The following is a 69,377-nucleotide window of genomic DNA, read 5'->3' on the forward strand; positions in this document are numbered from 1 at the left end:
AGCACCTCCTTCGTCTCTCCACGGTGAACCCACCCACCACGCTATGCCACCCGGCCAGGTCCTGCAGCACCGCCTCCGTGGCTAGGACTTCCTCACCAGCCTGGGGCCGTGGGGTGGTCATTTCCCCCTTACCTGACTTATCTCAGGATTCACACACACACACTTGACTTTCGGAAACTTCTTTTAAATTAATGTCACTGACACTAAAAGGGAAGCTTTGTGGAGTGTGATTGTGGTTACCTGTTAATACTTAGCAACAATTATGAGCCCTGATATGAGCCAACTTCTTCCGTCTTATCCCCTTTGAGGACGCTCTGTCATCGCCCCCATTTTACAAACGAGGAAACTGAGGCTCGGAGGCCTGGAGCAATGTGTTCCACGACAGACGGCAGGGAGCCGGGGTAGGAATTCCACAAGGGAATTCCCTCCGTGGAAGGGAACGTGGCTGGCACCTCCCTGCCTTCCACCCTCAGAGCTAATGTGAAAAAGAAGATGGTGTTATGGAAAAGGCAACAGGCTGGAGATTCCCAGGATTCCCAGGCTAGGGCGCCGGTCTCACCGTGCGCGCAGGTGGGGCGCGTGCCAGAACAGGGCCTGGGGGTCAGGCCGAGGCCGGCGGGCACCTTCACCACGGCCGCCCGTGGCGTCCCCCCAGCCCCTCTGCCGCGGGCCCCACGTGGCCCCGACCCTGCGGCGGCATTTCGGAAGGGCGGAGCTGAAAAACGGTCGCTTGGCTCCACTCGGCCCCACAGCGCCCAGGAGCGAATCCCGAGTCCGCTCGGAACCGACTCGCCGCGTGGCCTGGGGCGGTGTCGCCACCGCGCGTTCTCGGCTTCCCGGCTGCGGCAGCGATGCCGGTCCTTGGAGCTGGAGCGAGGAGTCCGGGAAGCGGCAGCGCTCCGGAGAGAGACGCCCTGGTCCCCCACCGCGCGTTCCCGCCTCTGTGCCCTCGGGGCGGGGGTGGGGGGCCGGTCGCAGCTGCCATTGGCCGTGGGGGGTGAGGCGGGCCCCGCGCAGGAAACCCCGCCCCTCCCTCGGCGGAGGGGGCGGCCCCAGCGGATGAATGAAGCGGCGCGTGGCTGCCCGGGAGGCCAGAGCGTGGAGCGCAGCGCTGCGCGGCGGCCGGGCCCTCGAGACGGGGACGGTGAGTGCGCGGGGAGCGGGGAGCGGGGAGCGGGGAGCTGGCGCGGGTGCACAGGGCCCGACCTGCTGGCGTAGGAGCGCGGCAGGTGCCGCCATCGTGTGCGGGGCTGGAGCGCCGGGGGGATGCGCGCGGGGGCGGGAGGCCTGGGCACCGGCCGAGCGCCCCGAGCCTCTCGGCGGGGGAGGGCAGGACCGAGCGGAATCGGAGGCCAAATTCGCCGCTTCCCGCCGCCGGCTGCGCAGGTAGGAGCTCCCGAGTCGCCCGCAGGAGGACAGAGGTGAAGGGGCCCCCCGCTGCAGCGGGTGCCGAGGGGAAGCGGGTGAGTAGGGGCCGCGGCCTTGGCAGGGACTGTCGGAGTGGCCGGGGCAGGTGACCTGGGCAGGTGGCCCGGAGCGCGCGCAGGCGCAGGCCCCACAGATCCAGCTGGGGACGAACGCGCCTCCGCGGAGCTCCAGAGTTGCGGAGTCACCCACCTGCGGCGGCCGCTGCTGCCGAGTCAAGGAGGAAACCTTCGTGCACGGAAGTTTCTCGGGGGCGGCCGGGCTTTGTTCGCGCCAGAGGCGCTCGAGACACCACCGGGAGGGGAGCGCGGGCGGAGCGCACAGGGCTGGTTTCCAGCAGCGGCGGCGCCCCTTTCCCTGCCCCACCACGCGACGTCCTGGCCGTGGCTTGGGGGGACTCGGGCACCCTCCAGGTGCAGGCAGAGGGTCGGGTGCCCTCGCGTTGCTGATGGGCGCCCCTGACCAGGGAGGATGGAAAGGAAGGAGCAGGCAGGCTTAGCTGCCCTAGACCGGCCCTAGACCGGCCCTAGACCGGGAACCTGGAAGCAGATCTGACTTCCACTTCCAAGGGAGAAACCGCCTCCCGCATTGGCGCCCCGAGGGGAGAGAGAAGCCCAGCTAGGTTTCCGCGTGGTCCGCGTAGTTGGTGAACCCTCAGGCTGGGGGATGCCCCGCTTGGCGTGCAAGGCCCTCTTTGGAGCTGCCGTGGGACCTGGCTATGCGTCCTGTTTCTGTCTGGAGGCGGCTGGAACGCGGTAGTTTTCCACATCGATGCAACCAGCTTGTCAGCTGCTGCTTCTCAGCTGTGGTTTTTGGAACTTGGGTTACCTCCATCTAATCAGAAACTGGCTCTGCGGAGCCCGGTGTCAGCGACGTTTTCATTCCCAGCAGCGCGGAGCAAATGGATCTCAGAGGACAGCTCCTTGGTTTTAGCCGGCTCCGCTTGTGAATCTGGTGATAATGACAAGGACAGTGACAGCAGGGGCTAGGTGTTGAGTGCTGGAATGTGCCGGGCATGGTACCCCTGCTTTGAGCGTCGTCTCATTCAGTCCCTAGCAACCCCACGAGGTGGCCATTATCACTCTCACTTTATAGATGAGTAAACTGAGGCACCAAGAGGTTAAGTGATTGACTCCAGGCCACACAGCTCGTAAGTGCTGAAGAGGTCTGACTCCAGGTTTGTCTGATCCAGGCTTGGGCTCCTGTTTTAGGACTCTGTTCTTAAAGAGGCAAAAGGTGACTACGGGGTCAGGCCGGAGACCCAAAGCAGCATCCCAAGAGGTGGGCCTGCGGTTACTGGGCCAGAGTGTCTGTTCTGGGTTGTCAGTGATCGCAGGACACCAGTAGGATGTCGCTCGGGCAGAGACCACACAGCCCGACTTTCCTCTGTGCTGCTGGAGGGAGCGAGGGCAGAGGCCGGCCACTTGGTGAGACCTGGACGCTGACCACAGCCAGGCTGCCCTGACCGCCCTCGGCAGGCTGTGTCCTGCCTTCCTGCTGGGCAAGGTCAGCAGGTGGTGCCTGGAAAATTCTTCATGAGGGAGCTTCCCTCCCGAGTGGCCGTGACCTAATCTGTAGCTCACTGGGTGTGGCCCCTAAAGCAGGTGCTGGGCAAGTCCCTACCATGGTGGAGAGCTGGCTGGGCACGTGGCAGGCAGAGCAGGCTGGGCCAGGTGAAGGGTGGCCGGGTGGATGGATGTGCTCTCCTTGCTAGACTAAGCCCAGAGAGGCTGGCTCTCCTCGGGGCTCTGAAGGGCCCCTTGGCTTGACCAAGCCCCATTGCAGTTTTGGTTCCAGATCAGTCTGACTTCCAAATGGCAAAGTTTTTCTCAGCCCATTGTATAATGAAAAGTTAACTCATCGAGCTTAATATTGTGCCTACAAGGTCTTTGATCTGGATGTCTCCATGAGTGTTAATCTATTTCTGGGGCGGGTACTGCTGAGCCAATATACATTCCTGGCTTCCTGGACTCGTCCACTGGAATGTGTTGGGTCCTGGTGCTCTCCCCAGTGGTTGGTTGTAGGTGGTCAGAGATGAGCCACAGAAAAGCCAACGTGCAGCCTGGTGCTGGGGGCAGGAGGGAGCAGGGCCCTTGGAGCGCCGGGAGAGAGCCACGCCAGGCCAGCCCTCCTGCTTCCTCAAGCGGGCTGTGGACAGAGGCCACAAAACGCTCCCTCACAAGCCACGTGACTGCCTCATTCGCAAGTGGCAAGGTGCACCCTGTTGGCTTTTGGACAAGGACATGGGACAGTCCTCAGACCTTGCCATTGCCTTCGTTCTGGGACACGGACCACTGTCTGGCCCCCCAGCGAGCTTGCTGAGTGTCAGCTGACTTCAGGCAGGATCTGGGTCTTGCCCACTTGTTGGAATGGGCACGTGGGGATTGCACCCCTTGAACAGGGAGGGAGGTGCCAGCAACTCACATGCTAGGTTAACAGGTTCTGGGTGACTCGGAGCCTTGGCCCTGCCAGGGGTGTGGGAAGGAAACTGGTCCTGCTGCTGGGACAACAGACTCTGGGCGTGTCCTCCTGTGGGTCTCTGCAGAGGAAGCAGACTGGGGCTACAAAGAACAATCTGGTCCTGGGGACCCTGCTTCCTTCTCTGGCCTCTGCCGGCCCTTCGGGCTACGGTGAGGGTGAGGGTGCGGGTGCGGGTGAGGGCGCACCCGCACCCTCACCCTCACCCGCACCCTCACCCTCACCCTCAGTCCTCAGACACTGGGGTCTCCGGCTGTCTCTGACCCTTCAGTTCTTTTCGGTAGCCTCCTTCCCACCAGCATCACACAGAATTAGACCCTGGGACATTTCTGGCGGAAGGTGACTGCTTTTTCAAACCACCTGCCTTCTGCAGAAGCCGCTCCCCATGTAGCCCAAGCATAGGGTGAGACTTGGCACCACTGGCTGGGGTCGCTTATGGGTGCCAGAGAGCCCAGATTCCTCTCCCTCCCGCGCACAGCCAGGCCCTTCCTGCCCATGGACCTTGCCTTTTCTTGGTGGTTTTTCTAATCTGGCAAGCCTTGGGGGGCACCTGACGCATCGCCCCTCTGGCCCAAGCCGCAGGGAGAGCTTGGGATGCTTTGGGTGGTGTGTGTCGTTCAGTCTGCCCCAGGCTTACTTGGAGCCCTTGCATTTGCCGCTGGGCTCTGCCCTTCGGGAGATGCTGTGGACCTGACATTTGGACCCATGGGCCTAGGAGGCCACCTGGAAGGAGAGTGGCCCAGCTGTGCCAGGCAGTTTCCTCGTCTGGACAGAACCTGCCCCCCGCAGCCTCTCAAGCCCCCCGAGGGCCCTTCTGGGTCTTGTCTCTCCCACACGTTGGGGGTCACGTTTGAGCTCCTTTGCTGGTGGGCCCTCTGAGCTGCCCGCTCTTCCCTCCCACCACCCGCCCTGCCTCCTGTGGTGTACAGGGCTCTCCTGGAGGAGGGAGGTCATAGGCATCCCCCGCCTCCTCACCTTCACCCTCAGGAGTCCCAGAGCCCTGGCTGCTCTGCACAGCAGGCTGGGAAGCAGGCCCTGTGTGCCCAAGGACTAGCCTGAGAACTGGGGAGGTCCTTTCCCCTTCCCCAGAGGACAAGGAGAGCTGTGAACACCACGGGTCTGTAAAGGCCCCCCCTCCGCCACATGCAGGAAAACATGAGTTGTGGCATCACTTACGCCTTCACTCACCAGTAGCTGAGGCACGGCAGGGGTCCTGAGCATGGGCAGGGCAAGCCACTTCCACCCCAGCCATGAAAGGAGGCTGAGGAGGCCGGGGCAGCCGTGGGGACCGGCGGCAGGCAGGGCCTGCAGGGCTCCGGGGCTGGACAGGGTGGATTTCCATTCTGAGTCTGTTTCCCGTGAACTCCAGTGCTGACTGGGCCCACTTTGAATAGGATGCTCAGTGGCTCATTCTCATTCTCATGATGTCTCTGTTATGGGGGGAAACTGAGGCAGAGAGAGGCCCGTGACCTGCATGGCTTGGAGCCAGCCTCTCTCTTCTCAAACATGCCCTTGAATGGCAGGAGAGTTTTCAGTTCCGTGGATGGGATGATGAGTCGGAAGGAAGAGTAAACCTGCACACACCCGCGGCTTCACCTGTCCTCCCCACGTTCCCAGCTTCAGTGGGTGGAGACTGGGTGCAAGCAGGGACGTCCAGGTTGAGGGACAGGTCCTTCTGGGCTAGCCCTGCTGCCGCACCCCGGCTCCCTCTTGCTCAGACAATCCTTCATTGTCGGCCCTGTGCAAAGCAATGGCTTCCTGCCTGCTCGCCTGTGTGAGGTCACCAGGTATGCAAATTGGGGTGTACCAGGCACAGCTGAGGCCCCCATATGCTGCTCCCAGAGTCTGTGCCTCAAACTAAAGAAGTGAAAGCTCCTTTCATTCATTCACCCAGCTTGAGGAAGAGACCCCAGGGTGAATTTGGAGATAGAGGAGAGAGTCCCAGGTGTCTTGGGGGGCTGGTGTGGCCGGGGAGGCAGCCGAGGATGGTGTGGGGAGCAGGCAGGTGCTCAGGGCGGGGCTGGGTGCAGGGCAGGCATGTGGCTGTGGCTGGCAGCCTCAGAGTCGTCAGGTGCCAGGAGGAGGGACTCGGCTTTGCCAGGCAGTGCCTGGGCTGGAATCTGAAGAGAAAGGAGAACTGAGACCCTATGGTCCTGCCTGGCCTCCAAATTCTGAGTGGGGCCTGGAAGCCGGGACTGGGGCATCCCCTAATGTGAAGGGGTGCTACCCACCCAGCCCAGCTCCAGGCCTCCCTGGGGACATTTGCTGGGCCACAGTAGGTCAGGCAGGCCAGGCCCAGGGGCTGGCAAGCTTAAGATAGGTCTCTCAGAGATCCTGCGTCCTTTCCACGCATTGTGCTGAGAGCGCTTTGCAGGGAGCCAGACTGGGAAGTAAGTGCATGGGGCCTAGGGAAGTAGGTAGGCTTCTAGAAGTGGCACAGGCCGGGCTGTGTCAGCTGCCCACACACGGGGATACAGGCTAGCACCCCAGTTCCCACAGGCCGGGCAGTGTCAGCCACCCGCACGTGGCCACTGGCTCCTCCCAGGCCACTGTCCTGGCTTGAGAGGAGGGGGAGAAAGAGGTCAGCTGGATTCGCCTCTAAAAGACCCTAGCAGAGGAGTCAGGGCCTCCTATCCCGGAGATGCAGCTGACTGACCAGGCCAGCATGAGGAAATCGGAAGAGACCTCTGGCCCCCATGCCCTCCTCCTAAAATAGCGGGCACTGACCTATACACAGGTGCACACGCGTGCGTACACCCTCCCTAGGCCTGCCCTCAGCCGGAGACTCCAGGGACACATTATCCCCCGGCTGATCGCCTTGGCCTAATTCATGCCCTGGCTGCCACGGCCTCCGGCGGCAACTTCTCCCCTTCCTCCCCTGCGGGGTTGTTGTGGGTTAGAGCAGGGACAGGGCCCGAGGGGGCTAAGCTCCCAGGGAAAGGGCAGCTGGCTCTCTCCATGCACAGGAGGGGCGGGGTGGTTTGTGTTTCTCTCGGGCTGAGAGCCACCTAAGGCTCTGCTCAGCTTTTTCTGGCCTCAGCTGTTCTCCCACAGACAGAGGCATCAGAGCAGCAGGGAAAGGATGGGCCAAGAGGTAAGTGGGTGCCCTGGGGCGGGGCAGCCACAGGGGGCCTGAAGTGGCTCACAGGCGGGGCTCCGGGCCTGGGCACATGGGCAAGCTCTGCTTCCAGGGGCTCCTTCCCACCTGCCGGCTGCATGGGAGCCGTGTGGCCGGAGCCCCAGGGGAGACCTTGTCCCTCATTCTGGAGCAGCCGTCGGGAGTACAAGGCCATGGAGAGGGCCCTACTCCATGGAGGTGATGGACCCTCCTCCCGTGATGGGGCGGATTTCAGTGACTGTGTGTGCACAGGAGAGCTCAGCTGGTTCAGGCCTCCAGAAGGTTCCCGGGCGGCGATGGTGGTGGTGTGCTGTCAGAGCCTCCTCCCGAAGCCTGGCTCCCAGGGCCTCGGATGATGACTGGAATTGACTCCAGGCTCTGTGCCTCTTGTCCCCACTGGCTCTCTGCAGCCCAGGTGGTTCTGATTCGCAGCCATGGGCAGCTTTTGCACCCAGCTCTCGAGTGACAGCCCCTGGGCTCCTCATGGGTGCGACGGTGTCCTGGGAGTCCCTGAAGCCCAGGTTTCCCACATAGCAGGCGTTAGGAAGTGGGTACCAAAGCATGGAAGGACTGGCTTGTATTAGTCTGAGTTATCCAGAGAAACACAACCAATAGGATAGGTGGAAAGAGATTTATCCTGAAGACCTGGCTCAAGCACTTATGGAAGGGGCAAGTCCCGAGACCTGTCGTTGGCAAGCTGGAGGCCCAGGAGAGCTGATGGTTTCGGTCCAGTCTGAGTCTGAAGGCCCAAGAACCGGAGAAATGCTGCTACAGGTTCCAGCCTGAGGGCTGAAGACCCAAGAAGAGCTGGCATTTCAGTCCAAGCCCAAAGGCAGGAAAAGACCAAAGTCCCAGCTGCAGCAGTCACAGGAGGAGGCCCTCTCACTCAGCCTTTGGCTCTATGTAGGCCCCCAACTGATTGGACGAGGCCCACCACCCTGGGGAGGGCCACCCCTTCACATGCTAATCTCACCGGGAAACACCCACAGCACACCCAGAACGATGCCTGGCCAAATGTCTAGGCACCCAGGGCCCACTCAAGTTGACACACGAAATTCGCTATCACAGTGCTCTTGGCCCTGACCCTGAGACCATGGCACATAGCGTCAGAGGCTGTAGAGTGGCCCTGCAAAGGCCAGGAAGCAGATGCCCTGGTGTTACATGCAGTCAGGGTGTTCAGATGAGGATGACAGTGGACTGGACCCGGGATGCTGACAGGAGCCAGGGCGGCCTCGGGGCTGGCCACTGGCCTGTCCTTCCCACGGGGTGCAGTCTCCTCCACCCCATGGCTGTCCCATCCCTGCCCCAGGTCTCCCACCCCCTCCTCTGCCACGTGGCTGCCACTACCCGGCCTTCCACAACTGCCTGTCAGCATCACCCCACCTGCAGACTCCTCATCTGCAGCACCGGGGTTCAACTGCATCTGACCTCATCAGCGGGTGCAGTCTTATCTGCGTATAAACCAGCCTGCCCCATGCAGCCAGCCTGGGATGAGAGGACGGTCATGGGGTCCCCGTGGCCCTTGGAGGGAGGCCTTTGGAAGAGGCAGGTCCTTTGAATTTGGTCTGGAGTCAAGGCTGCCTGCAGCTCCCTCCCCAGCTCCGTAGTGGGGGCTGTATCCATGCATCAGAAGAAGCCACTGCCTTTTCCCGGGTAAGCTGAGGGTGTGGCTCTGGGATGAGGATGAGGCTCCATCCCTCACTGTTGCAGGCACCAGCTTGGGAAGCTGACGCACCTTTTTGTCAAAACCAATTCCAAGTGGAAAGAAACTATAGGCATGTGTGCAGGTGTACACACACCTACACAGACGTGCACACACAGGGTGCCAGAAAGAAGAATCAAAAGGACAGGCCTCCCTTCTTCCCCAAGCCCAGCTGCAATGTCCTGTTCCCCTCGGTGGGGCCAGTCCAGGGGCCAGGCAGCCTCTACGTGGGGCTGCCATGAGGCCCTTCCAGCCCCTGAAACTCCCTTGCCCCACCCCACACCAGCTTACCCATAATGGGCCTGAGACCAAAAAACCAAAGGTGTGGGCTGCTGAGCTACCTGCCTTAACGCGGACCAGACGTCGTTACTCCAGTCTCCATTAGCACTGAACACAGAGGTGACGTTCACCTTCTCACTGAGCCATGAGTGCATCTGCCTTGGCCATCTCAGAAGCTAGCAGATCCCAGAAGGAAAGCCACATGTGAGTGGCATGGGTGGTCCTCATGGGCCCCAGCAGCATTTGTCACTGATGGAACTGATGACTGAGACCAGCATGGGGGCGCCGGCTGCCTCCACCAAGCATGCATCTGGCTGTCCACATCGCTGGACTCGGCTGCTGCGGCTAAGATGCTTTCATGTCCCACGTTGGGCTGGTTTTCGTGGCAAACGTTAGCCCTGATGTGTAAGTCCTGCACTGCATGTTCAGCAAGGACTCCCTCAGGTCTGGGCCAAGCATTGACATACATGCTGGGCACCCACTTCTCCAGACAGAGTTCTCATCCCTCTGGCTCACCAGCTCAGAATGGCATGCTCAGTAAATGCCAGTGCTTAGGACGTATCCATGTGAGGTCTTGGTACAATCCTGGAAACTTCCTTTGGAAAATGCATGAATGTGGGACCGTCCTCATCGCCCTCAGAGTCCAGAGTGTTGCCTGCCCAGCGTCACTCAACAACCCATCTGTCCCCTGGTGATGGCAGGAGCCAGGCCAGATGCCCCATCATAGCCAGCTTTTATATTTGCTCCTGTTGTCCTTTAGCCCCTGAGTCATGGAAGGCCCACCCTCCCCTTTCCAATCTAGACACCGCTGTTTAATGGGGAAACGGCCTCCCAGAGAAGATTTTCAGCTTCAGAAGAGAACCCAGAGCTGAAACTCTTGGGCATGATGAAGATGGAATGGGTACTGTCACACGCATGCCGCTTGTGTGAGGGCAGGTACAGATTCAGATAAGGGGAGGCTGGCCCGAAGCCAGGTCGCTGCTGGATCTCAGAAAGACGTCAGAACCAGGCCCCAACGGAAGCCCCTGGAGGTGCACAGCTGGTGAGCTGAGTGGTGCCACGTAATTCTCATCGTCTGCGGCCGTCTGATGGGCATCTGTCAGAAGCCACACGGCTAATATTTAAAATAGGATTTTAAATTTGCTGATTTAAATGTGCCTAATAGGTAACTTTCGGCTGAGCTTTACATGTTTATGTCAGAGCTTTTCATTCAGGTAAAACAGCCTTCAGCTTGGAGCTGTTTGGACACCTACAACTACCTGTTCTTTCTCAGTTGTGGCTTTCATTTTCAAGAAGGAAGTCCTTGTGTTTCTATGTGGCCATCGCTGGTCACGAAACTTAGCAATCTGGCTTCCTCTCAAAGCTGTGCAGACGGGATCCTCCCCCTTCCCCCTTACCTGCTTTGGCCCCAGCGTCTGGTCCTGAGGCCAGGACTGAACAAATTGCCTGTACGAGGCAAGCCCAGTGCCTGGGCGTTGAGTGGGTGTTTCATGGCAGCCAGCGTCTTGGTTCGCAATGGTTTACGTGGGCTTGCCCACCACAGAGCATCCCAGGGACCCCATCAGATCCTTTGCAGAAGTGCTGCTGAATCCGACCCGCTCCCCCTGTCCCCGCCTCCCCCACCCTGCCCCGGCCCCGCTCCCGCTCGGCCCCTGTCCCGGTGCCAGTATGTGCAGCTAGGCGGAACCTCTGAGCACTCTCCTGCCTGCGTCAGGCTGTTCCTTGGCCCTGTTGAGGCTCCTTCCCTTAATGTTCTGGCCCAGCCCGGAAATGAGGTCAAGTTTCTGCTATTTGTGTGTGTGCATGTGCACGTGTTTGCGTGTGTGTGGACCTTGACCTCCAGGCAGACCTCAGGGTACTTCTTGGCTCTGTGTTCCTGCGCTAAGAAAAACAATGCGAGGAAAACACACCCAAATGCTGCCTGGGGAGTCTGCGTAGCTCTGAGCCTGGCCTGTACTCCTCCAGACCTCTGAGGTTGCTTTCTGTTTCAGCAGCCGGTGGAGATCCTCCGGGCTGCCGAGCGGCAGAGCTGTTGCGCCTCCTCGCCAGTCCCGCCCCGGGGCTCTTGCTCCTCCGTCTTTTCCACTGATTCCTGGCATTCGAGTTCTTGCGTTAAACATGCTCCTGGGACGTCATCCTTGTGACAGCTGGCTTCAGTAGAAAGCCCGTGGCTTGCGGGTGGCAGTAGGTGGCTCTCTGCCCCTCCGGGAGGCGTGGAGCATTGCTCTTACAATATGAAAGTCTCTCCTTCCACGCACACTCCCTTTCTGACACAGCAGGTCCCAGACCAGCCTGGCCTGCCAGCTCGTGGATAGGTGTTGGCATTGTAAATGAAACCCCGGGTGTGGCCACGGGCACCCAGGAAGTAGGCCCCAGGCATGACTGCTGTGGAATCTCTGCTGTCCGAGGCCTCCAAATATGGCCTCAAACAGCCTCACAGCAGTGTCCAAGGTCAACAGCGGCTGCACATGAGTGCCACACGAGTGTGCACGGCTCTTTCAATAGGTGTCAGAAGGCAGCTGTGATGCAGACACTCGGCTCTGGGGCCAGACTGCGGGGGCTGCATCCTCATTGCCACCAGTGGGCTGTGTGGCCTTGAGCAAATGACTGACCCCCCTGGGCCTTCTTCCCCTGCTGTGAGGCCTGGGACGGTGCCTGGTACACAGCTGGTGCTCAGTGTGCACAGCAGGTGTTAGCACCCCGCCACCCAGCAGGATTCTTTACAGCAGCTGCCTGCATTCGTCCCAAGGAGCCTGGGGCTGGGGCATCCATTCGCTGAGAGGGCGAGACCTCCGATTCCACAGAGGAGCCCTGTGGGGACCGCGCTTCGGCAGAGGACGTGGCGGGAGGACCCAGAGCCCAGCTTTGGGGGCTCAATCCTGAGATCCGTGCGACCTTGGGGAAGGGGTGCTGGTACTGCCAGATCTCTCCAGACATAAAACAAGCCTTGCCTGGACCTGGGGGAGATCCCATGGCCTGCTCCCGGCCTGACCGTGCTGGGCCCGGTTTATCTGCCTTCACAGATGAAGTCGCCCCTTTATTAAAAAACAAAACAAAACAAAAAACAAAAAGCCAGCAATTTGTCATCCCCAAATGCTGTAGTGTCTGTCAGCATAGGCCTGTCCCAGGGCTGGTTCTCACTGAGGCCCCTGTGTCCCCTTGCAGCCCCGTGGCGGATCACCAGCTGCACCTCCGCTCCCACCCGCCACGCTCACCTTACAGTTTGTGTGTCTGTTAAGCTCTAACTCTGCCTCAACCCCAAGGTCATCTCTCTGGGCCCTCCTCAGGCCTCTGTCATCTCCCAAATTTGGGGGCACATGTGACACCTGTTCGCCTCCGTGGGGGCTGCTGTAAGAAATGACCACACACCAAAGGGCTTAAAAAATAGTTTATTCCCAACCAAACACTGCATGTTCTCACTCATAGGTGGAAATTGAACAATGACAACACTTGGACACAGGGGCAGGTAACATCACACACCGGGGCCTGTCATGGGGTGGGGGGAGAGGGGAGGGATAGCATGAGGAGATATACCTAATGTAAATGACGAGTTAATGGGTGCAGCACACCAACATGGTGCATGTATACATATGTAACAAACCTGTACGTTGTGCATATGTACCCTAGAACTTAAAGTATAATAATAATTTAAAAAATAGTTTATTCCCCCCAGCTCTGGAGGCCAGGAACCCAAAATCCACAGGGGCTGTGCTCCCCCTGGGGTTCTGAGGAGGGTCCTTCCTGCCCCAATGGCTCCTGGGGCTCCAGGTGGTCCTGGGAGCGCCACGCCCGTCTCTGTCTGCAGGTGGCCTTCTCTGTGTCATCTTCTCCTCTAAATGCACCTGTCACTGGGTTTAGGGCCCACCCTAATCCAGGATGATCTCTTCTCAGATCACTCATCACATCTGCAAAGACGCTTTTTCCAAATAAGTTCATGCGCTCAGGTTCCAGGTGAACATGACTGCCTGGGGAACATGGTGCGGCACCGGTCCACCTACCCCAGCCCCAGCACAGGCCCAGTGAGCAGACTCTGTAAGGAGCTGCCAGGAGGATCCTGGGGCATCACCCAGCCCAGGTCCCCATGGGTCTGCCTGCTGTCCCTGCGTCTCCGTGCATCTCTGCGTGTCGCCGGCTGTGGCTGGAAGGAGACCCCATGGCCGGATACTTAGGACTTCGGACTCTGCAGAGCCCTGAGCACGGCTGATGTGGCCCCGGCCTCAGCCTGATGTCAGTGGGCAGCATTTCTCACGCTTTGTGTTTTGGAGCCTCCCAGGGTATGATGTTTCATGGACTAAATAAGCTTCCAGAAGCGCCAGAGTCCCTGTTGAATGTGATACAATGTGGCCCAATATGGACACACCACCACCCACCCCACCCCACCCTAGCTCCACAGTGAAGACAAAAGACCCCAGACTGTGGACTTAGACAACAGAAACGGACCCTCTCTTACTGCTGAGGACCAGAAATCAGGGCTCATGGTGTCTACAAGGCCGGCCCCCCTCGGAGGCTGTGAGGGAAGGAGCTGCTCCCTGCCTCCCTCCCAGGCAGGGGAATGGTCCGCACATCCACATTCCCTTTTCATAATATGGACACCGGTCACATTGGATCAGGGCCCACCCAGTGTCCCTGTTTAACCTTAGTCACCTCTTTAAAGGCCTGAGTTTCAAAAACTGTCATATTCGGAGGTATTGGGGGTTAAGGCTCCAAGACAGCTTCTTTTAGGGGTCACAATTCAGCCATAACAGAAGGTGCCCCAGATGGCAAGCACCTTGAGGTCTGCTGGAAGGACCCTCTCAGGGCAGGGGCAGCACAGGTGTTCTGTATCACAGCAGCCCCGGGAAGGACCTTCCCAGGGTGGGGGCAGCACAGGTGTTCTGTATCACAACAGCCCAGGGAAAGACCCTCCCAGGGTGGGGGCAGCACAGGTGTTCTGTATCACAGCAGCCCAGGGAAGGACCCTCCCAGGGTGGGGGCAGCACAGGTGTTCTGTATCACAGCAGCCCAGGGAAGGACCCTCTCAGGGCGGGGGCAGCACAGGTGTTCTGTATCACAGCAGCCCCTGGAAAGACCCTCCCAGGGTGGGGGCAGCACAGGTGTTCTGTATCACAGCAGCCCGGGAAAGACCCTCTCAGGGTGGGGGCAGCACAGGTGTTCTGTATCACAGCAGCCACTGGAAAGACCCTCCCAGGGTGGGGGCAGCACAGGTGTTCTGTATCACAGCAGCCCCTGGAAGACCCTCTCAGGACGGGGGCAGCACAGGTGTTCTGTATCACAGCAACCCCGGGAAGGACCCTCTCAGGGCGGGGGCAGCACCGGTGTTCCACATCATAGCAGCCCTGTTTATTCGCCGGTTTATTTCTGATGGGGAAACCCCTTAAGATGTAGAGCGGTTGCAGCCACCTGGGTTCCCCAGAAGGCCTTGGGCAGTAGCGGGGAGCTGTTGCTCCAGGAATTGGTGTGGGGAGTGAGGAGGTGCCCTGCAGAGCCTCGGGATGGTGGGGGACAGGGCTGGTGAGGGCCGGGGGGTAGGGGCAGCGCATGGTTCAGAAGGAAGGTAGCACGTCGGCACGTTTTCCTGGTAACTGGTCCACGTGGCTGCCAACTAGAGCTTCTGTTAGCCACAGGCAACGACACCAGCTGCCACAGACCAAGGCCGACCCAGCACCGGCCAGAGCTTCGTGGCCAGGGGTGTCTCCAGTGCTGGGGGCTCACATGGCCCAGGAGGCTGCTTTCAGCTCATTCCTGCACCTCCCAAACTCTGCGCTGAGAAGAGTTCCTTTCTCATGCCAAAGGGTACAGAAAGCTGCCAGGGTGTGAATTTAAGGAAGAACAAGGTCAGGCTCTAGGACCAACGTGGTAGACCCCCTGTGGAGTCCGTCAGGGCTGCTCGGCTGCAAATGGCAGGGGACATGGCTGACATGGCGAGCGGGGGCAGGGCGGGGTGCAGGTCGGGGTGACCTGGGACCCCAGTGTCTGACTCGGCCTCTGCGTCTCAGCTCCACTCTCCACCGCGTGGCCCCATCTCAGTAGGACCTGCCCTCGTCACAGCTCTGACGCCACACTGCTGAAGCGGCAGCTTTTCCTTCCAACAGTTCTAAAAAGGGCAGGAATCGAGTCCCTGTGAGCAAGCTGGGCACAGCCCCCACCTTCCCGCAGTGGGGCTGTGGCTGGGAGACACAGTGCCTGAGTGTGGGTCTGGCCAGACGCCACCCTGGATTTGGGAGGCTCTTGAGACAAGGCAGGCAGAGCTTTGAGCCACCCCCATGATGGGTGTGCTGGAATGTTCCCGCCTGGACGTGCTGTACCCGTGGAGAGACGTGAGCTTGCTAACCAGACATTCTTCTCACAGGACACACCAGCCCCTCGAGTACCACTTGGCCACTCCCACTGCGTGGCTGAAGCCTCGAGGTCACCAGGCGGAGGAGCGGAGATGCCCCTGCATCAGCTGGGGGACAAGCCACTCACCTTCCCCAGCCCCAACTCAGCCATGAAAAACGGGCTTGACCACACCCCACCCAGCAGGAGGGCTTCCCCGGGCACACCCCTGAGCCCCGGCTCCCTGTGCTCCGCTGCCCATAGCCCCCTGGACACCAGCAAACAGCCCCTCTGCAAGCTCTGGGCCGAGAAGCGTGGCGCCCGGGGGAACCACGAGGTGCGGTACGTCTCGGCCGGGCAGAGCGTGGCATGTGGCTGGTGGGCCTTCGCACCCCCATGCCTGCAGGTCCTCAACACGCCCAAGGGCATCCTGTTCTTCTTGTGTGCGGCCGCGTTCCTGCAGGGGATGACTGTGAATGGCTTCATCAACACAGTCATTACCTCCCTGGAGCGCCGCTATGAGCTGCACAGCTACCAGAGCGGGCTCATCGCCAGCTCCTACGACATCGCCGCCTGCCTCTGCCTCACCTTCGTCAGCTACTTCGGGGGCGCAGGGCACAAACCGCGCTGGCTGGGCTGGGGCGTGCTGCTCATGGGCACGGGGTCGCTGGTGTTCGCGCTGCCCCACTTCACAGCTGGCCGCTACGAGGTGGAGGTGGATGCAGGTGTCAGGACGTGCCCTGCCAACCCCAGCGCGGCGTGTGCGGACAGCACCTCGGGCCTGTCCCGCTACCAGCTGGTCTTCATGCTGGGCCAGTTCCTGCATGGCGTGGGTGCCACACCCCTCTACACACTGGGCGTCACCTACTTGGATGAGAACGTCAAGTCCAGCTACTCGCCCGTCTACATTGGTGAGTGGGGCTGGCGGGGTAAGCACGGGCAGGGGTGGCTGAGGGCAGTGTTGCAGGAGTGAGGGCGACTGGCCGGAGCCAGCCCCGCCCCCTGCCTTTGTGGGCCCCTTGTCTGCATGGCCCCGGGGCTGCTGCAAGAGGTGGCAGGGGAGGGGGGTCCGGCCTGAGGCCCAAAGCTGACGTAAGGGACTCTGGCTTTCTCATGCGGACCCTGCTCAGGGCTCCAGGCCACTGTGCCCGGGAGCCTCAGTGCAACCCCTGCATGATGTCCAGCCCACCTTGCCAGGACCAAGGGGCATAGAGTCACCAGGCGCTTGGTGGTACCAGGTCCAATGGTGGCAGACCTCATGCTCCGGCTGGGAGCCTGGCACTTGCCTGGGAAGGAGTTTGATGTGGGATAAGTGAGGGACAGAGCCCCAAGGCCACACCTATGTCTCCCTGAAAGCACCATGTTGGCTCCATCAGCCACATAGAGGTGGAGGGACAGAGCCCTGACTGAGACCACGCCCATGTCTGCCCATAAGCACCGTGTCTGCTCCGGCAGCCACATAGGGGTGCGGAAAAGACCAAGCAAATCTGGAGAGTCAGAACTTTAAGGGGAAAAATAACATGAAGCAGCTCATGGCCGCTTCACAGCCACCTAAGGGTAAAGATCTATGTTACAACCCCATGCTAGGCAGCTGAGCTCACTGCCCTGGGGCAGCCCTGGGCCCCTCACTGGCTCCTGGCTCCTGTTTGTTGAGACGTAGGGAAGCCCCAAGGCCCGTCCGACGTGGCCGAGTTGATCCTGTGCATGGCCCACCTGACCCCACTTCTCGGCGTCCTCCTGCCTGGCTTGGCTCTCCCAGGAAGGGCATCGTAGGGATGGTCACGGGGAGCAGCTGGCCCCAGCCGGACTCTGCAGTGACCTCAGCCTCCTCATGTCCTCCTTGAGCTCTCCTCATCCCAGTCACCTGGCAGTGCTCATCCCAAGAACCCAGGCGGGCGCTGAGATCCCCTCACTCCAGCCGAGGGGACGTCCCACCACACCGAGCCTTCCGAATCCCGGCCTGCGGGAGCGTGAGCATGGCTGGGTGGAGGGGCTCAGGCCTCTCTGGTCCCTTTCCCCACCCTAGGCCCCTAATTCCTGCCAGGGTCCGTCTGTGCGGCTACTTAGACGCCCTGCAAACGGGGCTTCGAGGGCCTTTGCCCTTTCGTAAGGGAAAGACAGTGCTCTTGGTTTTGAAGGGGGATTTTTAAAAGTTGACGCTGACCCACATCAGGCCCAGTGGCGGCTGCACAGATTCATCTAACTTAAAGAGGCCCACGAGGGGAGTGGGCCGGAGATGCAGAACGGCGGGTGTGGGGCTTCTCTCAGGCCCAGGGCCCCACGAAGCCCCCTGCGGCCCCTGGGCGGTGCACAGCGGCCCTGACGCCTCTGCCTCTCTTGCAGCCATCTTCTACACCGCAGCCATCCTGGGCCCCGCTGCCGGCTACCTGATCGGAGGTGCCCTGCTGAACATCTACACAGAAATGGGCCGACGGTGAGTGGCCGCGCACCCTGCTGTCTGCTGCGGGCCCACGCCCACGGGAGCCCACCCAGCTGCCTGCGCTGGAGAGACCCACGTTGTCTCTGGAAGGGGGTTCAGAGTCAGCAGGGCCCACTCTGAGTCAGGCTGGGCGCGGCGCAGGTGCTGGGCACCCCCCAGGCTAGAGGGAGTCAAGGCTGGCCTTGGCTCTGGAGGATCTGTAGGGGCCTTGGGAGTCGGCCCCAGGGCAGGGGGCAGGGCAGACGGACAGTGCCCGAGGCCCAAGTGCTTGCAAAGCCCAGCGAGCCCTGGCCACTAGTTCCCTAACGGAACTGAGATTCTTCTGTTTCTTTTCCTTTTTTTGTATCTTGTGTGTGACCCTAGTTTCTGTAAATGTAAGCAGGAGAAAGCAAGGAGGGGTGGAGGGAGAGGCAGAGAGAGAGAGAGGGAAAGACAGACAGGGAAAGACACATAGAGACAGAGAGGAAGAGACAGATAGAGACAAAGAGACAGACAGATGGAGATAGAGACAGAGATACAGAGGGACAGAAAGAAGACAGCAACAGACAGACAGACAGATGGAGACGGGAAGGGAGAGGAGACATGTCCTTGCTGACCACCAGTGCTCTGTGGGTTCTGGGCCCCCCATTCATCCCTTGCCCAGCCTGCACTTGTGAAGTTTCCAAGGTCCTCTGTGACGCGGCCTGGGCACCACTGCACCTTGGGACTTTTTCTGCAGATGGCGCCTCTCCTGGAGGTCTCTAGCACTCTGACCTCTTACAAAAGCCCCTCTGGCCTCGGATTGATAACATGGGGTCAAGTGTGTGCATTCTGGGCAGAGCCTTGGAGGTAGGTTGGGGCTCTGGATGCTTCTCTCAGTCTCTGTGCCCCTTCTGGCTCCGGGATCTGGGCCCACTTTGCACAAAGTAGGAAGGCAGAGCAGGGTCTGGCCCCAGAGGCGGCCGCAGCATTTCTGCGCTAGAACAAGCAGGTGCCCCCTGGCTGCAGCCTTGCAGGGTGTTGGCGCTCCCTGTGTCCTGTCTGTCTCTGCAGCTCTGCTCCTGGCCTTTGCTGGCCTTTTGCCCTCCCGCCGCCGCCTCACTGTGAAGACGCATCCCTGAAAGCCCAGAGCTTGGATGGGCTTCTACTACTCCACGGCCGCCTCAGCCTATGGTTCCTTTCCACTCACCTTTTCGTTTGAAAGCACTTATGTGCAAATTGCCACGTGCACAGGCGTCCCTTTGTGGGGAGATCTCAGCTCCAGCTGAGCCCTCTGGCGTCCCTGGGAACCCCATCTGTCACCCTCTGCACTGTGGGGAGGGATGCCTCAGCGCGCCGTTGCCTGGAGAGCATGCTCCTCTTAGCGCCCAATCCTATCGTGGTCTCAGGACCAGGCCACAGGTGGCATTTCCAGCCCTGGAGCGTGGGCCAAGGCATGGAGCCATCTGTCTTGGGGGACAGCTAAGCCAAGGTGGTATTTACTTTAGTCTTCAAGGAAGGGACAGGACCTGTGGCCAGCAGCACCAGGGGCCTGTGTTGACCAGCGTGCAGACAGACCCTGGAGGTCTGCCCGAAGGAGGGGCCAGCGGCCGCCAGTGTGTGTGCCTTGGAGGACACAGGTGGGCTGCACTCTGACCCAGGTGCCACTGCCTCTTCCACAGGACGGAGCTGACCACCGAGAGCCCACTGTGGGTCGGCGCCTGGTGGGTTGGCTTCCTGGGCTCTGGGGCCGCTGCCTTCTTCACCGCCATTCCCATCCTTGGTTACCCTCGGCAGCTGCCAGGTGGGTCTCCCTTCCCCAGCCCAGCCTTCACATTGGGGAGACTGTCCCTTAGTCTTCGTGAAGGGGGCACCGCATTTCCTCTGCTGTTTTCTCCCCGCCATGATCAAGTCTGCAGCACACCCTCATTCTCAGTCTTTGATCTGCATCTTCTCATGTGGGTGGAGGGACGCCTCCTGGCTGTGACACAAGGCAGGTTGTGTGTCCCTCCTGTCCTATGACCTCCTCTCTGCCCAGCAGCTTCTCCCGCTCTGGCCACGGAACAGGCTTGTCCCAGTCACGGCAGGGCCTCCGTCCCCTCCTTCCCTCAGCCCAACTTTGGGCCCCAGCCCTCCCACACCTCCAAACCCGGCTTGTGCTGCATTCTCACGTGGTTTCTGTCCCGGGGCTGCGAGGGCTGCAGGGATGTCAGACAACGACGTTCCCAGACCGGGGAAGGGGCAGAGCCTCCCTCGGAGAAGTCCACCTCCGGGAGCCCCCAGCCCCAGCCGACTCTGCCCTTCCAGGCTCCCAGCGCTACGCGGTCGTGAGAGCAGCGGAAATGCACCAGTTGAAGGACGGCAGCCATGGGGAGGCGAGCAACCCGGACTTCGGGAAAACCATCAGAGACCTGCCTCTGTAAGGACCGGGGGCGGGAGGGTTCCTAGTGTCCTCAAACCCTTTAATGGCCCCTGTCTTGGGGGAGGCAGTGAGACCCCTCCAGGATCATGATGAGGATGCAGCCCCTAACCTCTGTTGTGACCCTGGGCCAAGAGATTAAGCAGCAACAGATAGAGCCTCCTGGGCCAGGGGCCGCAGACCCCACCTCAGGGCTGCAGAGCTGTGGGAGAGTCCCAAAGTGGGGCCTCGGCCCACACCCAGGGAGCCGTCACTTCACTCCCAGTGTGGAGGCTCCTGTGGGCTGCACCTGGCTCCCAATGGCCACAGAGCAAATCCCTTCCACACCAGCAAGTCTTGCCACGGCCTGCGTGTCCCGGGGTCCCCAGGGAAGCTGCATTTGACTTGAGACCCTTCTCTCACCATGATTCCCCACACTCTAATTCCCTTTCATCAGGTGTCACCTGTGCCATACCCCCGGGCTCTGAGATGCTGCCCTCTGTCTCCCTCCCTCCCTCAGTCTCTAAGGACCCCCCCCCACCCCACTCTACCCTGCGTGTCCCGCTCACCCTCCGGGGAGGCTGCTTGCTTTGCCGTCTGCCTTGGCTGCCTTCCCTTCTTTCTGCTGAGTGTGGTCCGGCCTTGCTTTGCTGTCTTGCTACACTGCTAGGGTGAACCGGGGGCCCTGAGCCGGTGGGGTCCTAGAGGAACAACACAGGGGCCTGGGCCCTCCCGGTCTCTCCTGGGGATGCCTTCCCTGGGGGGCTCTCCCCAGGGCTGGACACAGGTGGCCCTCAGGGTGGTCACCACCCAAGTCCTCAGTCTCTGAGGCCCCAGCACAGGGAGACTCTCGTGCCCCTTTAGCAGCAGGTCCCTGAGCTCACAAATGGCTGCGTCTCACTGGCCATAGTGGGTGGAGGGTGTGGGCAGTGGGTGAGTCCCCGCTGCCTGCCCTCAACCAGGACAGGAGGGAAGGCATCAGGGCCAAAGGTGGCCCCTCAGCCCCAAGCTGTCCACAGCAGAGAGGAGCAGGGCTGGATGAAGGTGGGAAAGAGAGGCCTCATTAGGGCCCTGATAGACCCCCAAAGGAGCTGGGAGCTGCCTGCTAAGGAGGGTGACCCCATGGGCCGAGCTGACCCGGGGCCACATTTGCCAGGAGTTGGGAACATCGTGCAGGCACCGGTTCACCCTCTCTCCTCCACCCGGCAGCAGAGCGGCTTAGAGCTGAGGGCCAGGCGCCCTGTTCCCAGCGTGGCTGTGAGTCCCCAGTGTGGACCTGGGAACCCTCGGTGTGGACCTGGGAACCCTGGGCCTCTCTCAGTTCATCAGGTGATAAGGAGGTTTATGTCCAGGGTTAGTTCCCTAAACCAGTTGCTGGGAAGAAATAAATCATGGGACGTGTTCCCTTTATTAAAGTCCTGACTAATTCTCTGGGCAAATTCAACATGAGAATTTCAGCTGAGCAATCAGTGATTAAGAAATGAAGTTTGCATAGCATTTCAGAGTCATGGCCGCCTAACGCAGCCGCACACCCTGGAGCCTGGGCAGGTCTGGGAAAAAGCCCCAGGGAGGGACTCCCCTAAGATTGCCCACCTCAGCCCCATCCCCATCCCCCCACACACCAGGACCCCCCTCCAGTTGCCCGCCTCAGCCCCATCCCCTTATACACCAGGACCCCCCTCAGGGTACCCGCCCCAGCCCCGTCCCCCCACACACCAGGACCCCCCTCAGGGTGCCTGCCCCAGCCCCATCCCCCCACATGCCAGGACCCCCTTCAGGGTGCCCACCCCAGCCCTGTCCCCCCACACACCAGAACTGGCTGGGGAAGAGGGGGGCGTGGGCTGGGGTCTCCTTTGTCCTCCGTCGTCTTGCCTTTTTCAAGACATGGGACCCAAGTAGTTAACCAGAAAGAGGAGGCTTTTCAATCCTCAAGTCAGGAAATTTTGAAAGAATTGGGCTCTCCCATTTTAATCAGGGAAGGGAACAGAAAAAACCTATGTTCATGGCTGCTGAGGTCAGTCTGAGCGAGCCAGCGAACACCTCCAAGCAGGCAGAGTGTCTGTGAGGCTGGAGTGGAGTTTCTGTCGCCAACATCAGCTCTGCAAGGCACCTGTGGGCCTGTTGGGGCTCAGAGGCTAACTAGGGCTGCATCGTCTGTTCCTAATTCTTCAGAATCCATTTACATTTGGCCACGTCCTCAAACAAGAGCATTTGAATGTTCCAGGCGTTCAGAGTTGCGTTTATCGGAACCAGGCTCTAGGTGTGGCCGAGAGGAAAGAGCCACCTTCCTGCCGGTGGGGGTGATGTGAGGCCGACACTCTGCTCCGGTGAGAGGCTGGAAAGTGCAGGTTTACAGGATGTCGCTAAGCTGCAGACGCAGGGGTTCAAGTCAGCGACACTGCGGTGTGAGCAGAGATGATGTGCTCACGCCCCTCCCGTGTGGTGGATGTGTCATTGTGAAAATTTGCGTTACTGTGGGCTGATGTAAGAGGCTATTGTGCCATGACCTAGGGCTTCAGGAACAGTCTGCCCCTGGTCCATGTTATGAGTTCCAGGGACAGGACAATAGCTGTGTCCGCAAACACCCCCACCTGAGGCCGAGAGCCCCCCACTCAGTGGCAGAGAAGGGCCACGCACAGGGGTGTGCTGTGAACAGGGTACAGGCAGCTGTGAGCTGGGATGAATGTGAGCTTTGCTCAGTCTAGGTGATCTGTGTACCCCAGAGAGAGCCGAGCCTCTCTTTGCAGAGGCGGTTCCCCTTCTGTGTCTGCCTTGCTCACTGCACTGGCTGGGAGGGCTTTGCTTGGTTTACACCGTGCAACACATTTTCCATCTCAGCATCTTATATGCGCTTAAGCAGCTGTTGGGGGTTAGCCCTGCTCGGCCCTCCAATGCTAACAAAAACAGGGAGAGCCTCCATTCACCCCCCAGGGCCTCCTGTGCAGGGATGGGCAGCCCCGACGCACCGCTGTCGGCCATCCCCTGGGTTAGAAACTGCAAGGCCTGATGTGGGGCCTTTCCAGCTTCCAGGGCGCATGTCCTCATCCTGAGACCCCACAGCTAGGACCGCAACAGGCAGATGTGGAGGCTGAGCCCTCAGGGCCAGACAGGGCTCAGAGTTCCCACAGTTCCCCCCAGGGCTCCAGGCCCATGCACCAAGGACTTGCCCCGGTTGAGGCCTCACCACCCCCAGGGCCACTGGCCCCCAAGTGCAAACTAAGCCAGCCAGGTCCGTCCACCCGGGGGCTCCTGGACGGAGGATTCCAATCCCAGAGGCTTCCTGCCCCACTTCTCCTGGGGGCTGGTGGTTGGGGACTGGCCGCACATCTTGGTAATTCCGTTCCCCTATCCCGGGGCCTATCCAGTCCTGGACTTGGTAGCCTCTGCCTCCCCCAGCCAGTTCTCATTTTCAGGCCCTGCTGCTGGCCAGTGATGGAACAGGGTCCTGGGTCACTTGGGGTCTCTCCCCACCTGAGCTGAAGCTCTGGCCAAGGCACTGATAAGGTTTTTCCCTAATCAGGGACTGCAGCTTTCAGGACAAGTGGGCCACAGGCATAGGCTCAGCCTGGCGCCCCCTGGGTTTCTCTGGAATAAGTGTGGGTGTCCCCCACCTGCCTGTACCCCACTCTACTCCCTGTCAGAACGGGGGCCCTTTGTGCTCAGAGGGGAGGTGACAGCCTCAGGAACAGGCTCCTCGCACCCTGGGTCTGGCCCACTCTGACCCTCGGTCTCCTCCACACCCCCACCTCTGCCCAGCTCCATCTGGCTCCTCCTGAAGAACCCCACGTTCATCTTGCTGTGCCTGGCTGGGGCCACCGAGGCCACGCTCATCACCGGCATGTCCACATTCAGCCCCAAGTTCTTGGAGTCCCAGTTCAGCCTGAGGGCCTCAGAAGCTGCCACCTTGTTTGGTGAGAAAACTCTGAATCTTGGGGGTCCTCTGCTTTTATATCAGTTCTCAGAAACAGAGTCTTCAAGGGCATCTTCTAGAAAGACCCAGACAGGGCACATGGCAGTGAGTGCCCTCCCACCCCCACTGCCAGAGCAGGTGTGGAGAGCGCCACGGGGGCTGAGCGACTGTCCACAGGCCTGGGGGAGTGGCCACCAGCCAGAGCAGGTGTGGAGAGCGCCACGGGGGCTGAGCGACTCTGTCCACAGGCCGGGGGAGTGATGGTCCCACCCTCTTTGTGGGACATGCTCCCTAGGTGGAAGGGTCCACGGTGGGCTCCACCCACTAGCCACCTAGTCTTGGCTTCTGTGACTTGGTGCAGGAAGAGTTTGGACCTGGCGGTTCCATGAGCCAGGCGCTGGTGCCTCAGGACCTCCTGGGACAGTGCAGCTGGGGGTTTCTCGGTGCCAGAGGCAGTCTGGCCTTCCCAGGCTGGGCAGGTCTGCAGAAAGTGGGGACCCCTACTCAGAGCTCTTCCTCCTGCCAGCGTTCACAGGGTACCCTGGGCCATGGCAGAGGTGCCAGGCATGTGGGCCACCACCGCCAATCTACCGTGCTCTACCCTTTCAGGGTCCGTTATCTGGACAGGAAGAGGACATTAGATGAGGGCTCCCCTGCCTCCGCCACAGGCCCATCCAGGCCTGGCCCCTCCGGGCTGACCTCATAAGCCCCCACTCCCATACTCAACAGCCCCCCCAGAGGTCAGCTCTACTGCCCTTTGGAGAGCCTCCCAACCTGTCCCCTCCCCCCCGTCCCACCAAACCTGTCCCCTCCCCACTTGTCGGCCCAGAAGCCAGATGCCAGCTAATCCCAATTTTGTACTGATGGTGGCCACTCAGGCTTCGACAAATGTCCTCGTCAGTTAGCCTGCAGGGACTCAGCAGAGGCCCCTGGGGGAGGAGGGGTGTGGCTGCCCTGGGGGTGGGGGGCACTGGAGGAGTCATTGGCTTCCCACTGGGGCAGGGGCCGCTGACCTTGGAGTACTCTGGGCTCTCCTCCTTCCCCCCTCCCCCAGCCCTGCCCCTGCCCCTGCCCTGCATCTTTCGGCCTCTGAGGCATCCCGGCTGCGGGCCCTGGACAGAGGTCCCTCCTAGGGCTCCATCAGCGCAGCAGCTGAGCACTCAGGTGTGGTGCTGCGTGCTGCCATGCAGGCAGGAATTGATCCCTATATGCCTCAGTTTCCCCATCTGTAAAGTGGACCTGGCTGATGCGCCATCCTCTCCCACCACGGCCTCCTGTCTGAGTCCCAGGCTGAATCCCTCCCTCTCCCCAGGGTACCTGGTGGTGCCAGCGGGCGGTGGCGGCACCTTCCTGGGCGGCTTCTTTGTGAACAAGCTCAGGCTCCGGGGCTCCGCGGTCATCAAGTTCTGCCTGTTCTGCACCGTTGTCAGCCTGCTGGGCATCCTCGTCTTCTCCCTGCACTGCCCCAGTGTGCCCATGGCGGGCGTCACAGCCAGCTACGGCGGGAGGTGAGGGCCAGGTGGCACCTGGGTACGAGTCGGGGCCCCGAGCACCCGCGGTCCCTGGGCATGGAGGAGGAGGGGTGCAGCACTTGGGAGAGGTGGTTTTGAAAAGGGCTACATCACAGGAAAGCAGCAAGGGCAACACCCGCTCAGCAGGTCACCTGGCAGCATCCACATGGAAGGGCACCATGCCACCCCTTAGAAGTGCCTGCGCTCAGGTCCCGGCTGTGCCCCCGGGCAGTCATATGCCTCTCTGGGCCTCAGCCCTCTGCTCTGTAGCTCTGTTAAATGGAACAACAGCCCCAGTGTTCGGGGTCCTTGAGACTGGTCTCTCGGTGACATAAGTGTCCCAGGATGTGCTCCTGGCGTTGCCGTGTGCTGGGAATGGGAGGGGGACCTGCTGGTCAGGTGGCAATTAGGGAATATCCAAAATACACGCAGGTAGCCTGCACCTCGGCCCTGCCCTGCAGGCCCCAGGAGTGAGTGCACCTGCAGGTGCCGTGCAAGGCCAAGAAGCACAAAGTGGCCGTTGTGGCATTATCGGAAACAACCTAAGAGTCATCAGGGTGGACGGGGTCACTACGCTGTCCTCACAACAGAGGCCCTACCCACGAAGGAATGGAGGAAGCTCATCCTGGGCCACTGCCAAGACACGCCGTGAAGTGGGAAAAAGGAAGGAGTTGGACAATGGGCGCAGTGTGCTCTGATTCAAGTGAGAAGTGCAGATGTTTGTGACTGCCGAGGGGCATGTACGTGCAGACGACCCCTCCAAACACAGCCGGCCTGTGGCTGGAGAACCGAGGACTGGGGTGGGGCCGGGGCCGCAAGGCTGCCTTTGTGTACCTGGTATTCTTTCTTTCCTAATGTTTGCATTTGATCCATATGAACATGTTGCCTGTCCAAAAACAAATGAACTAGGGAAAGGGGTTGTGCATCAGGCGGACGGTGCTGGGGGGCATGGGTGTGCCTTCCTTGCGTGAGAAGGAAAACATTTTGTCACCAGAAGGCAGTGCCCAGCGTGAGTGCCCAGCGTGCTGGGGGTGGTGCAAGCTTGGCAAGTTTGTAGACCCAAAATGCAGGCTGCAAGGGGACAAGCCCCAAGGCTGACCCTGTGCCTGCTGGGTGCCAGCATGGCTCTGGCCTGGACCCCACCACTCGCTTGTCTCCGCTCTGCAGCCTCCTGCCTGAAGGCCACCTGAACCTAACGGCTCCCTGCAACGCTGCCTGCAGCTGCCAGCCAGAGCACTACAGCCCTGTGTGCGGCTCGGACGGCCTCATGTACTTCTCACTGTGCCACGCAGGGTGCCCTGCAGCCACGGAGACGAATGTGGACGGCCAGAAGGTGAGTGGGGCCGCTGCCTACCGCCCCTGTCCTCCCCTGGACCCTGGGAAGGGGCCCCCGTGCCTTCCCCTTGTAATCGGAGCTATTGTTGGGCTTCCCAGGTGTACCGAGACTGTAGCTGTGTCCCTCAGAATCTTTCCTCTGGTTTTGGCCATGCCACTGCAGGGAAATGCACTTCAACTTGTCAGAGAAAGCCCCTCCTTCTGGTTTTCATATTCGTTGTAATTTTCTTTACATTCCTCAGCAGCATTCCTGCACTAACGGCAACTCTACGGTAAGCCGGGGTCGGGTGTGCGCTTGCCCAAAGCTTCCCTTGCAGCACCCTGAGGCGGAGCTCTGCAGATCCTGAGACAGGAGCACTCCAGGAAACACCCAGGTCTAAGCGGGCCTGTCTGTCACTGGTGGCAGGAGAGACCTCACTGTCTCTGACCTCTGACGAGGGGCTTCCCACTTGGGAAGGTGACGATGTGGCTGGGGGCTGGTCCAGGAGGCCGCTGGCCTGGGGGGTGACTTGGCATGCAACCCCACTTCTGTGGGTGCTGACGCTGTGGTTTTCTTTTGCAGATGTGTCCGTGACCCTCAGAGATCCTTTGCCCTGGGAATCCAGTGGATTGTAGTTAGAATACTAGGTACTGTGCAGTGTGAGGAAGCCATGGTCAGTTGCGCAGTGTGCTCACTGCACAAGGGCATGGGCAAGTGTCTAACTACCAAGTGGATGTGCTTCCCAGCAGGAGGCTGCTCCTGCCTGGGAAGGGGTCCATTCCCTAACTGTCCACTAGAGGGGCCCATCGTCCTTTATTTGCCCAAAGGCTTTCCCTGGGAGGTCATGGGAAACTTGCAGCCCCAATGCCGAATGCCCAAAGAAAGGAACATTTAAGCCCTCTTTGCACCCCCTGAGAACTCCAACGGCCAGTATCACCTTCCCAGAGCCCATCATTCCAGGCCTCTTGGCTGCCTGGCCCCTGCCCACCGGGAGTGTGGGTGCTGAGTGGGCTTCTCTCCGCAGGGGGCATCCCGGGGCCCATCGCCTTCGGCTGGGTGATCGACAAGGCCTGTCTGCTGTGGCAGGACCAGTGTGGCCAGCAGGGCTCCTGCTTGGTGTACCAGAACTCGGCCATGAGCCGCTACATACTCATCATGGGGCTCCTGTACAAGGTAAGCAGGCCCAGGGAGGGGACAGAGGGTCTGCTCTGAGGGTGGCTGGGGGCTCCAGATATGCCGCAATCTTCCAGAAGCTTGGACCACAGCCTGGTACATCACAGATGTCCCTGCAGCTGGTTTCTAGAAGGCCCTTCCCACATTCCTCATGAGTTGGTTGTAGGGGGGAGGCAGGCCGGCTGCAGGGCCTCCTCCTGGGGTTCACTGTCCAGGCCCCCAGCAACTCCAGCAAAGCCCAGGCCCAGACGCTGCTCCCTCTCCCACCTCCTGAGGCTGCCCCTCCACAGTGTGGCCTTGCACGTTCCCAGGGTGCCCGTTAACTAAAAGCTTTGCAGAAATAAGAAGCAGCTCCTCCTGTTAGAGCGGCTTGACTAGCTGGTCCACTCCGGGCCTCGGTCTGGGGGGCCGGCGGGCAGGTTGCAGCCTCTCCATGATCAGTGCGCCTTGAATTCCTTTGGATCTCTTAGTCTGGCCCTCATTTTTCAAGCTAACAAACTTTCTGTTGTGACTCTTGGCATATGCTACCTGGGAGGAAGCACAGTATTTGTGTTTGGAATTTGCCCCCATTAGAGGATAAAGCACAAAACCTTCTAAATAAAATGCGGATCCAGGGCCAGCTATTCAGAGGATCTTGACGCTCTTCCTTGGGTGATGGACTCAGGAAAGTTCATCCTGCAGGAATCCCTGGCCTCAGGCTTTCCAGGAGGGAGGTTAGAGAAAGGAAAGGAGCCCAGCTGGTTCACCTCCCCTGGGATTAGCAGAAAATAGGCGAGTCTGAGCAGGGCCTTGCGTGGCTCTGGAGAGAAGCAGTGGGTTAAAGAGAAATATACCTCGGTTTCCCCCTCATCTGAGGTTTCACTTTCCGCAGTTTCAGTTACCCGAGGTCACCCACAGTCTGAATGTATTAAATAGGAAATTCCAGCAGCAAAGAGTTCATAACTTTTAAAGCATGCGCCGTTCTGCACCGTCTGGTGAAGTCTTGGTCCTGCCCAGGACTCGGATTCTCACTTTGTCCAACTTTGGAAGAAGGCAAGATCGGAAATTATTCTGCAGGGAGCTTTGGGGATATTGGATACTAAGGCTCAAGCCCTCTGTGATACGCCTTTCGCTTTGGCATAAAATAACGGATGACTCTGTTAGGCGCGTCTCTGCTCAGGGAGTGGTGGTGGTTGGGGAGGCCCAAAGGCACCTGAGCATCAGGAAATTGACCAGATGACTTCATAAGACATAACCTTTGTCCAGCGTGTCCAGGCTGTCCATGCCACCACCTGTTAATGACTTAGCCGGTGTGGTTACCACATCCCCCGTTACCGTATCACAGTGCCATGTTCAAGCCACCCTTATTTACCTAATCATGGCCCCAAAGCACCGGAGCACTCACGCCGCCTTTCAGCTCTGCCGACGGGAAGCTGGAGGCGCTTCCTTCAGCGAGAAGGTGTGGTTCCTTGGCTGGGCTCAGTACCACCCTTGACTCACGCGTCCACAGGGGTCTCAGTGTCTGCAGATGAGGGGGCTACTGTACGTTCCCAGGGAGCCGCCCCCAGAGTCTCTCTTTGCTGTGTTGGATGCATCCCTTAGCTGGGAGCAGCAGGCTGAGAGCCCTCCACACGCAGCCATCCCCTGGGCTCAGCACAGCCAGTGGGAGCCATGTCCTGAGGGTCAGAGTTGGCCTCAGCCGTGCATGCGTCCATGTTAATTTTAGCGGGGGAGTACACAGTGTCTCCTTATAAACACCCCCTCGCATTCCACTTTCTCCTGCGCCGAGTCAAAGCAGCCTCGCTCCCTGAATGCAGGCTCAGGGCCATCAGCCAGGCTGACACTCCAGGAGGCATGGTGGGTATTTCTGGCCCACGCCCAGCGTGGAAGTCATAGTGGTGCACATGTACTCTGCGTGGGCACTGCGGCAGCATCCGTGCTTGGACCTCACCGCCTTTGGGACCCACGTGGGATTCCTGCCACATCGTCCTCTTGCCTTGCAAAGTCGGTGCGGCCCCTCATTGTTGACAAAGAAACCAAGACCTTGAAGGTTAAGAACTGCCCATGATGGCGGCACCGGGGCTCAAACCCCGGCTGTGGTGGCGACCGGCGACTGGCTCTGTGTGAGGTTCTGTGGCCGCCACGACGAAGGACCGCAAACGGGGTGGCCTAACGTAGCAGAACCAGATTCGCTTACAGATCTGACGCCAGAAGTCAGAATCAATGTGGGGGCAGGGCTGGCTCCTTCTGCCGCTCCGGCTCTGTCTGCAGCTGCGTGTGGCCTTTCCCTCTGTCCCTGCCTCAAGTCTTCCTCTCCTTTCTCTCATGAGGACACCAGTCATTGGATTTGGGGCCCACCTTAGATCCAGGATGATCTCATCTCAAATCCTTAATTACATCTGCAAAGACCCTATTTCCAAAAAAGGTCCCATTCACAGATGTCTGGCACTATTCAACCCATGACAAGCCCCCCAATCCTGTGCCTCTGTTTTTAGTCAAAGGGTGTGTTTCATTCCCTCTTTAACAATATTGGCGTCCGCTCTACAGACCGGTTATATGGGAAAGATACCCTCTCAGAGCAGGATGGGTTTCCGTGGACCTGGTGAGGGTGCTGCAGGCTGGGGCAGGGACAGGACTGGGACAGGCCCACCAGTGTCCAAAGGCTCTGGCCGGGCTCCCCACGAGGTCCAGCGGGCTCCTCTCTCCCCAGGTGCTGGGCGTCCTCTTCTTTGCCATAGCCTGCTGCTTATACAAGCCCCTGTCGGAGTCTTCAGATGGCCTGGAAACTTGTCTACCCAGCCAGTCCTCGGCCCCTAACAGTGCCACGGATAGCCAGCTCCAGAGCAGCGTCTGACCACCGCCCACGCACACACGGCCACGGCAGGCACTCGGCATTTCCTGATGACAGAACAGTGCCCTTGGGTGATGCAATCACATGGAAACTTCTATTTGACCTGAGACCTTCTACTTAACCTGTGGTTTAAAGTCGGCTGTGACCTCCTGTCCTCAGAGCTGTACGGCCCTTCAGTGGGTGGGAGGAACTTGCATAAATATATATTTGTGGACACATTTTGCACCAGAACATATTTATAGAATGTGTTTTATACCGGATCATGTGTGGTGTGCATGAGGGCAAACTCTGCAGGGGCTGTGAATGCCACTGGGAGGGTGCGGGCCTGCAGCCTGAGGAAGGCTTGTGTGTCCTCAGTTAAAACTGTGCATATCGAAATATATTTTGTTATTTAAGCCTGCGTCCCCGTACTGTGTGCTTTATTTCTTGAGTTTGCAGAGTTTGGTGGTCTCGTCATCCTTGGCCCAAATCTTGTAGTCAGCCCTGTGGAATCCACGGATATGAAAAGTCGGCCCTCCTTATCCACAGGCTCCCCACCTGAGGATTCATCCCCCCTTGGATGGAAAATGCAGTTTTTGTGGGAGACGGAACTGGAGGGTACGGAGAGCTGACTGCACATACAAATATACATACATGAGTACATACGTTCTTATAAAATATAAACGTGTCACAGTAAAATCGCTCCTTATCTTGCGTTACATTTCCCTCGTTATTCATGAGGTGAACAGCTGGTGTCAAATGCCTTGCGTCCCCCAGAGCCATATGTTGAACCCCCGGCCCCAGCATGGCTGTGTTTGGAGGCAGGGCCTTTAGGAGATGATGATGCACAGGGTCATAAGGGTGGGTGCAGGTCCCACAGGACTGGTGTTCTTAGAAGAGACCCCTGCCATCCGGAGCTCCCTATGGCCAAACCCTTCCCACTCGCTGAGCCCTGCAGCCCCAGGGCCTCTCTGAGGACTTAGTTTCAGGTGGGTCAGATCAGAACCCACAGGTGGTCCTCAGCACTGAGGATGGACGCCACCCTCGCCCTCCGGTGCTCACAGTCTGCAGCACCTGCCAGGAGTTCTCAAAACCCAATGCGTCGGTCAAGATCCCCCCCAAATTAGGGTTCAATCCAGTGCTGGTGACATTTTGATTTGCCAAGTAAGGAGATAAAACACAGCCATAAGGAGAGGGAACCTGGGCTCACCGGGATGCTTGTGTGGAGCTCACTGCTGTGACTGACTGCTGTGACTGCTGGGCCAGGGAGGGGCATGGCGGGGCACGGAGGGCCGAGTTGGGAAATGATGAGGAGCAGGGGGTGCAGGGAGAAACTTCCCGAGGGAGGGGACAGGGGAGTGCAGGGACAGACCCTAGAGGGAGTACGGGGGCTCTGGGGGGCCAGGGAAGCAGATGGCCACTCAGAAGGGAGTGGGGAGGACGAGGAACCTCACCAGGTCCCACCTTTGCCATGTTTATCAGGAGTCCAGAGATCTCGGAGCAGGGGTCAGGATGAGGCTCGGGCATGCTGGGCAGTGCTGGCTCCCAGTGACCTGCCTCCTCCAAGTGTCACTGGGACCCAGTTCCAACAAGCAGGACTTAGTGCAGGGCAGATGCCACATCCCTGACCGGGTTATGAGAGTCCACGACACCGCCCAGCCCACCTTCTCGCCTCTCTTCTCAAGGGCTGCCCTGGTGGGAACCCCACATGGCCAGGAACTGGCCTCTGCCCACGGTCGGCAAGAAACCAGATGCTCAGCCCCCGGCCTTCAAGGACCAGAATCCTGCCAAGGGCCACGTGAGCCAACCAAGAGGGGACGACACCCTGCAACACCTGGACTGCAGACACGTCAGAGACCCAGCTCCGTGGCGCCTGAATTCTGGACCCTCAAAGGCTTTGCCATAGTCAATGTGTGCTGTGAAAAGTCACTAAATTCTGGGGCAGTTTGTTCTGCAGCTGTAGCTAACCAACACACTGGGCAACAGCACAAAACAAGGGCCAGTCCTTCACCACTCACCCGTTCTCCATGGGCATGGACCTCACTCCCCAGGCTCGTCTATGGCAGTGGCTGGCTCCTGGCCACTGGGCTGGGGCAGGAGGGAATCAGGGTGGAAGGCGCCAGCCATCTCCTCGTAGAGTCCCACGAGACCGTTTCAGTGGACGCCTGCTCTCATGCCCTCTGCTCAGGGCTATGTCCCGTGGTCCCAGTGAGTGGTGGGGGAGGCAGGAACCAGCCGTGCTCCCAGCTGAAGGAGGCGTTCTGGTGCCGGAGTGTGGGTGTTGGGGCACAGCTGGCCGCACCTGTCAGAGGCGTGTGGCACTGAGCATCCGTGTGGAGGTGTCCCCAGGGCCCTCGGGGAGACTCATGGGAGCTGTCAGCCTGCGGGCTGAGCTGAGATTGGTCAGAGGAGCTCATCCGGGAAGGCTGGGCAGATCCAGATGGAACCCAGGGACCTCAGGACTGAGCAGGTGGAAGAGGCTGCGTCCTCACATCAGGGAAAGCGGGGAAGAGCCCAGGGACACTGAGTGGAGAAGGGATGGGAGGGAGGCGGCACACGCGGTCTGGCCACCAAAGGTGGTGCATCCTCTCCGCTGCCAGTGGTCGGGATGGTCTCTGACTCACAGATGATGATGATTCCAAGGGTCTGAGCGGCCCTGTGTGTTCCCCGATGTCTCGCAGTGGCAAATGGGCAGAGGCAGGGGCTGTGGACTGACAGCATCCCCAAGTTCGTAGGTCGAAGCCCCAGCTCCCAGTGTGATGGTGTTAGGAGCTGGGACCTCCGGGAGGTGACTAGGGTGAGATGAGGGGGTGAGGGTGGCACCCCGATGGGATTCGTAGCCCTGTAAGAAGAGGAAGAGACCAAGCTCCTCTCTCCTCTATGTGCTGACACGGCTAGAAGACAGCCGTCTGCAGACCAAGGAGAGGACCCTCCCTGGGAGCCTAGCCTTGCTCGTGGGCTTCGGGCCTCCAGAATGTGGGCACGTCCATTGTTTGAGCCACCAGGCTATGGTTCTGTGACGGCCGCCGAGCTGACGGAGGCTGTAGAGTTTCGACTCCGGTCTGGGGGCTCCAAGGGCTGTCCCGCTCCATGCCCTGCCCCGCTCCATGCCCTGTCCCGCTCCATGCCCTGCCCCGCTCCATGCCCTGCCCCCACCCTGGATGCCGGGAAGGAAGAGAAACGCCCCGAGCTGCAGAGAGGACAGAGAGGGAAGGAAGAGGACCAGCACGTTCGCACAGGGCACATAGTGGAGGCTCCGGCCCAGGATGGAGGGCAGGTATTCCAGGGAGCGGCCCCCAAAGCGATTGGGTGTATGCTGGGCTGCTCATCGGCATCGCAAGGTGTCCATCTCCCTGCAGGCAGCGAGACTTTGCGGTGCGTGATGGATGAGGCCACCAAGCCCAGATTCCCTTCCCAGGTCCAGGAGGGCCCCTCCGGTGGGCAGCCCGGGCTGCTGGACACCCGCTCAGGCTCTCCCACCCCTCAGGCAGCTCCCAAGAGCTGCGGGGTCTCTGCAGCTCTTGAGCTCCGCTGCCCTCGCTTCAATCTAAGCTCCCCTTGCTTTCCCCATTGACAATCGGCCTGGCTCTGACTCAGGCCCAGGGAGGAGACAGGAGCAGATGGCTAACAGGGACAGTTGGGACACAGGGGCAGAGAGGAGTCTGGTTGCAGCCTGGTCCCGGCCCCAGCCCCCCAGGCCTGGTGACCCAGCCTCTGTGTGACTCAGTGCAGGGAGCGTGTGGCTCCTGGCCCTGCCACAGAGGCCAGAAGGCATCTGCAGATGCCCACACAGCCCCCCCGCTTCTCCGGGATCACGGGCGCACCCAGCCTGACGGGCACATGGGCCCTGGGTACACCCTCAGCTCCATGCTGGCCTGGGTCCTGGCTGCCTCCCACGGCCGGCCCCTGTCCTCCCACATCCTGGGAGGAGCCCCTGGGACTAGCCAGGAAGGTGCGGGCCACAGGGCCCGGCTGCCTGTGGGGAGAAGAAAGACATGCATCCTGGGAGAGGGAGAGGCAGGCAGGAGTCCTCCAAGCCCACTTGGTTATCCATCGAGAGATTTTCCACGGCTGCTGGGATGAGGGCTACTGGGACCTCCTGTGTGCTGTGCATTAAATGCTCTTCAAGAGTCAGACGCCAATAGCGGCTGGAAATGTCAAATTTTCTGGTTGTTGGACCAAGTTCCTCTTATTCTTGTGTGCATTTAATTATTAAAAATTATTAAATTATTAAAATTATTAAAAATATTAAAAATTATTAAAAATATTAAAAATTATTAAAATTATTAAAAATTATTAAAATTATTAAAAATAATCATTGAATTTGGCCAAGCACTCTAGCTCACGCCTATAATCCCAGCATTTTGGGAGGCTGAGGCAAGCAGATCCCTTGAGCCTAGGAGTTTGAGACCAAACTGGGCAACATAGCAAAACCCTGTCTCTGAAAAAAAAAAAAAAAAAAAAAAAAAATTAGTTCAAGGCTGTCGTGAGCCATGATTGTGCCACTGCACTCTAGCCTGGGTGGCAGAGTAAGACTCTTTCTCATAATAATAATAAGAATTCCTACAACCCAACAATTAAAGGATGATCCAATTTAAAAGTGGCAGAGTGAGACTCTTTCTCAAAATAATGATAAGAAGAATTCCTACAACCCAACAATTAAAGGATGATCCAATTTAAAAATGGGCAAAGGATTTGAATTTTATTGCATCACAAAAGACATAGAAAAGGCCAATGAGCCCAGGAGAAGATGCTCAAGATTTTCCCACTCAGGGAAGTGTAAACCAAAGCCACAGCACTGACTGTATCGAAAACAAAAGCAACAAACAAACAAAACCAGAAAACCACAAGTCGTGGAGAACTTGGACTCCTCACACACCGTGGGTGGGAATGTAAAACGGTAAAATGGCACAGCCACTTTGGAAAACAGTTTGGCGGTTCATCAAAAAGTTAACCAAGGAATTAGCAGATGACCCAGCAATCTCCTAGTATCTACCCAAGAGAAATGAAGACATATGTCCACATAAAGACATGCATACAAATGTTCACAGCAATGTTGCTCATAATAGTCAAAAAGTGCACCAGCCGGAATGTCAGCTGGCTGATGAGTAGGTAAATCAACGCTGGCGGTCCGCACAGTGGGTCTCGCTTGGCTGTCAGTCAGAAAGAATGAAGCCCCGCGCTATGGTGTGCAGGTGCACGTGGACCTTGAAACATGCTCAGTGAAAGAAGCCAGACACAAAAGGCCATGTGTTTTGTGATTCTTTTATAAGAAATGTCCAGAATGGACAAATCTGTAGAGACAGAAAATGGACTAATGGTGCCAAGGGCTGGGGGAAGGTGAGGCGGGGGCAACTGTCATGGGTGCAGGGCGTTTTGGTGCAGTGATGAAATGTTCTGGAGTTAGATAATGGTGATGGTTGCACAGCTCTGTGAACAGCTTAAAAAACCGAATTGTACACTTTAAAGGGTGAATATTTGGGGATGTGACTTATATCTCAGTAAAGCTATGATTAAATACATCCATCCATGCATTCATCGCCGACTGCCTGCCATGTGCTTTCACTCCTGTAGACCGTGGAGATCTGTTGGTGTATCTGTGTCTGTTCCATAACTAACTGCAACTCTGCCAGGAGAGCATGTGTGGGCCCCGTGTTCAGGCGCACCACAATCTCCCTCCCTGCTCACTTCCTTAGGATGGCAGGAGGCAGGAAGGGGACGTAGAGACCTGCACTCCAACCCCACTAAGGCAGATATTTTCCAACAACGGCCACAATACGTCCCATTCCCTCTGCTGGAGGTGGGGTCTGTGCACCCTCTCTTTGAGCCTGGCAGGCGATTGGGAGTGCCTCATGGCAGAGGTGACACAGCTTCTACTGGCAGTGCCTTCTGGGCACGCTCACCTTGGGAACCCAGCGCCACGCTGTGAGGAAGCCCAGGCCACGAGCCCCCGCTCTGGCACCAGCTGTCAGCCAGGCCGAGTCCGCCGTGATGGGGGTGCCATCTTGGGTGCTCCAGTCCCCAGCTGGGCTCTCTGTCCCCACTCCCCCTGTAGGGGAGGGAATCAGCCCTTCCCACCTAGCCACACCTGCAGATTTGGGAAGGAAAGAAGTAACGATGCTGTTTTAAGCCTGAGGTCCTCTGCTGTCAGTAACGGCTTGAAAGAAAGTGAGGCAAAGGTTGATGGAAACTGGGGAAGGGAAAACCTCAGAAGACAGGAACAGTAGGTTATGCAGCGCTGTGGGCTGCAGGGACACAGAGGCAGAAAACGTGCAGATGCCCTGGGCGAGCGGCAACTCCAGGCAGAAACGCCAGCAGGCTTTATTGCAGCTGTGCATAAGAAGGAGAAGAGAGGGTTTTGTTTTTTAACTTTAGTTTTCAAGCAAAATTTAGATAAAATTAAAGAAGTCAGGACTTAACAGAATTTAAAAGAAAGCTGTTGACAATGCCAAGTGCTGATGAGGACTCTGGTACCTGGAACACTCACCTGTCGCCAGTAGACATGGAGAACAATACGGCCGCTTGGGAACCCAGCTCAACAGTTTACTATAAAGTTAGACCGGCACCTTCTTATAACACAGAAATTCCACTCCTAGAGAAAGGCAAAATTATGTTCACACAAAATCTTGTACACAAATGTTTCTTATAGCGCTATTCTTTTTTTTTTTTTTTTTTTTTTTTTCTTTGAGACTGGGTCTTGCTCTGTCACCCAGGCTGGAGTGCAGTGGTGCAATCTCCGCTCACTGCAGCCTCTTACTCCCGGGTTCAAGCGAATTTTCACAATCATCAACAAAATTGGAAACCACCCAAATGTCCTCTAGGGAGTGAAAGGATAAATAGTCTTACAGCCACGCAATAGCCTCAGCTGTGAGAGGGGGGCACTGTTAATATGCAACAGGGACAAGCCTGGGAGGCACCACGCTGAGCAAAAGAACCAGACCCCAGAGGTTAGTAGTGTATAGTTTCATTTACGCGACAGCTTCCAAAAGGCAAAGCTGCAGGGATGGAGAGGAGACAAGCCGTTGCCAGGGGCTAGGGTGGAGAGGAAACTGTGGCTTTTAAAAGTAGCATGGGGCTGGGCACGGTGGCTCACGCCTATGATGCCAGCACTTTGGGAGGCCGAGGCAGGCAGATCACTTGAGGTCAGGAGTTCGAGACCAGCCTGGCCAACATGATGAAACCCCATCTCTACTAAAAGTACAAAAATTAGCAGGGCGTGGTGGCGCATGCCTGTAATCCCAGCTACTCCAGAGGCTGAAGCAGGAGAATCGCTTGAACCTGGGAGGCAGAGGCTGCAGCAAGCCAAGATCACACCACTGCACTCTGGCCTGGGCGACAGAGCGAGACTCTGTCTCAGACAAATAAACAACAAAAAAGTAGCATGGCGGAGCTGCTCTGGGTCACGAAGCTATCTGTGTCCTGATGGTGGACGTGGTTCCACAAATCCATACATGTGTCAAAACTCATCAAATTCCTTTTTTTTTTTTTTGATACAGGTTCTCCCTCAGCCACCCAGGTTGGAGTACAGTGGTACAATCATGGCTCACTGCAGGCTTGACGTCCTGGTCTCAAGTGATCCTCCCACCTCAGCCTACCAGGTAGCTGGGACTACCAGGTAGCTGGGACTACCATGCACCACCACGCCCAGCTAATTTTTGTATTTTTTGTAGATAGGGTGTCTTGCTATGTTGCCCAGGCTAGTTTTGAACTCCTGAGTTCAAGCGATCCTCCTGCATCGGCTTCCCAAAGTGCTGGGATTACAGATGTGAGCCACCATGCTGGTTTATGGAATCACTTTTTACAAGCCAGTTTTACTGCACAATAGCTTTAAAAATAAAATAAAAAACACTTTCTGATTCCAAGATTCTCCAGGTGGCAAAGGATTCTTAAATTAATGAAAGGACGTCAGGCCCAGGCCACAGCAGCAGCAGAGGGTCTAAGGAGGGAGTCAAGGGTGTGGCTCAAAACTCCTCTGTTAAAACATCAGAAAAGTTTCAAGCGATTATTCATAGACTCTCTCGAATAAAGGAAAGGTCTGCAGTGGATCTTCAGGGTATACCTTAAAGACCCTCTACACGAAACACAGAGTTTCTAAGAATCTTTGGGGAGTTGTTCCAGGGCAACCCCCAGGAATCCCCCAGGAGAGGAGAGCTCGTCTTGACAAGATTTGTAGATCGTGATTTGGGCTGATGCGGTGAACCCGAGGAAGAGCCATAGGACCCACAGTGTTTTTATAATGATTGAGTTTAACGTTCATAGAAACTGCTGCTGTATTTGAAATTCCATTTCCCAGTGCCCTCTGCTGGAGTATAGAGATGATGGTTGAGTCTCGTGTGCTGACCCTGTGTCATGAAACCTGCTAGGCCCACTTTTGTGCAGATGCCATGGGATTTCTACATAAACAGCCATGTCATCTGTGAAGAGGGAGAGTTTTTATTTCTTCCTCTCCAACCTATATTCCTTTCATTTCTTTTTCTTGCCTTAGTGCACTGGCTGGAACCTCCAGTACAATGTCAATGGGAATGGTGAGAGAAGGCATCCTTTACTTGTTCCTCACCTTAGGAGAAAACAGTCCACCTCTCAATGTGAAGTATGATGTTAGCTGCATGTATTTTTTTAATAGAAGCCCTTTATCTGTTGAAGAGGTTCACCTTCTATTTCTAGTTTGCTGACAGTTTTTTTTTTTTTTTTTAACCACAAATGGGTGTTGAGCTTTGATGGCCGTTTCTGAGTCTGTTGACACAACCCTACAGGAGGTCTTCAGCGTTGATGTGGTAGATTGCGCTGGTCGCTTTCGGAATGTTAAGCCTGGCCCCCACCCCCCAGGATACACCACACTTGATCATGGGCTATGCTTTTAAATATTGCTGGATTCAATTTGCTGGTGTTGTGTTAAGGATTTTTGTGTCTACGTTCATGAAAGATATTGATCTCTAGTTTTATTTTCTTGTACTGCCTTTATCTGGTTCTGGTATATGGGTGATGCTGGCTTCATAAAATAACTTGGGAAATGTCTCATCCTCTTTGTGTTTTTCCAGACAGGGTCTCACTCTGTCACCTGGGCTGGAGTACGGTGGCGTGAACACGCCTCACTGTAGGCTCAGCCTCCCCAGGCTCAGGGCTCAGCTGATCCTCTCACTTCAGCATCCTGAGTAGCTGGGACTATAGGCACAAATCACCACGTCCAGATAATTTGTGTAAATTTTGTTGCCCAGGCTGGTCTGTAACTCCTGGGCTCAACTGATCCCTTGGCCTCCCAAAGTGCTGGGATTACAGGCATGAGCCACCCTTCCTGGCCTTCTTTTATTTAAGTTGAAATAATGTTAGACTTCTATGCACCTGTAAGAAATAAACAATACAAAGAGATCCCTTGCACACTTTGCCCAGTCTCCCCCAATGGTAACATTCTACAAAACTGTACTTTGATATCACAAACAGCCAGCCCATCAACCTTATTCTGATTCCATTGTTCTGCTTGTACTCACTCATGTGCGTGTGTATTAAGCCGTGTCACTTGTGTGCGTGTTTATTAAGCCGCCATGTGTACACACTCATGTGTGTATTAAGCCGTGTGTACACACTCGTGTGTGTGTGTATTAAGCTGTGTGTACACACTCGTGTGTGTGTGTGTGTTAATTCGTGTACTGTTTTATCTCCTGTGCAGGTTCCTGTATTGACTGTGCTCAAATATCCATGTATGGGCTTTATCTCTCTGGGTAAAATCACCAGGCTGTGTGGTAATTGCAGTGCCCCCATCCCTTTGTATATTTGTTAGAAGAGATTGCATAAATTGATGTTACTTAGAATTCACCAATGAAGACATCTAGGCCTGGAGATTTCTTTTTCAGAAGGTCTCATTGAAAAAAAAAATCAATTTCTTTAATAAATACAGGACTATTCACTTTATCTGTTTCTTCTTGGGTGAGTTTTGGTAGTTTGCAAAAACTTTTCAGCTACAAGGATGAACTAATTTTATGGAAAAGGGAGGTTGACCCAGAGGATGGAACTGAGAGCTCAGACGGCAGGGCGGCCCTGGAGAGCCATCCCCTGAGCTAGGACTGAGCCCTCAGCCCGGCCCGGTAACTTCACTCACCCAGATTTCAGGACCGCATGCCCGGGAGACTGCTGCGTGCCTCTCCCTCCCTGCTCTTTGAAAGGGGAGCCGACAGTGTGGTCTATGTCTGTCCCACTGCTGGTGTTAGCTTGTCAGGGGCAGATAACTCTTCAGTTCACAGCTCTTTAGATGGAGAAGGGGGTGCACCTGGGAGCCGCACGCCTGCAGCACCTTGTCCACACCTGGACCTGGCTTGCGGGACATGACCCTGGGCTTGAGTCAGACTTTGATGTCACCATGGAAAGACACCATAGGGCAGCCAGGGCAGAAGGTGAACTTATTTTGCGTGAGGGAGAATTGTGAATTGCCGGGGCCACAGAGTAGACTCTGGCAGATGGCCCTTTCCCCAAATGCCCATGCATTTGGACACGTGAGCGTGGTGACTGCTGAGGGGACAGATGAGCGTGGTGACCGCTGAGGGGACAGATGAGCGTGGTGACTGCTGAGGGGACAGATGAGCATGGAGACCACGGAAGGGACTGAGTCTCTCCACTCAGGGGGATGGTGGGACATTCTATGAGTCTGCAGAAATCTGGGGCACCTGCCAAAATCCAGGCATCATCCCATCAGATAGCAGCATGTGTGTGCATGCGACCGTGTGACCACACACACACACACACACACACACAGTTGTCGTGCAGTGTCCCAGTGAATGGTGGCTCCTAGCCCATCCTGAAGTGGGGGTCGAAACCTGGCTTTGCCACTTCCAAGTCGTCTGAACTTGTGTGGATCATGTCACCCCCTGACTTAGTGTCCCCATCTGTGAATGGGGCCCATACAGGGACCCCCATCATAGGGCATGGCAAGGGTTAACCACTGCACCTGTGCAGAGCTCTGGGGACACAGCTGGCCACAGCTTGAGGACAGCCAGCATCCTCGCCAGTCCAGGGCCACACAGTGGTCTGTTTCTGTGCTGAGCTGGAGGCTCAAGGCTGTGGACCCTGAAGCTGCGCAGGCTGTGAGGGCGCCCTCGTGCTTCCTCTCAGTGTCAGCTCCTTGGGGAACACAAAAGATGAACCGTAGGGAGCGATTACTCAGAACCATAATTTGCACTTAGATTGATTTTAATCGGCAGCACATTAGAAAGGCACATGTGATCACCGTTTAATGACTGTGATGTGCGTAATCCATTTTATTCTCAGCTGGCTCCTGTAGTAATTACATTTCTCTTGTGTTTAATTCATAACTTGATCATTTATTCCAAGTCGTGTTGGGCTTGGACCTCGGGCTCTCGGGAACAGCCGCTGACAGAGCTTAGACCCAGCACTTCTCCTGGAGAGCCCTCCGCTCGCTGCTGGCCGTGCCTGGAGGTGGCGAGGACAGGCTTTTCCATCACTCTCGGTGGGGGCACCTGCTCCAGGGGCAGCTCCACGGGCGTTTGGCAGGACAGAAGCTGTGGGAATAGTTGATGTTGAGGTTGACGGCGACAGTGAGGACTGAGAGAATACAGTCACGTACCGTGGAACAATGTTCAGGCCAGCAATGAACCCATAATACCACAGGGTCCTGTACAATATGAGACCTATTGTTGCTGCACCTTTTCTAGGTTCAGGTGTGTTTAAAGACACAAATGCTCACTGTTGGGTTACAGTTGCCTCTCGTATTCAGCACAGCAACACACAGTGCGGGTTTGTAGCCTTGGGGCAACGGGTGACACCATGTGGCCTCAGGCTGTCGTGGGCGGCACCGTCTGGGTTTGCGTGAGTGCTCTCTGTGGTGTTCGCAACCAAACACCGACTTTCTCAAAACTCTCTCCATCAGTAGGTGATGCGCCGCTGCACCGGATGCAAGATCACGTGACCACACGCTTCCCACACACACTCACGCAAAGAGCTCACGTGACCACACGCTTCCCACACACACTCACGCAGAGCTCACGTGACCACACGCTTCCCACACACTCACGCAAAGAGCTCATGTGACCACACGCTTCCCACACACACTCACGCAGAGCTCACGTGACCACACGCTTCCCACACACACGCACACAAAGATCTCACGTGACCACACGCTTCCTGAACACGCTCACACAAAGATCTCACGTGACCACACGCTTCCTGAACACGCTCACACAAAGATCTCATGTGACCACACGCTTCCTGAACATGCTCACACAAAGAGCTCACATGACCACACACTTCCCACACATGCTCACGCAAAGATCTCACGTGACCACACGCTTCCTGAACACGCTCATGTCCCAACAGCAGTGGGAGGTCCAGGGGCATGTGGCAGCCCCAGGGGTCCTGGGTGTTCTACTTAACCTTTCTGTGCCTCAGTTTCTCCCCTCTGAAATGGGGCTGATACCACAGTCTCATTTTCACTGCGGTGATGAGCTGGGGTGCCTGGATTATAGGAAGTGCAGTACATGTGTTGGTTAAATCACTAAAACCATCAGCACCTTTGCCTGACAGGTGAGGAAAGCGAGGCACAAGGAGCTGATTGGCCCGTGATGGCCTCAGAGCTCGTCAGCCAACCCCCACCAGGCTACGCTGCCTCTTCTGGGAGCCTCCAGTCTCCCCAGAACATCTATCCACTGGGGTTAGATTTGTCCAATGCCCCCACCACAATCACAGGAGAGCCTACTTGTCAGCACAGGGCCGGCCACCCTGGCACCAGTTTAGTCCCTAGGGAGGGTCTTTCCCTGGCATCCCGGGGACTGGGCTGTCATTTAAGTTCAGGCCACTGACACCTGCTCATTCATCCCCCCACACCCTCCTTCAAATTTCCTGAGTGTGTAAGCAAACCCCCCACGGCCCTGGACGTGCTCATTCCCGCCAGGGTGATCAGGGGTCCCCATAACTCATCAGGGCAGCCCCCGCCCCAGCAATCCCCACACCTGGAAGTCGCTCATTAAGACCTCATTAGCCCGTGCTCCACCTCCCACCCCATGGCCGCGGTGAGTTTAGTCTGCAGCAACGACCCAACCACACCAGCTGGGCAATGAGAGCCGCAAGAATGGCGGCACTGTCTACTCTCCACTTTCCCCAGGAAGGCCCGGCCAAAGCATGCACAGGCAGCAGCGCCAGGGGCTCCTGCAGCACCTCAGAGAGACCAGGAATGGGGCGGATTAGCAGGGGTCAAGGGTCTGGGGTGAGGCCACAGTGCATGGAGTGCATGGAGGTTGGGGCACATGTGACCAGCCAGGGTCATAAAACACACACAGTCAGAGCACGGCACTCAGCTGCCGAGGAGGGGGGTGGTGGGGAGGCACGGGCAGGCCTTGGGTGCAGTGAAGAGGGCAAGCAGGAGAGGGAGGCAGCAGGGTGTGGGGGCAGGAGGAGGGGGGCGGTGAGGAGGCACGGGCAGGCCTTGGGTTCAGTGAAGCAGGCGGGCAGGGGAGGGTGGCAGCAGGGTGTGGGGGCAGGAGGAGGGGGGCGGTGAGGAGGCACGGGCAGGCCTTGGGTGCAGTGAAGAGGGCAGGCAGGGGAGGGTGGCAGCAGGGTGTGGGGGCAGGAGGAGGGAGGTGGTGGGGAGTGGGGGCTGGGTCCTGGCTGCCCTGGCTGCCCCCCGACACCTTCCCCAGCTGGTTGGTGCCCAAGGGTGGGTTCATGGGGCAACTGCACCTGCTCCCTTCCACTCTGTCTGCTGTGGCCTGACCAAGTGGGCTGTTTTCTTGCTTTTTTTGTTTGTTGTTTTTTTCTTAAGGAAGAAGAGAATGAATTTAGAAAGCTGTAAACCCCATCTGAGCCTTACACATAGTTCTTCTCTAATTGGATTTTCACCAAGGCCGTGATGGATGTGGAGTCTTGGCTTTCTGACAACATCTTCCAGAGCAGGCTTTCTCTAGAGGGTGGACTGCCTGTGTTCTCCTGGGAGAGAATGCATTTGCTTCCGATGCCTAGGGCACGAAAGAGCTGGACGAAACAACAGAAATGGAGAGGGTGGATTTTCTACCTGGGAAACTCAGCAGGGCACGCTCATATTAGAATTAAGATCTTATAATAAGTGTGCAGATGCGCCTGTTCTAAGGAAATAAAGGGTTCTGCCCTCCTAAGAATTCTGCCCTTGCAAGGGGCGTGAAACCTGCAGAGCTGCTTCCCGGCTTCTTCCTCCAGGAAGCCCTCCATCCTCCTCCAAGCTGTAGACACAGGGCTGGTAAACGGTAGCCAGGCGCCCCTACAGCCTCCGTGTGGATCCACGGCTGAGAAAGTCCTCCCTGGCCACTCCCGTCTCTGATGACAGAACGTACCATGATGAGAAGCACTGAATTAGGAAGGCAGTGAGGGAAGGTACCCTCCGCGGGCTCGGGGGCTTCTGGACTCCGAGAGCCCCTGCGTCCATTCCTGGTTATTGTGGCCACTTCCCGTCTGGGCAGGAGGACAATCTCTGTACCTGGGAAGTGCAGCCTCCCATGGAGACGGCTCAGAATAATAAGCTGAGTGTCTCCGTGTAGCTCCCGCCCCAGTGCAGAGCTCCTGGTACAGGATGGCAGGTAGTGTCTAAATAGCTATTCACGAGGACATCATCTCCAAGCACCAGGTGGAAACGAGCCTTCCTCCCCCCAGCTGAGAAGCGACAGGCACTTCCCTGTTTACTGAGGACAACAGTCAACCACAGAGCGGCGTGGTGCTCGCAGCTCTTCTGATGTCACAGTTGTGACTGAGCATCACGTCCTAAAGCTTCAGGATGAATGCAACTCCTCTCCACCAAGGGCCGGGGGCAGAGTGAGAAGACACCGGCTCCAGGAGTGGGGAAGAGGGGAGGGGCCGGCAGCTGCCTAAAGAACAGGCCCTGCTGCTGTTTCTGAGCCCCCGAGGGCCCTCTGACCCCAGACACCTTCCCTGCCAGCTGAACACCATTCCAGAGTCAGATCTTGGTTTTGTTTTCTTTCTTTCTTTTAAAAATATTTTATTATAAGGTGAAAAGAAAAGGAGAGTACACTCAGCCTTAGCCGTGGTTGGCCCTTTAGTCTGAAATAGTCTAAATAGTTTAAATTTAACTAGTCTAGATTAGTTTAAAATAGTCAGCTATTTCACCAAGGGCAGGTTTGGATGGTGCAGAGAGAGGAAGAGAGTATCAGAGTGCCCAGTGCCACAGAGAAGGGGTGGCTGGCCAGGGTGCCCATTGCAGGCAGGTGGAAAGGGTGCCCCCAAACAGGCATGATGGGAAGGGCACCCCCAAACAGGAGCGATGGAAAGGGCACCCCCAAACAGGAGCAATGGGTAGGGCACCCCCAAACAGGAGCGATGGAAAGGGCACCCCCAAACAGGAGCAATGGGAAGGGCACCCCCAAACAGGAGCGATGGAAAGGCACCCCCAAACAGGAGCGATGGAAAGGGCATCCCCAAACAGGAGCGGGGGCCTCTGAAGGCAAGTGGCAGCAGCTTCCTAATCCTGGCCCCACGTTGTTCCAAAGGTCCATGAAGTTGACCAAAGGCCACACAGCCACGGGAGACACAGTGGCCACCCTGGGGTGTCTACACCGAAGGCCAAGGGCGTGTGGAGGAAGAGCCGTCTGAGCCGAGGCCTGGGGAGGAGCCAGCAGGCCAAGGAGGCCGAAGAAACCACGCAATGGCATCCATGGCAGGGCAGGTGCGTCATCCGGGCAGGATGCAGAGACACGCCCTTCCACCAACCATCTGAGGAGAACTTGGCACCCACACGATGAGCCCGGCAAGGGCCACGCCAGGAGGCAGTGCACGGGGCAGGGCCTCTGAGCCAGAGAGCAGGAGGAACCTCGGGAGGCCCCTGCCATCCCCCGCTCTGGGTGGGCCTCTCCAGCCAGACTCTGTGCCCCAAGGGCAGGGCTGGGCCTAAGCCACACCTCGGGGTGCACGGGCTGTGGGGGGCCGCACCTGGACACGGAAGGATGACACCGGCCTCCCTATGCCTCTGCTGGGGCCGTGAGTCCCGTGTCATCAGCCTGGCCACTACGCTGCCAGCCTAGCACAGCCTCCAGGGCAGCCATGGTCCAACCTGCCTTCCTAGCCTCAGGGGTATCCCCGAGCATGTGGGAGTGCAGGAAAAGGTACCCCAAGGGGATCCCCACTCACCTCCCGGCCATGACCTACCAGGCACTAGTGCAGCACTGCAGCCACCCCTGGGCCTTACCCACCCCCACCAGCTTCATTGCCTTCCAGGTCCCAGCACCACCAGCTTCATTGCCTTCCAGGCACTCAGCAGCATAAGAGACCTACACACACATACACACACATGTGCACACATATACAGAAGGGGCTGACTCACACGCCACCCCATATACAAGCCCCAGAAGCTGGGTGTCCACTGAGCAGCAGAGATAACCCATCCCAGAGGGCAAGGAGGATCCCTGGGGTCCCTACGAGGACACCTCACCCAGGTCCCGCCCGCGGTCCCCCACGAGGCCCCTTTGGGAGGGAGGCTGCCCCCTACACCACTCAGTGCTAGAGCTTACCCATGCACCCCCAGCCCTGTGCAACCCTGCCCATGCACCAATGACCCCACTCATCCCTGACCCCGCTCACCCCAACCCCGCTCACCCCTAGCCCCACCAAGTTCTTAAGCAAAAGCTCAGTCTGTGTGCACACAGCAAACACAGCTCTGCCTATATTTTCTCGGGGTTTGGAGCTCACATTGGACACTGGAGGCTCTCCTGAGTGAGTAAGAGCAGCAGCTCAGGCTTTTGAAGGCAAAATGGAATGGACACAGGGCCCAGGAGACACCACCTGGGTGAGAGCAGGGCTCCAGAGCCAGCAGATGGCCGGGGTGGGGGATGCACACCCCCTGCCACCCGCTCCAGCAAACCCTGTCCCCTGACTTGGGTTGTGTCCAGCAATGGCTTTCTGGGCTGGAAGGCATAACTGCCAGGAGGAAGGAGTCCCTCTGCAATGTCAGAAACACCAAACACAGGGGAGACCTAACTTCCAGGGCCTGGGGGAAGCTGGGGTGGCCAGGCTGGTGGGAAGGAGATATTAACATTTTCCGAGAAGCCCTTTAACTCTTCCAAATAAACCGAACGAGTACAAACCTCAGCATGGAAGCACATCTTTCTAGAAGCTGGAAAATCAGACTCATCACAAAAGCTCAAGCAAAGTTAATTTTCTCTGACATTTCCTCTTGCGGTTAGTCTTGGAGCCAGCAGGTGGCCAGAGGTGCCCCATTCTTTCCCATAAATGGACGGTCTCTAAGGAATCAAGTCAGGCCCTCATCTCCAAACCCTCATCCCATTTTTCCCCGGCCTGCACGTGGCCGGCTGTGCCCCACGCCTCGCAGGCCTGTCCCCGGCTGTGCCCCGTGCCTCGCAGGCCTGTCCCTGGCCGGCTGTGCCCCGTTCCTCACAGGCCTGTCCCTGGCTGTGCCCCGCGCCTCGCAGGCCTGTCCCTTGGGCAGAGTGGCTCCCTCTCTCCATCAGTCCTTCCTCCATTGCACCGGTGCTCGTGCAGAAGCCAGAGCTCACAGACATCACCCTAGGCACTGAGGATACCAGCTCCCGAACGGACAGATGGACAGATGCTCAGCCTCCTCAGGTGTTAGCCCATGGCCTCCCAGGCTGGATGAGCAGCAGGTCCCTAAGGGGGATGTGGCAGAGGGGACCCCAGCTCCAGCAGGGCCCGCGAGCCGGGTGCCCAGCACAGCACTCACCTGAGCAGCCGTCTCCACCCCGCATTGAGCCCCTCCTGGGGACCGCCCCTTTCCAAAGACGCCCTGGTCATCTTAGATCCCCAGACCCTCTGGAAGGCGACTGCCATGCCTTGAGAACTCGCAGAGGCTGAGGCAGAGCCGTAGGGACCCTGCGAAGCTGCCTGATTCCTTGTGTTCCTGGCAGGGGGATCCACATCATCCTCACCCCACTCCATTTGTGTGACCGGGCACCCAGGAGTGTCCGGGGCCGAGGAAGGGGGTGGGCCTGAGGGAACCCCGACCTGCAGGAATAATCATGGAAGGGGTGGAACAGATGCGGGGGACCCGCGTCCCCACCCTCACCCCCAGTGGCTGAGCCGACACCTGCAGCCAGCGCCTGCATTCCTGTTCACATGGGCTTCTCTGGCCTCTGCACCTGCTTTGCGCCTGTGTGGCAGGTGAACGACCCCAGCCCCCTTGCCTGGCGAGTGGGCCTGTCTGCCGTGGATTCCCCAGCTGCATGGTGCCTCGGGTGCCTGCGGTGGTCCTGGCCCCCCCTCCTCACGTCGGCCACCTCTCTGCTCCAGCGGTGCTTCCTGTGTGTCCTCCCAGTAAACCTCCTGCACCTGACCCCAGTCTCCCCTCTGTCTCAGGGGGCCCACAGGGAGACAGACAACCTCTGGGTTCCCGATGTCTCATCAAGTCCTTTGATACCCCAGGGGAGTGGGGTTGACAGTTTTCCAGGGGAGGATGGAGCTCAACAGAGGGTGTCACCTGCACGAGGTCACCACAGGCTCGACCCCGCAGCCAAGGAAGGCTCTGCAGGAGCCCCGGGAATCCCAACCACAGAACAGGAGCTGCACGCTCTCACTCCACACCCGCCCTCCACCGAGCCGCAGGCCAGAGCCCTGGCTCCGCCATTACTCACGATTATCTCAGATTTACCATTCATTTTACCAGGAGAGAAACTGTGAAAGGAAATTAACATTTCCTTACTCTGCAGCGAGATACTTTCATGGACGCATTCTGAGATTTATTCTTTAATAATGGAAAGGAAACACCCTACTGGTTTCCAATTCGGGGCCTGACAGTTCATCCTATTCCAGGCAGAGAACCGCAAACGCGCTTTCATTTGTTTTGTTTTATTGACTTTGTTGTGTTAACTTTGTTGTGGGAAATGTCAAACATGGTAAACAGAATGAGGTTGAATCATGAACCCGCCCTCCCGGGCCTGCCGTCACAGCTTCCACTGTCAGCCCCCACATCTCACCCACTTGCCCCCGCGCAGTGTTCTCCAAATTATAGTTCTAATATTATCTGGCAAAGTCAAGAATTCCCCAGTGATCCGTTGGCCGATTGACAGTGGAGAGGAGTGGTCTCAGGGGGCTGCCCTCGGCGCTTCTGTTAAAGGAGAAGCTCCCCAGCTCTGGGATGGCCCCTGGGGGTCTCTAGTACACCCCGCCGGGAATGACAGAGCCCCCAGGACTTCAGCGCAGCCTCTGCAGACCCCAGGCCGGGGAAGGAACCGAACACAGGGCTGTTCGGGAGCGTTCAGAGTAGAAACCAGCTGGACCATGGCCCGGGAATGTTTTAAAAGAAGTAAAACTAAGGCCCTAGGATTACATTTCCTCAAACATGTTTTCTTTTCTTTTTTTTTTTTTTTTTTTTTTTTGAGGTGGAGTCTCGCTCTGTCGCCCAGGCTGGAGTGCAGTGGTGTGATATCGGCTCACTGCAAACTCCGCCTCCCAGGTTCACGCCATTCTCCTGCCTCAGCCTCCCGAGTAGCTGGGATTACAGGCGCCCACCACCACGCCCGGCTAATTTTTTGTATTTTTTAGTAGAGACAGGGTTCCACCATGTTAGCCAGGATGGTCTCGATCTCCTGACCTCATGATCCGCCCGCCTCGGCCTCCTAAAGTGCTGGGATTACAGGCGTGAGCCACCTGCCTCAGCCCAAACATGTTTTCTGAATTGACTGGGCTGTGTAGACAAATCTGTCTGTGGCAACGACGTGCTGTGATGAAGCTAATCATTAGCTGTCACAGGAAGCAGCAAATTATCTCCAGTCGGCTCTTCTCAGACCGAAGCATCTCAGGAACTAATGTCTTTATTATCAAGCCTTGCAATTTCCAGAGAAGACAAGAACCTATTCATGCATGATGCTGTTAGAATTTTCCAACTGGTTACAGAAAATGAAACCGTGGGCTGGACCCCGTCGCTTGCCCGCCATTTCCTGCCTTCACTTGCAGAGTAAGAGGCTCAGGAGCCACTGGTGAGAGACCCCCGGGGGGCGTCTGGAGGGCCCCGCTGGCCACCTGGGTTCCAATGCCCACGCTCACCATGTCTAGCTGCAGGTGACAAAATCCAAGTCAAACCAGCTTGAGGAAAGGCAGGGCGCAGGGCAGGACTCAGGGGCTAAAGCAACACCCCCAGAGCTCTGTGCCTCTTCCATCCCCAGCCTTGCCCACGGCAACCAGTGAGTGGGGCCGCCCTTCCCAGCAAGCCCAGCGAAAGGGCTCTGGGTTCCACACTGGCTGATGCCCGCATCCCCGAGACCCACCCCTGGGGCCTCGGGAATGGGGCCTCTGGTTGCTGGGGGAGGGCCAGCCCATCCCCCAGACCATGAGGGATGGGCTCTCTGTGACCCCACAGAAGGTGCAGGGCTGGGCGGGGCCCCCGTGAGTCTGGGAAGCTAAACCACCACACAACCCCTCCTATGCTTGGGTGCCAGCTGCCCACTGCAGAGCAGGGCTGCCTGGCCGGCTGTGACGGCCAACAAAGAGGCACCAGATTCCCCTCCAGAGGACATGCTTGTGAAACAGAAGTGGCATTTGGAAAGGATTGCAGAGCCAGACTCTGGGATGTGAGGGCTGCTCAGGATGTGGACAGCAAGATTCTTCATTTGGCAATATCCGGCAGCCTCAGCCCTTTTTTAAAGAAAAATAAAATAACAGGTCAACAGGTCTTCTCTCTTAGCCATCAAACCCATTACATATGGGCATATATTTAATATATCATGTACGACTCGTGTGTGTGTGTGTGTGTGTGTGTGTAGAGGGAGAGGGAGGGAGGGAGGCTGGGCGGGCAGAAACAGGGTGGGTATCAACAGAGGCTATGCGTGTAACAGGATTCAGAGCAATGCAGGCACGCGGCATGCACCAGACTCCAGCACCATACCCATGTGTGCGTGCACAGGCCAAGCATGTGTCCTTTATGAACGTGAGAGAGAAGGTGTGATTTTGGCAGGTCCTGTGGGTTTGCAGGGCATGTCTGTATTCTAACTGCTCATTTCTACTAGAACACGTTTTCCTTAATTTAATGCTCCTTTTTTCCCTCCAATGATATTTTTAAAAACCAGATTGCAGAGCTGTGCTGGTTGCTAAAAGAGATTCCAACCAGCCGGTGCCCTCCTGTGCCAACGTTTTTGGGTCCCTGCAGAAGCACATGGCCGGAGGCACAGGAATCCCGCAGGCCCCACCCCAGGCTTCCCAGGACTGTAACCAAAAGGGGGTCCACAATGTTCCTAGGCCTGGCGGAGTCACCCCTCAGGTACTCTCAGGGATGCCCGTGAGCAGGGGCGAGAGCCACTCGGGCTGACACCTGCTGTATGTGGAGTCCCTGGAGAAGGTGGTGGCTTCCTCCACACCCTGTGGCTGGTGACAGTGAGAATAAGTTCTCGTCTTAAACCACGCAGCCCACCAACAGCAGTCGCAGGGGAAGCCGCTGCTATGCCCACTCTGGCCAAATGCCAGCCTGCGCTGCCCGAGACACGCCTCCCATCGGCCTGAATATGTGGAACGTGTCTGCATCTGGCCCCCCCCAGCCAAGAGTCCCTTAAAATCTGTGGGCTCTTTTATCTCCTCATCTCATTGTTCCCTGAAGGACCGGGGGTGTCCCTGCCAGTGAATGCCTCCTGGCAGGCTCCCTAGGAGCCACCGTCTCAGCTCCGGTTCCCCAGAAGCAGCCCCTCGTGTAAGCATCCCCAAGGCCGAGATGAAGTCCCAGGGTTAAGTGCCAGATGCAGCCGCGCCTCAGCCAGGCCCCCAGGGAGCAAGCTGCAGCTCAGAAGCTGTCCCACCTCCAGGGACCGGGTGGTCCTGCAGCATGCTCTGCCCTGGGGGTGCAGCACCTGGCTGATTTCCACTGTGCTCTGGGTTGAGCAAGGCAGCTCTCAGGACAGTCCCCGACGGTCCTGGCTGCAGCTAGGCTCAAGATGTCCCTGCCCCAGTCCTTGATCCTGTAAAGTGCAGGTTTGATCAAGGTACAGACCTCAAGGCATGAAGGTCTGAGAATATATGAGAAAAAACCAAATTGTTCTTCCTACCCTCACAGCACTGGACACAGCACTCCCAACCCGGAGAGTGGTGATTTTTTCCCAACACCAAGCAGTTCTCCAGCAGATGCCAGCTGGTGTCCTTCAATTCAATTCTGACACTGTCCACCTAGAGATGGCGTCAGACCCCATAGAGTGAGGGCTGAGTCCCACAGGGCTGCGCCCACTTCCGAAGTCAACTGCAAGCCTCAGGGGCTTCTGTCCACACAGCTATAAACCAGGTCCCATGAGCCCCTCCCCAGGCTGGAGTGATTTGTTGCAGCAGCACCGAGGACTTAGGGACACAGGCTCACCGGTTTATTATGAAGGACGTTGCAGGGGACACAGATGACCAGCAGGTGGATACCTGGGGGAGGTCCGGGGGGCCCCGGGTGCAGGAACCTCTGTCCCTCTGCAGTTGGGGCCGCCCTCCTGGCAGGCAGATGTGTCCTCCAACCCCAAAGCTCATCTGCACTGAGTCCTTCTGGGGACTCATGGAGGCTTCAACACACAGGCATGATTGACTACCTCATTGACCATCGGTGATCAACTCAACCTTCAGCCCCTTTTTCTTTCCCGAAGATCAGAGGTTGGGGCAGAAACTTCTAATCATGTGGTTGGTTCCTGTGGCCACCAGCCCCCATCCTGAAGCTGTCCAGGAGCCCCCCAGAGCCACCCCATCAGCTCGAAAAATGCTCCTATCACCCCAGAAATTCCAATGGATTGAGAAGCCCTGGGTGGACGCGGCTATTCCTCGGGAAATTGCAAAGGCTGTAGGAGTTCATTGTTGGGAATTGGGGCCAAAGACCAAGTATCAGAACAAAAGATTCTCCTAGCACACCTATTGGTCAAGAAACTACAAGGGCTATCGTCGCTCTATGTCAGAGACCATTTAAATGCGTATTTATTCTTATATCACAACATGGCAGAAGCTGATCCTGGATGATCTGGGTGGGCCAATTCGATCACAAGTCCTCTGCAGCAGAGAACCGCCTCTGCCTGGCATCAGATGCAGTGGCCAACTGTGGTGCTGGCACCGAGCCCCAGGGCCGGGAGGGGTGGGGCATTCCCACAGAAATCAACAGTAGGGTCCAGTCCTGAGCTTCTCAAGCAGGGTGTTATTCACACCGCGCCCCAGTGCGTCCGTCTGCCATCTGCACCTGCACATGCTCTGCGTCCTGGGCGAGCTCCAGGCTGAGGCACCTTGGGTGGGCTTTCCCGCTGTCCTGCAGGCTCACTCTGGACTTGAGCAGGAACCTGTGGGCAACGTGGGCAGTGCTCTCTTCCTGCTGTGAAGCTGCAGGCATTCCAGGGCCTCCTTGCGCAACGGCAAGATCAGAGAAATAAGGATGCGGCCTCTCAAGGCGTTTCCTTTGATAGAAAGTGTCCATTTTCCATGCTGAATTTCTGGAAGCTTTTGGTTAAGCTGCAGATTCACTTTCCCGGAGCCACACATGTGCCTATCACCTTGTAAGTCCATCCCGTACTCGTTTACCAGACCACCCTTATTGCCTCGTTAATCTTCGCTCGTCCACCTGGCAAGGCAGCCAGCATGGTCTTCACCATATCATATTCCAGGCACTGAGACTTGGAGGGGCCATGTTCCCTGCCCAAGGCCCTGGTCAGAAGGGCCTTGACTCCCTGGGTCAAACCCCCACCTCTCTGCACCAGCTGTGAGGCAGGGACAGCGTCCTCTAGGGCCCCCAGGAGGCTCCGGACAGGCAGCCTTTGCTCCCATCAAGGATTGTCCAGAGCAGGATGGCCACCGTCTACCCTGTGGCTGTGCGAGGAGAGGGTGGCTTGGGGTGGGGTGGGTGGGGAGTGGGTGGGGGGTGGGGGTGGGGGTGGGGTGGGGTGTGGGGTGTGGGTGGGGATGGGGTGTGGGGTGTGGGTGGGGTGTGGGGTGTGGGTGGGGTGGGTGTGGGGTGGGGGTGGGGTGTGGGGTGGGGTGTGGGGTGGGGATGGGGTGTGGGGTGTGGGTGGGGTGTGGGTGGGGTGGGGGTGGGATGTGGTGTGGGGGTGGAGTGGGTGGGGGGTGGTGTGTGGGGTGGGGGTGGAGTGGGTGTGGGGTGGGGGGTGGGGGTGGAGTGGGTGTGGGGTGGGGGGTGGGGGTGGAGTGGGTGGGGGGTGGGGTGGGGGTGGGGTGGGGGGTGGGGTGGGAGTGGAGTGGGTGGGGATGGGTGTGGGGTGGGGGGGGTGGGGGTGGGGGGTGGGGTGTGAGGTGGGGTGTGGGGTGGGGGTGGGGTGGGGTGTGGGGTGGGGGTGGGGTGGGTGGGGGGTGGTGGGGGGTGGGGGTGGGGGTGGGGTGGGTGGGGGGTGGTGGGGGGTGGGGGTGTGGGGTGGGGGTGGGGTGGGGTGGGGTGGGGGTGGGGTGGAGTGGGGTGGGGGGTGGGTGTAGGGTGTGGGTGGGGTGGGGGTGGAGTGGGGCTGTGGACTGCAGCTGTGCATTATGGCTGTGCAGTGAAGCTTTTGGAATCGGTTGTGGTGCTCAAGTTTTTAACTGGCCCGCGTGGACTGTGATGTCCAAACATGACCTGCCCTTTCTGGGGTTTGCCTTAAGTGTCACTGAGGGGAAGAGAAAGTGACTGATGGTGCAGCGAACGGTTCTCCTTTCCCTGAGAAACTCCTGGCCACTTCTCTCCTCATGGGAGGTGGCCTCTGAGCCCCGGCCTGTCCTGCCCGATAAGACAGTCCTGGTTACCTGCCGACCTTGGACCAGGCTGGATGGTCTGTGCTATTGATGGGATTTGTGGTGGGCGTTTTGGGCCACATGGTGTCAGCTGCGCCTCTGGAGGGATCAGAGACCGAGCTGCCACACATGATCGCTTGGCAGAGCCCGTGGGACTGAGTCCCAGCAAAGCCCTGAACTCCAACGTGGGCCATCGGCTCGGGGAGAAGCAAGTGCTGTCAGGCCACCCACTGGGGAGACCAGCAGCCCATGCCTGGGCCCTCCTGGACTCTGCCGGTTCCCTTCACCGATTCTAGCCGGGGCCCCTTCGCTCTAATGAACGGCAACTGTGAGCACAGCAGGTTTGCGGCGCTGCGTGAGCCTTCTAGAGAATCGCGGAGCCTTCTAGAGAATCGAGGAGTCTAAGGGTGGTTTGGGGACACCAGAGCTGCAGGGGGTAAGGCAGTGATTGAAGAAAAATAGAACTCGTCTGATCTGTTCCCCTAAGGATTCAGGCTATTTAATGAGCCAAATAGTCATAAACCGTGTTTGGGGACTGTATGGATAATAGTCTTCTAGTGACTGGCAAAGCCTGCTGCCTGCAGTGCCGGGTGTGGAGCCTTTTGGTCCCTGGTCCTACCACAATGGGGTCTTTATTCCAATAGCTTCCTCCCTCGCCCGGCAAAGGGGCTGGGCTGCTGGGGGGTGAATGCCTGGCCAGTGGTGGGGACGTGTCTTACAGGCAGCACAGAACACACCTGAGAGGATCAAACCATGTGTGGTCTCAACACTGGCCGATGGAGTCAGGGGGTGAGAGAGAATAAGAATACCCGAAAAAATCAGGGAGCTGGGGACAGGGACCGGTGCCTAGACCAACAAGAAGTAATCTCTCATTCCTTATCTAGAAAGCACAGGGGGAGGCGGTGCTCGGGGCCCAGCACCTGTGTACATTATTTTTAGAAAAGTTTTACACTCAATTATCCATGTCAAGCTAAACATAATTCATTATCTGAAAAGAAGATGAGCAACAATTAGGCATCCCAGCCCACGGTCTGGGCTTCTTCTCCCAGAGAAGTCCTCTGAGACCAGGCTAAGCTGGTGGGGGTTGAAAGAGTAGGTTCTGAAGACATAGAAGTGCGGGGATTGGGGGGTGATTGAGTGGAGAGGGAGAGCTGGGCCCAGCCTTCAGGGAGCATGCAGTCCAACCGGCAAGGCGCTGGGTACAACACTGGGTACAGCAAAGGGCTCCTTCCTCATCCCGCAGCCTGAGGAGATGTGCCTGGTGACTTTATATGGGGAGGGGGAGCAGCCAGGGAGGGGCCCCGAGGGGAGACCCCACACTCTGTCCTTCAGGGGCCTGCCCGAGAGGCTGACCTCTCTCCTGGGCTTGGCTGCTCTGCTCTGTCGTGCCCTGGATCGGATGCCCGTGTCCTGGTCTTCTGCCCACTGGACTCAATTTCCCCTGACAGGAGAGCAGGGTATTAGGGCCTTCCCTCCAGGTATCCTCATCCCCCAGGAGGTGAATAAATGATGGAGGTGTCTCCTAAATTCACAGATGACTATCCCAGGACATCGGGGCACATGGCAAAAACCCAAGTCAAACAGCTCGAGAGAATAAAGGTTCCATGGGACTGAAAGTCCAAGAGGCAGCAGGGGCTGGCCAGGGCCTCAAATGGTGTCCTCAGGAAGCTGCAGTCTCCATTTGACTCCAGGAATGGCCCCAGGAGGGTGGGGGTCCCAGGAGGGCAGGAGTCCTGGGAAGGCATGGGGTTCAGACCCAGAGAGGGGCTCTGTAATCAAATGCATGCCTGTGGCTCCTCCAAGTTCCTGCATTGGGACCCCAGCCCCTGTTCCTCCAAGTTCCTGTATTGGAACCCCAGCCCCTGTTCCTCCAAGTTCCTGCATTGGAATCCCAGCCCCTGTTCCTCCAAGTTCCTGCATTGGAATCCCAGCCCCTGTTCCTCCAAGTTCCTGCATTGGAATTCCAGCCCCCCAGGCAAAGATGTGAGAGGTGGGGCCTTTGGGAGGGGATTTGGTGGTGAAGGTGGGGCCCTCATGAATGGGATTAGTGCCCTTACACAAAGGTCCCCAAGGAGCTCCCTCACCCCTCCCACCGCAGGAGGACGCAGCAAGAAGGCGCCCTCGGTAAACCAGGAAACAGGCCCTCGGCAGACCCTGAATCTTCCCTTGATCTTGGCCTTGCAACTCCCAGGCTGTGAGAAGGGATCTCTGTTGTTTAGGAGCTCTGCCCATCCTCTGGTGTTGTGTGTCAGCACCCCGAGTGGACTGGGACAGGCCCCCGAGTGGACTGGGACAGGCACCCCGAGTGGACTGGGACAGGCCCCCGAGTGGACTGGGACAGGCACCCCGAGTGGACTGGGACAGGCTCCCGAGTGGACTGGGACAGGCACCCCGAGTGGACTGGGACAGGCTCCCGAGTGGACTGGGACAGGCACCCCGAGTGGACTGGGACAGGCTCCCGAGTGGACTGGGACAGGCACCCCGAGTGGACTGGGACAGGCACCCCGAGTGGACTGGGACAGGCTCCCGAGTGGACTGGGACAGGCTCCCGAGTGGACTGGGACAGGCTCCCGAGTGGACTGAGACAGGCTCCCTCTCTCTTGCTGCTGGGATGTCTCCCCGGGAGCTTGTGTCTCTCGCGACTTGGGGTGAAGGGGAGGGAGGATTCAGAGGCGGCCGGTGGACCAGCCCTGGCTGTGTCCGTGGCTCACGGGAGCCCAGACTTGCTGTGGGGACTGGGCTTGGCGTCCCCAGGCTGGCGAGGCCCACGCTGGCACCTCTGTGGACCCTGGCGAGGCCCACGCTGGCACCTCTGTGGACCCTGGCGAGGCCCACGCTGGCACCTCTGTGGACCCTGGCGAGGCCCACGCTGGCACCTCTGTGGACCCTGGCGAGGCCCACGCTGGCACCTCTGTGGACCCTCTGCTCTCTCCGAGGGTCATGGAGAGAGTGGGCCACCCTCGGTGAGCCGGGCACCTGCCCTCAGCCCCTCTTGCCCCCGGAGTTCCTTTCCCTTTGGCATGGCCTCACATTGTTAAAGAAAGCGTCTCGAACGGGCCTTTGCAGCTCCAAGGCGAGAATGACAAAGGAGGAACCGTTTCAAGGTTTTGCTTTTGGAACTCCTAAGAAGCGACTACAAAATGGAAGACATTTTTCCTATTTCAATATTTCTGAGCAGGGAGGACTCCTGACTGCGGATAAAGGCATACGCTTTGGATCTCTGGAGACGCAGAAGTCATGTTTATGCAAACTCCATCCTTAGCCCAAGGAGGAAAGAAGCCTGGGAGACAGGGAAGATGCCCGCGCCACGGCGCCCGGTCCTGCCTTTCCCAGAGGGCAGCCACGCAGAAGGAAGGACGGGCATGACGAGACCCTCAGCTTCCTGCTCCAACTCCAACCCCACCTCGCGCGTCTCCTCATCCCCTCCAGGCTGGGGGGCCGGGCTGCTGAGCCTTCAAGAGAATGCAAGAGCTGCCCGTCCCTTCTCTCCTGACAATAAATGGAAGATTAATGTTAGCCGAATGCAACCCTTTTAGCTTTACGTCGCCTAATGTGCTCACAAGCATGCCTGGAAAGTTAATCACAAATTGGTGCATTTATAAGAGCCATAAGCCCGCAGCTTCTGGGTGAGAGCAGACAAAATGCTACTTCTTTTTTGCAGATGGAACAGATGGGCTGGCTTGGCCCTCCGCATTGCGTGTGTTGCCTGTATGTTGTCTTTTTCCCAAAAGCAAATTGCAAAAAGAAAATGGCTTTCTGCTGGGGGCCCAGCAATTAGGAAACCTCCTTCCAGCAGAAGGAGGCAGAGAGTGGGGCCAGGGAGGGCAATGAGGAGAAAAGGGAACGGGCTTAGGGGGCTGGGGGCTGCTATTCATCAGTTTCAAACCTTCTGGTCCAGAGAAATCGGTGGGAACATCACAGGAAATTCTAAGGGACACTCTCTGTGTCCATCGGCCTGAGGTGCGTGTCATAGCAAGCCCTTCCCAGGAATAATTTCTAGGAAACTGGGCTGCATTGAAACATGTCTTGGAAATAGATCTTCTTTCCTCAGAAGATAATCTACCTCATTCCCTGTTTCCTCCAAAACATCAGCTTTCTTTGTGTGTCTCTTGGCTGATTTCTTTAAAGTTGCTGATGGGTTTCACAATCCAAGGTGACTCCAGGCCTTCTCTGCTTCACCCTTCCACACAGTTCTGCTCAGCAGGCCTGGAAAGGCGCACGGTGAGATTGCTGGGTGGACAGGAGTCAGGGCTGTGCTTCTGCGAGGAGTCAAGTCAGAGCTGTGGCAATGAGTGCCCCCACCTTCCTCTCCCCCCAACACCCCATGCCTGCTGCCTCAGGCAGGGTCCCAGAGCCACCAGCCCTGACCCAGGACCCAGGTTGAATGCGCAGCGTCTTCCACTAGCTCCAGGAATAAAACTCCATGTCACAGGCACAGAGGTCCAGGAGGGAGCCGCATCCCTAACCCCGCTGTCTTCTGGCCTCGGGCCATACACTGGCCCAACCCCCTCCTGCCCGCCACCGTTCCTGCTCACACACCACATTACAGGACTCGGTGAACGTGTCCTCCTTGGACAAGTCTTCCCAATCTGCCCCACCTCCGCCAGTTCCCCCAGACATCCAGTGCTCTCCTCGTGAACATGATTGCTGTAGCAGCCCTGCCTGTCACCTGGCATGGAGGCACTCAGTGGGCTGGGCAGGCAGGAGTCCCAAGAGCCAGCAAGGTGCCAGCAGGGACGTCAGGGTGCAGAGCAGGGACGTCGGGGTGCAGGGCAGGGACGTTGGGGCGCAGGGCACTACAGTGCAGGATGCAAGGGTGCAGGGTGCCGGGATGCAGGGCAGGGATGTCGAGGTGCAGGGCGCTACAGTGCAGGATGCCAGGGTGCAGGTGCCGGGATGCAGGGTGCCAGTCCTTGCTCCTGTTCACAGTCCAGCAAGCTGGGGAGGGACGTGGAGCTTCGTGGGCAAGGTTTCTCCCTAACTGTGCCTCCCGCTGCTCTACATGGAGAGCCGCTCTCCAGGCCCCACCTCCTGGACACCCACCTCCAGGTGCAGAGCAGCTGCAACCACCTGGACTGTGGCCTCTTTCTGCTCTGTCCTTGTCCCGGGCTGGCCTGTCCTAAGAGGCCCCGTCTGTCCTCACTCCCCGCAGCACAGCTTGAGACACCAGAGCTGGACAGGAGGGGAGTGGTCTCCGAGCCGTGTGGAGCCGGGCTCTGGTCCCGAGCGCCTTCTGCTTGGAGGTGAAGGCCAGGATGGGTGCAGCCAGGGTGGGCAGAGGGAGCCTGGGGGACCCTGGGCCCTTGGTGCTGTCTTAGAGGGGAGAGGTCTAGTGCCAGGGTGGACAGAGGGAGCCTGGGGGACCCTGGGCCCTTCGTGCTGTCTTGGAGGGGAGAGGTCTGGTGCAAGGCAGGGACTGGGCCCCAGCAGCCTCTTCCCACCTCCCCAGCCCACTTCAGCCATCCTTCATTCACTCACCATTCAGCCAGGCTCTCTGGACACAGCCAGTGTGGGATGCTCACAGCTGGCCTGCTGTGAGGACAGCACCGTGGCTCCCTGTGTGTCCAATGTGCCAGACCCTCTCAGGCGGCCATCGCTCTGCTTCTCCTTCTGCCTCTCTCTCCCACATTTAAGGACCTTTGTGACTCCTCTGGGCCCAGCACAGCCTCCCCATTTCACGGCTGATGAGCTGCCTTAATCCGCCTGCCCCCAAATCCCCTTTGGCAGGCACCCCAACAAATTCATCGGTTCTAGGGAGTCTGGCATGAACATCCTTGGGGTCTTTACTCTGCCCGCCACGTGGGCTTCCCCATCTCATCCACACCCATGAATGTGAGGCACAATTCACATCCCCATACTTCAGATGAGGAAACTGAAGCTCAGGGTCACCTAAGGTCACTCACTTTGGAGGTGGCAGAGCCAAGATTTGAAGCCCCTGGGTCGGACTGCAGATCCCGAGCCCTCTGCCTGGCCAGGTGGAGCAGAGTCTCATTCACATTGAGAAACCAACCGCAAGCAGGAGGAGACGTTCCCCGGAGCTGCAGCCGGGGGAGAGGGTCCCCGGAGCTCCAGCCAGGAGACGGCTCTGTACATCTAAGCAGAGAGAACACAAAGCATGGCGGGGCAGGCAGAGGACACCCTCCTCCCTCCCTGCTGGGCACAGCCTTCTTTGCCAGGTGCATGCCAGCCCTGGGGAGAGGAGATAGAGCCTCCTGCGGGGCCTCAGAGCAAAGACAGGAGATGAGCCTGGGAAGGCCTGCTCCTGCCAACGAGGACCCTCTGAGACCCTGGGTCTGGGAGCCCAACACGCATGCAGGTATACACACATGCGCACACACACATGTGCACACACACAGACCTTGTGGACAGCAGGCGGTTCACAGGAAGACTTGGGGGTGCTGGAATCCAGGCGAGGGGAGAAGCTGAGCAGGTGAAGTGCCAGCTGTTCCCTCCAGGTGCTCACGATTCGCTCAACACACATCTCCCTGTCCCCTGGGTGCCAAGCCTGTGCCAGATCCCCACAGAGCCAGGCAGAAGGTAGATGGCTCTTGGGGGCACGAAAATTAAGGGAACTTGGCCGCTTTTGCCCACTAGGTGTGAGCCCTTGAGCCAAGGGCTCACCAGGAGGCTCTGGCCTCCAGGCAGATGGCAGAGACACACTTGTTGACATATGTTTGACGACTGCGTGAGTCAGACCATCCGGCTGAATCAGAGCCCGGAGGAAATACATGATTGAAAACCGGGCACGTTACAGAGCAGCCAGCTCTCCATGGAGCCATGTCAGGTTTGAATTAGAAGATTCTTGGCTTCTTAGCTGTGGGAGGAGAAGGAACCCTGGATGATTTGGGATTTGGAGGGAGTGGTGAGACCTGGTCCCAGCGGGGGAGACCTGGGCTGGGGGGTCAACGGAGCAGGAGAGAACATGGGAAGGGAGGGAAGCTGCAAGAGCAAACTCCCACAGCACACAGCCAGGGTGACCCTCAGCCCCAACTGCTTGAGACTAAGAGGGCTCCAGCTCCCAGGTCTCTGGACTTGCTGTTTTAAAACCTCGAAAGTCCCAGGAAAACCAGAGTGAGTTGTTTGTCCTACCCCGAGCCTCCCAGCCTGCCAGTGCCATCTTACTCAGGCAACCTGCGGGCACCATGAAACAGCCATCCCAGCTCACCTGAGGCCCAAAACTGGATTGCCGAGTGTCTATAACGCTGACAGGGACCTCACATAACTCTGGTGGCCAATCGCTCTCCATCCTCAGCCTAGCCCACAAGACAGCCACGGCAACGCCCCGAGCGTGTCCCCACTTGGGCAAAGGCGGAGTGTGTGACCCTCCTCCAGGCCATCCTTCTCCCACCCAGCGTCTCCAGCTGCCCTGCAGCCACCAGGGTGAGCCCTAGCCTCTGTGTGGAATGAAGTGTGTGCACATCACAGGAGGCTCACAGCAGCCTGGTGACCTAGGGGCCACGTCATGTATTTCACACACAGGGAACTGGGGGTCCAGGCCTGGTGAAGCTGGGATTTGAAACCACCTCCTCTCCAGCCTGTCACCCCGACCTGCCCTTAGCATCCCTGGCCTTCCCAGGGCCTATCCCATGCAGCAGCCGCTGCACTTGTGGGGAGCCACGCCCGCTTCCTCTTCTGGTTCTTCCCTGAGAACACAGCTCATGTTTCCAGAAAGCTGGCCAAGGTCCAAGGGGCGGCCTGGGAACGTGAGGGACAAGGATGCCGATGACTGAGGCTTGATCGGCCTGTAGCGCAGCCCCCAGAATCTGCCAACAGCCCCAGAGATGCCTGGAGCGCAGCCAGCGTGAGGCTGGAAAGCAGCTCCGCCCTCCTTGCCGGCCTGTGAACACTCGCTGTGCGTACACATGTGCAGGTGCCGCTCTGTTTTTAAAGATCCTCCTTGGAACACTGTCCGTCCTGGAACACGTGCAATTTCCATGCTGTGGGTGGGAAAATCCATAGCCAAGCTCTACCGATTATGTTTATTACTTATCTTCTGTGCCTCTAACACGTCCACGTTTCTGCCCCACCCGCCTTCGTCCTCATAGGAAACCAACTACTGCTGCCACTGAAATAATAAATGCCTGTTGTTTTAAGCCACTGAGTGTGGGGGCATTTCATTATGTAGCAATAGATAACTGATGTAGGTGTTATTGTCAACTTAATTTTTTCAATTTTAATAAGAAGGCTTCCTGCTAGCAAGAGTCACCCAACAGTGGTTGGGGGCCTGAGGGAAGAGAAGGTTGGAGGCTGGAGAGATGGTGGCTCTCCTACATTTCGAAGCCTGAAACCTGCTGCGAACCAGTGACGGGTTTTACACATCCTGCTGGCATGGTCTCATCCTGTTCACCATCGCATCTGCTCCACTAGTGCAACACAAACCCACTGAGCGCCAACTACGTGCCAGGCAGCGTTGGAGGGACTCAGGGTAAGCTAGCCAATGAAACAAGCAGGGACCCCCACCCGTGCCGGGCAGCGTTGGAGGGACTCAGGGTAAGCTAGCCAATGAAACAAGCAGGGACCCCCACCCGTGCCGGGCAGCATTGGAGGGACTCAGGGTAAGCTAGCCAATGAAACAAGCAGGGACCCCCACCCTTGGGAGCGTGCTTCCAAGGACCTCTCGTGTGGTGACTCGACATGATTGTCACCCCAGGCACAGATGACTACCTTGCTTGGTAATAAGGACATGACCTTGCTCACACCACTCAGGAAATCACAGAAAGCCGGACTGTCCCCAGCACGCTGGCTGCCCCAGTTCAGCACTCCTGCTGCACCCGAGAATCACAGCCGTGTCCATGGACCTCAGTCCTCGCTGCCCATGGGACCGGCCGGCTCCTCAACAGGCAGCATTGGGAGTGTTGGGATTGGGGCAGCAGGTCCCCAAGGCTCTCCAGCTTGCAGGAGACACTCGCCCCCGGAGCTGTGCCCCCCACAAAGCTGTGCCCGGCTTCACGTGTCAGTGAAGGCATCTGGTTGGCCAAGGGTGTGGCTGCATCACCAATGGGCATGACCGGACCTGGCCTGGCCCTTCCCAAGCACCTCACCGGCACTTTCTTTAAAGAGTCTCAGCTGTTTAGGAAGGGCGTCTGTCTGCAGAAATCAGAAGAGAAAGGGGCAAGCAACGTGGAGTTCAAAGCTTCCAGCTGCTGAGCCATCCGGTTTGCGAGTGCACGGAGGAGCTCAGAATGGCCGAGCGGCGTGGCTGCCAGGGGTCCCCGCCGGAGGCCCGCCATCTGCCTTGTGTAGAACAAGGCCTTCCAACTGGCATTTTTTTTCCTATGTGGTTTTAAGCAAATGCTCCATCACAATATTTGCACTAAGTTGCCTTTTATGACTTTTTAAGCTCCCAGGCTAACTCAAAGATAAATCTTTGAAAATAAGGGCAGCTTAGCCAAAAGGTCAGGGGTTTAAAAACCAAACAATGAGCTTAGGCAGAGGGAGAGCACAATCGCTGCCTCCTCCTGCTTTGGCTGGCAGAGGGACAGACTCCAGTGGCTATTGCTGTGGACTTCCTCTTTGTGGGGGTCTCGACAGAGGCGCCTGATGGCCCAGCCCGTGGTCAGGCCCTAGTGTTACCAAGACAGTGGTGAGTGCCTGGACCTGATACTGTCCAGCACCTGTACTCCCTGGCATGGCATGGACACTAAGGTCCCCGCCCAAACCTCTGTACTTGGCCGGGCGCGGTGGCTCATGCCTGTAATCCCAGCACTTTGGGAGACCGAGGCGGGTGGATCACGAGGTCAGGAGATCGAGACCATCCTGGCTAACATGGTGAAATCCTGTCTCTACTAAAAATACAAAAAAATTAGCTGGGTGTCGTGGCGAGCACCTGTAGTCCCAGCTACTCGGGAGGCTGAGGCAGGAAAATGGCGAGAACCTGGGAGGCGGAGCTTGCAGTGAGCCAAGATCGCACCACTGCCCTCAAGCCTGGGCGACAGAGCGAGACTCCATCTCAAAAAATAAAAAAAATAAAAAAATAAAAAAACCTCTGTACTTAACTGGTGAATCGTGCCTTCCAGAGGACAAATCTGGCCTACTCCAGCCTATTCTAGTTGGATGGAACACCTCACCTCACACCCAACAGCCCATTCAACCTCGTTCATTCCCCGTGGAGACCCATCAGTAACAGCCCTGCCCTTCATTCAGCCGCTATTCCCATTTTACAGACGACTCAATCGAGGCACAGAGACGCTAAGGACACTCGCCCAAATGTGAAGTAGCAGGGCCAACGTTCAAATCCTATCTGCTGGCTTCTGAGCCTGCTGTTCTGGCTTCCAGCAAAGGGATCACTGGCGTTTCCTTTGATGCTGAGATTTCTAAGCTCTGATGTTTGTGACCTGCAGCCGCCTGACAAGAGTATCAGGCTTCGGCTGAACAGAGAAGCCCAAAGCAGGGCAAGAACGGACGAATAAGCACAGAGTCCCGCAGCTAGCCATCGGCTCAGAAGCCTTGAATTCTCCTAGCTGGGCAGAGCGGGGAGGGGGTTCCTCAGACTCCCGCTTCCCTCAACACCCTGCGACCCCCACCCCAGCTGGCCCATGTTTCCTGCTCCCAGGACAACAGGCGCAGCCAGCGATGTGCACAAAGGCCAGGCTGGTTCCCCCGGCTGCACTCGAGCAGCTTCTCCCAGCCCTGCACACATGGAGCAGCAGCTCTACCCAACCTTTCCCAGGGGTTCTGGGGAGGAAGGAGCAGAGGAGGGGGCGGGGAGGGCCTACAGAAGGGACAGTAGTGCCCTGGGGACCCCTGGGCAACCCAGACATGGGGGGGCAAGCTTGTGCCTAGCCACCTATGCCAGTGCCACCAGGCGCTGGGGGGGGGACACGGAAAGGACAAGAATCTTGCCCTCACCTGGCTCCCGAGCCAGGGGCAGGGGCACCCTGTGAGGACGCTCAGAGGGGGAGGGAGTGTGCAAAGCCTGAAGGGCCTGGGAGGATGCGTGCTGGGGCTGCCCCTCCCAAATCCTGCTGGGGCGCAGGCTCTCAGGGTGACTTCTGATGACAAATCCAGGCAGTAATAAGGGGCCCAGGGGGTCACATCCCATAGCGTCATGAGACCAGCCCAGGGTGCAGGGTGCAGGGCCCTGAGTGGGGAGGGTGCTGTTCTGGGCACTTGCTTTCTGCCCTCCCTCATTCACCCCTCCCCAGACTTTGATGAAACCATCTGTGGCTCCCGGCCTCTGCAGAACCCAGCCCCTCAGCTCCTCAGCCGCTGCAGGTGTCCCTCGGTACTGCCTCACGCCATCCTGCCCCAGGTGATAACTATGACCTGAGCCCCCACCATTCCCACTGAGCATATCCCAGAAATACGCATTCACAGAACAGGCACGCCCATGACTGCGGCCAGATTTTTAAAGGAATCACAAGAAATGTAATCTCCAGTGGTCCTAGAGCCCCCTGGGCACCCAGCTTCTAGCACCCTGTGGACACCCAGGAGTGGGGGTCGGCCCAACCAGCTGCGCAGCCGCCCAGCCCTGCCAGCGTGGAGCTTCCTCCCTCCCTGCCCTCCGGATACACCCTCACCCCAACTGAGCAAGCCCAGGGTTGGGGGAGGTGCATAGTTCCCTTGCCAGCCGGTGCGAGAAATTGCGGAGAACAGGGAAGAGGGTGGCAGGAAGGGTCCGGTGCACGATACCCGCCGCGCCCGCTCGGAATCCTGGTTCCCTGGAGCGCTCACCCCAGCCCGCCCTGCCCCGGGGAACGCGAGGGGGCGACCCGCCAGGCTGCACCCGGGCGGGGCAGGGATGGCGGAGGGGGCTGCCTCCCTCCTCCGCCGCCACCCCCCACTGCTGGGCGCGCCGCGCGGCCGCCGGCTCCGTAGAGACGCGCAGAGCCGGGAGGGCACGGGCGCGACGGGAGGTGTGCGGGGCTGGGGTGCGCGGAGAGCGCGAGGGAGGAGATTCTGAGCGGGGGAGGGGAGGGCGCCGGGGCAGCAGTGCGTGCGCTCCTCCCGGCGCCACAAGCTCGCCCCGCGCAGCCCTAGCCGGGCTGGGCGCTGTCCTCGGGGGCCTGGGGAACCGCGCGGTTTGGAGATCGGAGGCACCTGAAACCCGTGGCAAGCGCCGAGCCGGGAGACAGCCCGAGGAACCACGGGGTCTGGAGCCAGGAGCCGGAAGCTGGGAGTCCGGAGGAGCGCGGAGCCCGGAGCCCGGAGCCTGGAGCCCGGAGCGGCGCGTCTGGGTCTGGCGCTTCCCGACTGGACGGCGCGCCCGCTGGTCTTCGCCACGCGCCCTCCCCTGGGCTCCAGTTCATCGGTCCTCGCCTGAGACGCGCCCACTCCCGCCCGGACTTCCAGCCCCGGAGGCGCCGGACAGAGCCGGGGACTCCAGCGCCCACCATGCGCCTCAACAGCTCCGCGCCGGGAACCCCGGGCACGCCGACCGCCGACCCCTTCCAGCGGGCGCAGGCCGGACTGGAGGCGGCGCTGCTGGCCCCGGGCTTCGGCAACGCTTCGGGCAACGCGTCGGAGCGCGTCCTGGCGGCACCCAGCAGCGAGCTGGACGTGAACACCGACATCTACTCCAAGGTGCTGGTGACCGCCGTGTACCTGGCGCTCTTCGTGGTGGGCACGGTGGGCAACACGGTGACGGCGTTCACGCTGGCGCGGAAGAAGTCGCTGCAGAGCCTGCAGAGCACGGTGCATTATCACTTGGGCAGCCTGGCGCTGTCCGACCTGCTCACCCTGCTGCTGGCCATGCCCGTGGAGCTGTACAACTTCATCTGGGTGCACCACCCCTGGGCCTTCGGTGACGCCGGCTGCCGCGGCTACTACTTCCTGCGCGACGCCTGCACCTATGCCACGGCCCTCAACGTGGCCAGCCTGAGTGTGGAGCGCTACCTGGCCATCTGCCACCCCTTCAAGGCCAAGACCCTCATGTCCCGAAGCCGCACCAAGAAGTTCATCAGCGCCATCTGGCTCGCCTCGGCCCTGCTGGCGGTGCCTATGCTGTTTACCATGGGCGAGCAGAACCGCAGCGCCGACGGCCAGCACGCCGGCGGCCTGGTGTGCACCCCCACCATCCACACCGCCACCGTCAAGGTCGTCATACAGGTGAGCCTCAGTAACCAGCCCCGGGGCTCCCCTCTCCTTCACCCCAAAAGCAGTGCCAGTGGTGTGCCTTCTGGGTAGGGAGTGGGAGAGATGTCACAGAGACAGTCTACTCCTGCGAGGCTGGGAATGCGGTTGGGGCAGCTTGGGGGCAGCTCCAGAGTTGCCAGGCTCAGCCCCTATCTTCTCCCCTCCTGTTGAGGGGATGGAGCCCCTGCCTGTGACCTCTCTGGTGTGGGTGGCTGGGCCTTGGATGTCTCCGAATTCCTTAAGACCTAATGGAAACGTGCGCTGGCACCTGCGTCTCCAAAGGAAGAGTAACACTTTCATCAGCTTCTCAAAAGACTTTGTGCCCCCAACAGGTGACGTTCCTTCCTCTGCAGAGAAGCCCCCAGACTGGCTCTGCCGGTGCCTCCCAGCTGCCTGCCCTGACCCAAACTTGGGAGTCAGAGCAGAACCTGATGCCGTCTTGGGCCAGTTCCTAGTTTAGCCTCAGCTTTCCCATCGGTGTGATGGGGTAGCCATAGCATTGCCCTCAGAAGGTAGAGCATTCGAGAGAGAACGCGTGGGAAGTGTTTGCATGGCCTCTGACACGTAGAAGCGTTCACAGGTACTATTATTGCTGGATGGTGGGGACGATGTTTCTGCAGGGAAGGTTGTGAGGATCTGCGTGTGGCGGCGGTGTTGTGGTGAGGTGTGTAAAACTGGAGCCGAGTGACTAAGGGCCCTCCAACGGTCTGAGCAAAGCGCCGTGGGAATGCGGGTGGGAAGCCCCCTTGGGAATCAATTTGGCTGAGGTTCGTGGCACAGGGGGTTCCAGTGCTGGAGGGGAGGGCTGATCAAAC

The 69,377-nt window shown here is 58.2% G+C and overlaps 1 protein-coding gene across 4 annotated transcripts; it reads left to right on the forward strand.

Moving 5' to 3' along the window:
- Nucleotides 1-1,018: 1,018 nt before the first annotated feature.
- On the forward strand, nt 1,019-39,849 carry SLCO4A1 (solute carrier organic anion transporter family member 4A1). 4 transcript variants are annotated; one of them, XM_024239096.3, is made up of 12 exons: nt 1,019-1,144; nt 15,352-16,228; nt 17,661-17,751; nt 19,398-19,519; nt 20,023-20,134; nt 23,870-24,024; nt 25,336-25,531; nt 26,702-26,867; nt 26,969-27,141; nt 27,432-27,496; nt 27,874-28,022; nt 30,712-31,252. In XM_024239096.3, the coding sequence occupies exons 1-12, from the start codon at nt 1,064-1,066 to the stop codon at nt 30,853-30,855; spliced, it is 2,331 nt and encodes a 776-aa protein (XP_024094864.2). In that variant the 5' UTR covers nt 1,019-1,063; the 3' UTR covers nt 30,856-31,252. The 4 variants fall into 4 exon arrangements, with proteins under 4 accessions (XP_024094864.2, XP_054397926.1, XP_054397927.1 ...); XM_054541951.2 differs by lacking the exon at nt 30,712-31,252 and adding an exon at nt 38,328-39,849 and having other exon boundaries at nt 1,042-1,144; XM_054541952.2 differs by lacking the exon at nt 30,712-31,252 and adding an exon at nt 32,517-32,787 and having other exon boundaries at nt 1,042-1,144.
- Nucleotides 39,850-69,377: the final 29,528 nt, after the last annotated feature.

The sequence above is a fragment of the Pongo abelii genome, chromosome 21 (genome assembly GCF_028885655.2).
Source record: "Pongo abelii isolate AG06213 chromosome 21, NHGRI_mPonAbe1-v2.0_pri, whole genome shotgun sequence".
Lineage (NCBI taxonomy): Eukaryota > Metazoa > Chordata > Mammalia > Primates > Hominidae > Pongo > Pongo abelii.

Excerpts from the sequence above, each read along its gene's own strand:
- SLCO4A1 (XM_024239096.3), top strand. The coding sequence starts at position 1,064 with ATGAAGCGGCGCGTGGCTGCCCGGGAGGCCAGAGCGTGGAGCGCAGCG. Across the intron at positions 26,868-26,968 it reads CGAATGTGGACGGCCAGAAG|GTGTACCGAGACTGTAGCTG; the intron begins GTGAGTGGGGCC and ends TGGGCTTCCCAG. Across the intron at positions 28,023-30,711 it reads TCATGGGGCTCCTGTACAAG|GTGCTGGGCGTCCTCTTCTT; the intron begins GTAAGCAGGCCC and ends CTCTCTCCCCAG.